At 36.1% G+C, this 72,089-nt stretch overlaps 1 protein-coding gene, 2 long non-coding RNA genes and 1 pseudogene across 3 annotated transcripts; 3 read left to right on the forward strand and 1 right to left on the reverse strand.

Moving 5' to 3' along the window:
- Positions 1–8,032: 8,032 nt before the first annotated feature.
- Positions 8,033–9,029, forward strand: LOC116167502. The gene is made up of 3 exons (XR_004144557.1): positions 8,033–8,720; positions 8,785–8,892; positions 8,952–9,029. It is a non-coding gene; the product is annotated as an uncharacterized LOC116167502 (long non-coding RNA).
- Positions 9,030–10,080: 1,051 nt separating this feature from the next.
- LOC116166582 lies at positions 10,081–10,458 on the forward strand. Its single transcript, XR_004144349.1, has 3 exons — positions 10,081–10,148; positions 10,213–10,336; positions 10,396–10,458. It is a non-coding gene; the product is annotated as an uncharacterized LOC116166582 (long non-coding RNA).
- A 17,841-nt stretch (positions 10,459–28,299) lies between these two features.
- LOC116167219 (dehydrogenase/reductase SDR family member 4-like) lies at positions 28,300–43,394 on the forward strand. The gene is made up of 7 exons (XM_031482490.1): positions 28,300–28,460; positions 41,800–41,977; positions 42,229–42,303; positions 42,356–42,502; positions 42,549–42,686; positions 42,746–42,792; positions 42,951–43,394. Exons 1-7 carry the CDS (start codon positions 28,345–28,347, stop codon positions 43,063–43,065), a joined length of 816 nt encoding a protein of 271 aa, XP_031338350.1. The 5' UTR covers positions 28,300–28,344; the 3' UTR covers positions 43,066–43,394.
- Positions 43,395–62,864: 19,470 nt separating this feature from the next.
- Positions 62,865–63,916, reverse strand: LOC116166403 (annotated as a pseudogene).
- Between the last annotated feature and the right edge of the window lie 8,173 nt (positions 63,917–72,089).

Genomic DNA, 72,089 nt, shown 5'->3' on the forward strand with positions numbered 1-72,089 from the left:
CCACTTTAAAAATCGGTTTTTCGGCGTAACAACTAATCTGGTAAAAATTCTAATTTTGTGGGTACAAATGAGTCTGGAATTACTCTTAAATTATAGGCATATTTTTATTTGATTTGGGCAAGGTGGGGGGTACAAATTAAATTCCAATTTTACACTGACTGACTGACTGACCGACTGAACACAAACTGTCTTCTAATGATCGTAAAATTTTTTTTGCTAAATCGGGACAAGTTTCTTAACGAATTACAGGTAATTATCTATACACGTCAAATGAGTTTTTAATTTAAAGTTACAAGATGCAACAGAAGAAGTGAATATTTTAAAGGTAAAGTCACAATCTTTCTGTTCTGGTGCACAAAGACCTATTTGACCGATTTGTAAAATTTCACTCTAAACGAACAAATTAGGGTGTCGACATTTACAAGTGCGTCCCTTAAAGTTAAAACGGACAGTATTTGCCATGGAAACTAAATGTTATGACGTTACAATAAACACAGAACAGCTCACTTACTATTTAAGCTGTGACAGAAGGTTCACACGAAACGACTGCATAGGTTGGCGTTATTCTGTCTTGTATAAAAATACAGATATTGGAATGAACAAATACAGACCTCATTGCATGTATGTAGAGTTTAAAGTGTGAACAAACTACCTAATGAAAAAGGATTATACCGATATTTCATAATTTCATTTCGCCGTGCTACGGTAACTTTTTACGTATCTAATTATATGCACTTTTAACTTTATAGCAAAACTGTTTGAATACCTAAGTAGATGCTATATTGATACCCTTTCCACTAACCTTTGTAGGGTGCATAGTTTTCAGGTTGACAACTTCGTGATTCTACACTATTAACCTTTTCAGCGGCTACATCTGCTACTACTTCCTGCTGTATATGTGACGTGCAGTCCATGGATAAATATGGGTTAAAGGTGAACATGTGTGCTCATGTAAAATTCAATTTTAGAATATGGAATTGTTCAATTTGGAAGTTTCTTGCCACGGTCATTAAATGAATGCCTTTTTACTTTACGATAAAGTGCTCAATTGTGAAGTTGCTATTAAATTATTTCGAATGCGATTACGGCTCTAAACTTTGATTAGTAGTAACATCAATCATGTAGATAACTGGATCTATTATTTTACCTTGCAAGTACACGAAATGGCGTTAAATTGCGAAAATGGACATTAAACTTGACAAACGATGCGAGGATTAATTGAATGGTGTCCGCAATGGCTATGAAAACAAAATAAATTTGATTCGTGTTACACTTTATTTTTCGCAGCTTACACCATTTCTCTCAGGAAATAATCGCCTACTGCCTCATCTTTCATCACTTTTTTACGGCCAGAAATGTTGCGATGTAACATAATCTGAATTAAACATCGAAATCCACACAAAAAATTATTAAAACGAACTTATTTCGGGAGCAAATCCGTTCCGAATCAACTAAAGTAATTAAACAGATAGTCTATAATTATACTTGTTACTTAAATGGCCCAAATGTTTCAACAGTTTCGAACCCCAAGTGTATTTGTATAAGTGAGCGCATATTCATAATGTTTGCTGTCAAATGATATCAAAGTAGACGACATAATGTAACGGTAGCTCTAAATATGTATTTAAATTTTTTTCAAAATTATGGTGTGAAGATTTTGAGATTTCTAAGGGCAGAGCAGTTTAGGTATTGCACATTCTATGGGGTGCCAAAATTTAGAGGGCCGATTTTCCAGTTAAGTATTTGGTAGTGGCATTGTAACAATAAATAAGCGAGCATTCGGTGGAATGGTACATGCGTCGTTTAATTTGTGTAGAGCATTGTTTCATTATTGGATTCCGAATGTCTGGAGACTAAATGTCAGGGTTCTGTGTCATATTTAATTATCTATTTGATTACAACTACCAATTTGGATTGTGAGAAAACGAGTCAGCGTAATTTCAGTGCGAAGGAGATCTTTCGCTATGCTTTTGTGAGGTGAGCAATTTCAAAATCCAATCTTCTTCGTATAACTCCATCTTTAATAATGGCATGTAACTATAATATGGATTGTCAGAACTGTGACATTAATTATAATTCATTATCGATTTAAACTCTATTTTTATTTAACATAATATTTTGTAATTATTTTGCCTTCGTTCATAGAATTGCTTTTTACTTTGAAACATTAAGTGTACCATTTATATACACGTACCATTTTTTGCCACTGTTCCTTTACTTTTCTTACAGATTTGTAATAATTAATTCCATTTATCTTTTTTTTTTACTTTTTCCATAATAGTGTTAATAATGCAATATGTACACGCTTCTATATTCTATATTTACTTTTTTATGATTGTTCATTTATGGATTATTAGTCTATTAAACAATAAACAACAAATATTAAAAAACTGGTGGAAAGGAGCGGTAGCTAATTAAGAGGGAGTTGGTAGAAAAAGTTCTAGAGACAGACGGTTTTGACTCACGTGCGTAGACGCATCTTTGGAAATCTCAATTATTCGTCGGTAGGTTTTCGTGACGGCGTCATGGCGGATTTTTCTCCATCAAAACGGCTAAAGCTCACTGCGTTCTCGACCAACGAAAAGATCATCATATTAAATGAAGGCATTACAACACGACAATCCTACGTGCCCTGTAGACAGTGTTGTGAAGATGTGTGCAAAGTACACAGGATGTTCCAAGAGGTCAGAGGACAAGGATCATGGACCCTACTCTAAAATCAGAGAGACGACCACTGGACATTTAGGAAAATGTTAAAACTTAAAACAATTTGAAGAAAGGTTCATTCATTCTGTTTTGCCAATGAAATTCCAACAGTTTCAAAAATTCATGCCGCTTTGCAAGATGATGATGTACTGGGCATCAGTAGAAATCGATTGTGGAAGATGAAGATACTCCATGAATTAAATTTTTCGTGGGAAATCATTAACAGAAAATCAAATCAATGTTAATGGATAGTACAGAAATCGTTTCTTGGAGAAGGCAGTATCTCTAAATTGGAGAAATGGTCCACAGGTGTGAAAGTGGTTAATTAATAAAATATATCCCCTAGAGAGAACCTCCTAAAATTAGAGCTTTTGAAAATGAAAAAACACATACCTTCACCCGCATCAAGATGCATGTCTTAGACGAAATGGCCAAAAAAACTGAGCATTACAGCCGCTTTATCACTGTGAGTTAACCCAATAAAGATGATTTGGCCGCCCAAGTAAAAGGGGAGGTGGCAAGAAATAACACCACTAACAAACTTGCGGATGTTAAACGGCTTTTTAAAAACGCTTTACACAATGTCATCGCTCTAAACTGGAAAAAATGCATTAAACATTAAACATAAGAAGAAGAAAAAATGTGATACTTTATAAAACGAACACTAAAAAAACCGTTATTTATATACGTATTATGAACGTAGAAAGTGCACTATATGGATAAATTAGACTCGTATTTTAAACGTAGATGTACAATCGGTCTACTCAAAAACGTATACCATACTAGCAATACCGAATTTAACCTTTCAAGGCGCTTAAAAAAATTAAAACTGTTTTTAAACGCAAAGTGTGTTGCTGGGCTTTAGCTAAGCGATGTTACAGTTTGCTATGAAATTGATCTGTGATTTAAACAAACCGAAACGGATACGCAGGAAATTGTGTTTAATGAGTCGATTATCTCAAGAACAAAATATCAAGAAAATGGGGGAATGAAGTAAACGGGGCGCATACAGATTAAAATCACCGTCGAGTACCATTATTGCAAATATCTTGTGTTCGTCAGTAAAATTCGGGTATCAATAAGCACATAAATTGCATGTAAAGGAAAGTCAACATTCTCAATTTTCAGGCATTGTTCTAACTAGGGGTGTGCGATATTGAAAAACTGATACCTATCGAATATCGATATTTAAAAAATATCGATAATAGCGATATATCGATATCCCGATATATCGATTTATTGATATATCGATATATCGATAATACCGATCTATCGATATACACATATTACATCGATATGTTGATATATCGATTTATCGATATATCGATAATACCGATACATCGATATACACAGATCGTTACATTGATATATTACATCGATATATAGATATATATCGCTATACCGAAATATCGATATGCGGATATACTTATCTGTATTATCGAGGTACCGATATATCACAATATGCACACAATTAGCGTCGTTTATGATTGTGATTTATGGAAAACCTATCAAGCATTGAGAGAAAATATCAATATATCGAATAGCGTGACGCTAGAAATGGTTAACGATATATCGATAAATAAAATATCGATATATCGAACAGCATCCACGAATTTGTAATTCGTACCGATAATTATCGATATATCGATTATATCGATGTATCGATAAGTATCGATATATCGAATAACATAATCAAAAATGATTTATCAATATATCGATATATCGATAACCAACTTTAGCGTTACGCTATTCGATATATCGATATTTTCTCCCAGCCCTTGTTCTAACATCATCTGAAGTGCTGATTAATTTGAGAACGTTTTAACTAGAGACGATTAATAGGTTACTGAACAGTAAACATAATATCATTACATAGTGAGCTCATGAACTAAGAATTCAGGTAACAATAAGCTTCAAAATGAGGGAATTCCCAGATCTAGGAATTGTAAATCTGTAATTTAGGTACCAATTACAATAAGTTATTAAATGTTGTCCTTGAAGTACGGTTTTGGTTTATGCGGGTTAAACGTAAAAAGTTACATAGGTCTAACGGTTCAATTTGAGTAATCCATTTTGACAAATTGACTAGTACGTAATTATTTAGACGTTTGAAATAGATTATCCACTACTCCCAAACAACGACGCGTAAAGTCAGGCGATCGGTACTTTGCACAGCAGTCCAGGTGGAAAGTACCCACTTACACGCAAAATATACTAAGCGGTTTTCGTCCGAATTGCTTTTTAACTTTATTTGTGAAGAAAGGAGAATTGTGAAAGTAGGTGGAACTTGTTCCTAAAATAAATTTTTAGTGTACAAGCGGAAACTAAAGTGTCGTAATACTTTATAATAGGCGTTATTATTTGACAATCAATTAATTGGATATACCTACATCTGATTACCGATTGGTAAATCAGTGCGGTGGTATGTGCACCTTGATAATTAGTAAACTTAACACCGGCGATTGTATTTAATTTATGTAAGCTGGTGAAGTAATAGATAAAACTATAAATAGCATTGATAACGATACGAATTTTAAACATGAACTGAAAGTTTTCATTCACTTTTTGCTTCTGAAGTGACTGGAGACATGCTGCGATGACCTACACAGGTAAGCACGAAACCGGACAGAGTGGACAGTTTGGGAAACAACGAGAAAGTATACAACGACCCACGCATCAGACTAACGTTTTATATCTGTAACAAAGCCGTTCTTCTTTACCGATTATTGTATTTCGAAAAAAATTGTACACGTTAAGCACGCAATTTAGCGCTTTTAAACACGTTCGTAAATTTGTAACAAATAAAAATAAAAGGGGAAAACTCGACAAATCGTGACATGAATATTTAAAGAAACTAGTTGAACATTAAAAGGGCAACGATCATTAAGTGGTACAATAAAAACAAAACCAAAATATAAAGTTTGGAAGGCATTAAATAATCTTAATTAAAACTTAAGTTGGGATTTGAAAATAACAAGTAGTAAAATGAGCGGAACTCGGGCTGAGGGTGCTTTGTGTAAAGAGGACAATAACCGTGGGGTGTATGAACTAGACCAGCCCCTGCTTTTCACCTGTGGTTAGCGATACATGGAGCAACAGCTGTCGTCTGTAATTTTTTTTATATATTTTCATCGTGTTCTAATAAACACATGCCACAATTGCAGGTTTAAAGCTAAAAGCGGCAACCCGAACTCTTGTCTTTTGTAGACTGTAGTTTACCAATTTTCTCTACTTTTACCTCGTACGTATATTTCCTTAAAGTCGATACCGTCAAAAGCAGATGTTCAGATCGTTGATTTCATTTTACTCACGCCACAATTTATTGTATCCATACGAGTAGTCGTTAAGCTCACGTATTTGATTTTTATTGTTAAAGAGGTACAATAATTTACTTTCCACAGTTAATGTTATAATTATTTGAAATTATTCTAGTTTAAATGATCGTCGCGTAATGGAAAGATTCTGAAGAATAAAATCCGTCTAGACGATGCAAACTGTGAAGGAAAAATTAATTTGGAAATTCTTTCTATCCATTTATCTATTCATAGTGTATACCGATAGTGGTTTTTCTGTGACAAACCGGATTTTTTTCCTAATTGTGTCTGCACGTTTTCGGTTAGTTGACGCTTCACGTACGCTCGATTTACAATGCACACCTGTATTATAAGTAGTATGGCCACAATAGTGTTAATCATTTAAATTGCACATTTGATGATTTTAAAACACTCGTTCTATTACATACTTTTTATAAAATGAATTTAAATAAGGGTCGGTTTAGGGAACCCATAGTTTAATTGGCAAGAAATTGAAGGTCGCCACATGACGGTTTTATTTACTAAAAGGCATCGATTTCTGAAGTATTGCTAATTTGCTAAATAGAAAGTCGACTTTTCTTAGATCGATTGTAAAATAAACTTGTTTGTGTGACTAGAGCCTTACGATCTGGCAGAAGTGAGACAAATTTTTTTACCTTGACATTGCATTTTAAGATGTGCAGGGTGGTTCGAATTCGTGCCTCCCCATTGGGATCTCCGTAACGATGACAGTGTAGGTTGCATCTTTTGTGATTAAAAAAACGCTTATGAAATTTTTGAAAATCTTTGAAAAAACCGAAATATCACCGAAAAACTGAAAACGTCAAATTTCGTTTTCATTTTCTCTAGCTCAAACGGTCTGAAATGGACGGTTCCCATTAGCACCTTCTATGGCCCCTTTTTTCTTCGGAGAATTCATTTTCTTTTTTTTTTTTTTTGACAGGTGGGGAAATGCATTACGCACACTCCGGATAGAAGTCCGGAGTAGTGTGGGACTCTCCCATTATCTGGGTATACCCACTAAAACCCCACCTGAGGCTTCGGCATCTATGGCCATTAGCCTTTATACTTACACTAAGGTACTATATAATATCACAGTTTCTGAACACACAACACAAGACAGGCGTGATTACATTTACTTATTTACTACACAAATATACATAAAGACAAAAATTTAAAAATATCACAGATGGTTTGCAATGCCAATTTGTTGGATGAACGCGAGAGTATTTTTACATTGCTCTTCATTTTTGAAGTTATTTTCCCATATCGGGTTTATATTAAATATCACACGTACATTCATATACTGCGGACAAATAGAAATAATGTGATGTGGTGTTAAATTAACACCACATTGTTCGCATAATGGCCGTTCTTCACCTGCCAACAAATACCCCTGAGTGAGAGCAGTATGCCCCAGACGGAGTCTGTACAGCCTGATCAAGTTCAAACGTCTAACGTCGATATAGAATAGCGGATCCAGACTAGGTTTGATCCTTTTCAAAGCCGTATCAGACTCCGACCACTGCTCACTCCACCGCTCATAGATTTTACTTTTCACGAGTCCACGCCGTGCAGTAGATGACATACTCGTGAAGTCAATATTCTCCAATTGGAGGTGGTTTAATACCTCTCTAGCCCTAACACCTAACGATCTACATCTGTATAGACGAGCAATGGTAGTCGCATCAGTAAGGGATCTAAAATTTGGATGTTTATCATCTAACCTTACTTTTATATAGTAGTTTGCAACAATCTGTTTCCGGCGAAGAGCTAAAGGGGGAATATTTGCCTCGACGTAGAGCGATGGAACTGGACTTGTTGGATATGCTCCCAAAGAATATCGAATAGCCAGGTTCTGAATCTTATCAAGTTCCCCAAGCAAAGCATTATTGCCACACGTAGAGTACGCTGCACATCCATAATCCATCCTTGATAGGATGAGGACCTTATATATATCCAGTAGGGTCTTAGGGTGAGCTCCCCACCTATGATGAGCGAGAACTCTGATGATGTTCAGCGATTTTCTACATGTAGCAGTAACATTATTTAAATGCTTTGACCACCGTAATTCCCTGTCAAAGGTAAGCCCGAGAAACTTGACTTCCTGAACAACACTGATTACACGATCATTCATTAGTAGCACAGGATCATAGTGCGGTCTACGGAGTCGGCAAAAGTGGACAACCTTTGTCTTTTCCTCCGACAGCACAAACCCGACCGCATTGGCGTTACTACAGATTTTGTTTATGGCCACTTGTAGACTTCGAGTTATTGCACCGACAGTCTTACCAGAACAACAAACCATTAAATCATCAACATACAAACATTTATCAATCATCCCCTCAACACCTTTAGCTATTTCGTTTATGGCGATGCCAAACGGGGAACAGCTAAGTGTTGACCCCTGCGGCACACCATTTTCTAAAACATACTCTTTTGAGTGGATGTCACCGATTCTTACAACAAACTTTCTGTTCTCTAGAAAGGATTGTATAAATTTTGGTAACTTCCCTCGAAGATTGTATTTATACATATTCTGCAATATTCCATATCACCAAGTCATGTCGTAAGCGCCCTTTATATCAAAGAAAACCGCAAGCAGGTGTTCACCACTGTCAAATGCACTCAGAATTCTATCGGTCAATTTGACCAAATGGTCAGCCGTTGCCCGTCCCTTCCGAAAACCCGTTTGATAAGGTACGTATATATTATTATCTTCAAGAAATGTTTGCAGCCGCACATTAACCATTTTCTCTAGCAGTTTTCCCAAGCAAGACGTTAAACTAATTGGGCGATAACTTTGTGCCAGCAACGGATCTTTTCCAGGTTTCGGTATAGGAATGACAACGGCCTGTTTCCATTCCGAGGGGTAAGTATGTTCATTCCAACAATTATTAAAGAAATTTAATATACTTTGTTGCATTTCAGGAGTACAGTGATGAAACATCTGGTTGTGGATTTCGTCTTCTCCCGGTGAACATAACTTGGTGTTACGGATAGCGATATTCAACTCTTCTAAGGTAAACGGAGTATTATAATTTAAGTTTTCGTTAGTATCAAAAATAATAGGAATGGATTCTTTATGTTGTTTAGTGTGAAGAAATGTATCCGCATAATTTTTGGAGCTACTAACTTGGTAAAATTGGGTTGCTATGATATCCGATATATCCTCTGGTTTATTTGTGATTTGTCCCTCTGAATCTCGCAAGAAGGCCAGACTATTGCAACCAATTTTACCTGATACGGCTCCAACCTTTTTCCACACTTCCTTGCTAGTAGTGTCCGGTGTAATCGTGGACACGTATTGGTTCCAGGAGCTCCTCTGTGCTTCCAGTATTTTTCGGCGACACTCCGAACGACGTTTCTTAAAAATTATTAAATTGTCCAACGTAGGATTACGTCTAAATCTATATAAGGCTTGATTTTTTAATGATATTTTTTCTTTTATTTCAGACGACCACCACGGAACCATTTTTGTTTTATTGCCAGGTTTGGATTTTGGAATACTGGCGTTCGCAGCATCTAATATAGCAGATGTAAGAGTTTTTAAACTTAAGCTATCTAGGGCTGGAGGGACGAACTTACTTGCAAAAAGTTCCCAATCTGCTTGTGGGATCTTAAATCTAGCCACTGATCTTATCGTGGGATTTTTGCCTCTAACAGAAATGATTATGGGAAAATGATCGCTGTGATGGAGATCAGTTTCCACCTCCCATTCAAAATTACAGTATATATTTGGAGAACATATAGAAAGATCAATTGCGTCGAATGTTCCGGATCTCACGTTGAAAAACGTGGCCGAACCGTTATTCAAGATACTTAAGTTATCGTTTTCTATGAGTTCCAATAACTCTTTGCCTCGGGCATCATTTGAGGTAGAGCCCCAAACAATGTTGTGGGAATTGAAATCTCCGACAAGAACAAAGGGTGTTGGGAGCTGATTTATAATTTGTCTAATTTGTTCTACTTCATATGCTGTATTAGGAACGTAGATGTTACAAAGTGTAAAAGTTTTAACAATTTCAAGTTGTACTGCTACAGCTTGGTAAGTTGTATTTAATACAACCCTTTTATATGGTGTGCCTTTTCGAATGAGAAAAGCCACTCCTCCACAGGCTCTTTCAGGTGAGTAAAAATCTTTCCTTACCAGACTGAAATTTTTTATATTGTATTTTGATCTCGGTTTCAGGTGCGTCTCTTGAAGAGCAATACACAATGGTGTATACTTTTGAATTAAGAGTTTCAGTTCGTTGAAATTGTTAGATAGTCCCCGACAGTTCCATTGGATAATTTTTGTTGTATCCATTTTAAAAGTAAGTACAAACAAACACAGTAGAATAATTTAACATGTAAATAAAATAAAAAATTACAGTGTATATGGGACTATTACAAACAATTAACAGTTTCACATGATAGACAAAGACAAGAAAACATATCACAGATGTAATCACAGATTAAATTTACTGACTAAAAATTTGCGGATCACCTGACGTTTAACGAGGCATTCTGGGCTTGCCTTTTGGCCAACCTTTCTTTTTCTTTTGTTGTTTGGCCTCCTGCACTGTCTGCGAATCGACAGAGGTGATGCTGGAGGACCTTGTCCTAGCTAATGACATCCTACGCTTTGACCCTCGCGTTTCCACGTCCATGGTCTCAACTTCCGATGCAGTGGTCGGCTCTAAGAACTGAATACTTGTTTCGCTTACTTGCGAGATAGGCTTTGATTTATGAAGTCCAGATGCATGTCGAGAAAGTTGTTCGATTTTGGTGGTAAGTACCTTCATGCAACTTTTCATCTCTTCCTGTATTATTTTTCTGATTTCAGGCACAGTATTAGAGTGATTTGAAGGTGACGCAGCGGTTATCTGCGCGAATGACATGCTAGGCACCACTAGGGTGTCCACCTTTTTCTTATAAGCGTAAATGTGGTCATTAATTTGAGAATGAACGCAATTTCGATCGTATCATTGAAATTTGAAACCAATGCAATTTTGTTAAATAATTATTTACTGCTGTTAATTTTGTTTAAATAATCGCTTATACTTTGTTTATTTAATTGTAAAGCAATTACGTGTTAAAAGAGTAAGCTTATTCTTGTGTAAAAATTTTATCTCCGGTCAGTGCGATAAGGTTTAGTTAGCGCTGCGTGAGCTAATTAAGTTTAGTGAAACAGATGTTTTGCGCTTGCCGACGACCTTTCTTATTTCGCTACCCGATACACTTTTAAATCTAAATGTGTTAATATCATCTACCTGAAGGAGTCATCTAGAGGAAAATGTTTATTTACTCATAAAATAACGTGGAACCCAGAGATGAGCGCTAGTGAATTCATCGCATCGTCTTACTTGCTGGAATTACCAATATTACATTTGAAATTGTCTGATTTCACAAATTAAGTGTAAATTTTGTCATAAACGTTGCAATTCGATTTACACTTCAAATATTTATCAAAGCATATCTGAAAATTCTGTACCTATACTATACACGCTTCTTTTCATGGAATATTTTGTGAGAAATTGAAGTGTTTCGATTTTCTGTTTTATATTTGACGTAACGGTGTAAACGTAATGCCATGTCAGTTTGATGTTCTTATATTCTTTCCCAAACTTATCCGTTTATATGTACACAGATTTGTACCGTATTCCAAATAAAGCGTGTTTGTATCAAATACAGAAAACATATCTTACAATCAATAATTTTATATACTTACATAATATTCGCGTAATTGGGATACTCCAAAAAAAACACTAAATCTCATCAATTCAATATGAACCCATTTACATACCATTCAAGTGAAATATACGAAACAACACAAGAGAACGGATACGCAGGTATAACAAAAATCCCTAGAGTTTCGAAAATTAAAAACATGTAGAAAATATACGAAGCTATAAAGTCAGGTAACAGTTGTTCACTCATTTATCGATGAATGCTGCAAAATTTCCTGAAATTTCCACGTAATTGCAACATCTAAATTCTAAGCAGTGGATGAATGCAAAATGGGTTTAAATGTAAATTTATCTTGCCTCAGGTTTGTGCGTATGGGATTATTACGAATATTTCTAGTAGTTTGTTAGTATAAATTATTTTTGAAGTGGAAATCAATACGTGCGCCTAATCTTTATTTACATATAAAGCGTCCCTTATATATTTTGTTCGCACATGATTGACAATATAGCAATTTAACCCTTTTTTTAAATTTAGTTAGTCTACTGAAAAGCCGTTTAATAAAGAGAGAATTGATTAATCTTTTTCAAACGGTTGAACAATTAGTAAACTGGTTATCGGTTAAAAGGTTCTTGATTCGTAGATAATACATTATTCATCTAGTTGCTAATCAATTTCGTTTCCAGCCGCGCTTTTACTAATTGTTGTTATTATTGTAATTCTAGATGAATAGGGTAACAGCACAGGTAATCTCAGCGTTTGCATAACCGTTTTGATTAATTGTTTACGTGCAGATTTTGCGTTTGATGAGCCAGTGGTGTTTTATAATTACATGCTTAGCCTTATACTGATGCACGGCAAAAAAACGTTTTTCTAGGTCTGCACTTTCCTTTAGGCACCAAAATTATAAGCTTGAAATCTCGAGCTATTTCAAATATTTGTACATACTTTTAACGGGACGATGTCTTTTGTTCGACTTTTACTTTCTTAAACCGTCAAAATTTTTTAATCTATCTATAATATATAAATAAAAATGAATCGCCGAATTGTATGTACACGCATAACTTCAGAACGACTGTACCAAATTAGATAATTCTTTTTTTGTTGTTTTTGTTAATTATCATGATAAGGTTTGCATAAGATAATTTCCAAAAAATTGTGCGTAAGAGCTATTAATCCCTGGTCATTAATCCCTAAGGGAATAATTGATGGCATTTTACCGAACAAACCATAAGTCTAATACTCACATTATATATTAGTCGTAGATAAATCTATAAACAGTTTAAATTTCTTTTCTGGATTTATCTGATTGTTTTCTATGAGTTTCCAAATCCAATCGGGATCTTTCACGCTTCTGTCTCTTATATCTTCGTCTATCCCACATATCCAAACTTCTTCTGGAGCCGAACCATGTGTAAGTTGTTTGTCCATTGTCTACTATTGTGTATTACTTTCATCATTTCTCTTATTTTGATGTTTGTGACCCTTTCTATTCTTGAGCTTCCTGCTGTTCTTCCTCAATAATTCATTTCAGCATTCTTACCAGTTGAGAGATTTTGTCTTTGATTGTGATTGTGATATTTGGTTCTTACAGTTCGTCATATGGAGGTCTTTTGAAGTTCCCTGCATCTTGTGGAGCAATTTGCATGATCTATTGAATCTGTGTCATCAGGAAAATGTTTAGACTTATTAAGGCTGTTAAACACGTATTATGGTTTAGTATACTCAAATTTAACATACAATATTGCGTATGGGGCAGAACTCAAAACTTAAGCAATTATTAATCAGACAAAAAGAATAATTCGCTTAATATTCAATCTTTCATTTATAGCTACGTGTAAGCCTATTTTAATTAAGCATAAGATTTTAACTGTTCCTTGTATATATTTACATACCTATATAAAATTTTATGTCTAGTCAAAAAATATATCATAAACAACACTGTTAATCCAAAAGATATATTAACGCGTATAATACAAGGAGAAACCAGTTACCTGTACCTCGTCATAAAAAAAAGTAGTTATGAAAGCACGACTAATTGTGGAATAAAGTTTTATAACAAACTGGACAATGCAACTAAACAGCTACCACTGAAACAATTTAAAACTGCAGTCAAAAAACTTCTTACATCAAAAGCATTTTATACTACACAAGAATATTTAATTGATAAATAAACAAAAAAATTCTATTTCGAAACTTATAGCTTGTTAATTACTTTTTATATATTTTATGTAGTAGTATGTTTGTAATCTTAATACTATATGTTCCAATGTTTTTATGTGACTTTATCTTTACCTTTTATCTATTTATTTAATGTATATGTGCCCTAATCTTACGATGTAGTTGTTACCAGTTTTATTGTAACATGATGTCTGACTTGTCCTACGAATGTAGGAAATTGGATTTATCCTTGATATTAATAATCATAATCATAATCCAATATATCCAGTCATAGTCACAGCGCATTAAAAATATGTCCACTCTTCACGGGCTTCTGATTCATTTTCCCAAATATAATGTTCACTTAATACTTGATATAAAATATTAATACAAACTCACGAGAAAATCCATACATTTATACAAATTGTAGCGTATTTTAGTTCAGTTCCAACTTCGATGCGCGTGTGTTATGTTATAAATTGTACTACTCCGGTATTTACCTTACGAAGTTGATAATTTATACTTTTCTTTAGCTTTACTAATCGCTTTCTTCGTCACTTTGAGTATTAACAGCAAAAAATAAGGTCTCATTTTTATCACGCTTCAATGTATCCTTGATTATTTCTTCTGTAGACATTACTCTTGGATTCCACAGCGTGAAATTATTTTAGTTAACGATGCTTCGGTCCATATTTTAATGACATCTGATTTTTCTGACGTAGATACAATACGGTGGTTATAAAACTTTTTCGAATTCCCTATACAAATCCAATAATATTAATATTATATATATTATGATTTTTCACTTGTAAAGTAGGCTTTCTCGGCAGTTGTTCAAATAAGTGGTTAATAATGTGGACATTATTACCCAATGAGCAATTTTCATAAAGGTTCTCTTATTATATACGTATATTCTCTACCTTGGTATATAATGTACTATTTTTTCAAATTGGGAAGAAACTGCGCTACATTACGTTTGTCGTAATAAGGGAGTTGTTTACCAACATTTTCAGGGATGGTATTAGAGGTCACGGGTTTCTAACAGTGGCATCTGTTGACATTATTTTTACATCTATTACCTACAGTAATAACTAATAAGTATTGAACTTCTTTGGTTTATGTAGTTGCCTTTATAATTACTTATTAGAACGTTGAATAATTCCTATACGTGTTTCACACACAATCTGCAAAAAGGTCTCGTTAGAATGCTTTCAAATTGCCGCCCCCATCTGCGAAGCAAAACAATATATAATGAGCTGAAAACCGTATTCTTTAAAGCGTCGCCCACAGTTTTTTTCTTGTCGTTTCTGTGCCTTTTTCGGTTGAACTGCGACAATAATTTACCTGAATAATTATCCGGAACCTTTGACTCCCCTTAAATCTATTTACCATACAGATCAACACATTTTCAGTGTCGTTCAATCAACATTACTGTAAGTATGATCTTAATTTGCATGCTACATTGCTGCATCGGGGAAACAATTAATTTCCATTTGAACTAAATTCGAGTTTAGCTCAACTATTACTCTACAACAAACGAGCCGCTAGTAATGCATATCAGTGTACAACAATATTAGAGAACCCATGCATGTTGCATTGTTGCTGTAATTTACGCGATGCAGAAACTAATTTACCATTTCACCTCATTTCCCTTAACACCTACAAAATTAAGACGATTAGACACGAAGATTGGCACTGTTCCTACATCGAAGATAACAGTTTATTTGCTCAAAGAATATTGTCATTCTCTAGATCTCGAATTAGTTGCATGCAAGGCAAGTTGCTCAGTCGTGGACGAGTAAACAGTGCACGCGATTTTAAGGACTACGCTATTAATAATTTACCACTTAGTTGTTATGAAATCTCGACTTGATTTACGAGTACGTTTAGGTTCAACGTTTTGTAATAACTAATATACCATCACGACATATTTTGTATACCCACAAAGATAATCAGAATTTAACGTCTCGCTCAATTCGCAACCATTAGCTACCTACTTATATCCTCAAGTGAGGTCGAAATGCATATGATACCATCGTCATGTGTAGCAAGAACGACAATTCTGGCAGGTTAATCAAGTACGAAAATTAATATTTCATCTATTTTGATCGAACTTGGTTTGCACACTGAAGCGCGACAATCGTAACGTAATTGTCAGACGTTTCTGTGCCAGAGTTGAAGGGTTAAGTAATGTTGATTAAATTTTCAAATAACTTAAAGTAGGTGACAGTAGCTAATACCAGAAATCGGGTTCGGAGCTCAACCATTTCAACGCCCGTTTTGGAGCAGGCCTTGATTCTGGGACCATATCAGATATTCCAATTTCCGTAATTTATAAATAATGTCTCTTATTTCTTCAGTTTCACTTTCATTTCTTTAAAATCTCCTCGTACGTCCTCATTTCGTCATATTCGCATTTCGTCCCACATAATTTCTTCTTATTCTTTCCACCAGAATTCGCTCGAACTTCCGCAAAGCTTTTTGCATATTTTAAAATTCCTCAATTTCTAACGATTCGGTCTTTAAACTTGAAAAGACACAGTAGCCGAAAGCATGGAGGTAAAGGGAGACTTGAATCAAGAGCTGGTCCTCTTCGAGAGCCTCCTTTTCAGTGATGAAATCAGATGTTGATTACATTGTTTACTTAGTGTAGAAGGTCAGTGATAATCTTCATTTAAGCGTCCAACAACGAAACGTGCTTCCGGAATAAGTTTAAATAGTAATAAAATCTAATTCAATTGTTCACTTATTTGTGATATCACTGAATGATAATGAAAATAATTCTTCCTTATTTTGCTCATAAGTATTACCTACTTTTGATCCTAATTTAGAAAAGGAATGACTCTTTACTACGGCGGTAAACCAAGAATCATTGTGTTTAAAATACGAAAATATCTACATCCGCTTGTGAAACATCGAATCACCCATATTCTACTTGAAACAGTACAAAGTGTTTTTAATCAATATCGGCCATTATTGAAATCCGAGATAAAAATTTCGCGAAGTCTAATCGTTCAATTTTATAACAGCTTTGTGACTAAACCTTTATGGTACGTGTGGGCATGCATGTCACCAACAGGAACCACAATTAATCAGCATTTGCAAAAGTTTTTCCATTTACCAATGCGAATCTTTGCCTCCTCATCCTGAGATCCAAGAAACGATCGCCATCAAATTTTCTAGACTTTTTTCATTCTTTGGGGACAATCCATTTAAATGCAGGCTGCTTTATTGTTGTGTGCTTTCTATAAAAGGTTATTTTCTTATGCTTGATTATGTTGTTCTTATGTCCCCCGTGTGCCAAAACTGTATATTTGAACCATTGATTTTTGAATTGTAACATGATTTAGATGGCACGTATTTCCTAGTAAAATTGACCAAAAACTGTAAACAGTGCACCGGAGACAGAGAATTTTACAACAAGCCTAAAGGACCAAGATAAAAGGTTCATTTGCCGCTACCAAGACGTGTTTGATTCGGAGAAAGAACTTTTCGGCCGAAGCATTATGGTAACACATAAAATAAATACCCAAACTATTGAGCAACATCCAAGAAGACTACATGGGTTAAACCTGACGACGCTAAGAAGATCATTAGCGACATGGAACCATCCACTAGCCCTTGGATCTCACGTGTGGAGAAGAAAGAAATATATCCGATACGGAAACTACCACGAGGAAAACCAGTGGTAGTGCGCACCTGCACATTGGTTGGCTCCATACGCGTAACAGAACGAGTACGAAGAACAGGGGGCAGCGAATGTGATGCGAGCGAGACCACGACCATCCACTTTCGCGGAATTTATGGCACATTACTCTTTCTATTACGCTTAAGAATCGAAATTAGTCAGATTACATCGGATTACAAATTTTAATCTATCATACAAGGACAGTTCCAAAAAACGAAATAATCATAATGAGGACGTACGAAATTGTTGATCGAACATTTTAGACGACGATAGCCGTGGTCGACCCTTGGAATAAAAAAATGAAAAAAGTTTTTCGCCCTAAGATGAGTATCTAACGCATTTTCCAAAGCACTTCCCAAAAGGCAATATGTGAGTTGTTTTTGTTTACTAGGAGCATCTATGGTTAACATTTCAAAATGTCTCCATAAATAAGAAAGTTGGCGCATGGGCACATCTGATTTTAACAATACGCGATATGTTTGTCTTTACTAGAAGCATCTGCGGTTGGTTAAAACATTGCAGAGCCCGCGCATGTGCAAATTAAGCATCAAGATTTTTCTTGTCTCAGGTGTTAGCGCTATAAGCTACCGAATGCAAAACGAACGAACTAAAACTCTTGGAAACTGTAGTAGTTAAGACAACGGACGGAGAGAAGGAGAAAGTGACCTTCCATCATGAGCTGGAAAATGCGCTAAAACGTAAAAATAAAATGAGAAGGGTAGTTACGAGAAATAAAAGAAGTACGATAATAGCTTTCCTTAAATTCACAAGTGGGAGTGTACTACTTTATTAATTATTAATGTGGGTAAACCAGTGTACGCCACTGCAGACGAACGAAAGAGGTTTATTGAAAATGTACTGCAAAGACTAGAATTTAACCGCCAAAGCACAGGCTCTTTGATTTAATCTAAGGGTTAGGGACCTCCTGTAACGCAATCCGGAGTCTGATGTATAGATTTGTTTTAGCCGCTATCGTGTATTTTTCTTTGATTATTGCAACCATATTCTCGAAAAGTCGAAATATTAACAAGCCATCAGCTTGTGTTAATTACATTTGTAAAACTATTCTTTGTTACAATGCAGTCGAGCGTTTGTTATATTGATTATGTAAGTTTCTCCCCCTTGAATTGAATTTCGCAGTTATCTGGCAGGAGTATGTCGCATTTAATTTAACTTGGAGACTATCCTGAAAAATTTAATGGAGATGTTGTTTTTTATACAGCTGTTCTGTCGTTTGTGTGACATGCATTGTATTGTAATATCCCGCTGTGGTAAGGCGATTGTTACCGAAATTAAGAAACATTCAAATAGTGTTCTAGTAACATAATCCCAACCTTAAGTGACTGTGTGAAAGAAATAATAAAAAAGTAACCGTGGGGTGTTTACTCTCTGAATAATTCATCAAGAAGTGAATCAAGAGTCATATTTATAAGTTTTACGATTTGACTTAAACATGAAATATAGACGGACTACACCGGTTTGCCGTATTTGAATGACGGAGATTATAAATTGAATTCTATTTATCACGGCAGCAAAGAAGAGATGCTTTAAAAATACCTTACTCGACTACAGGTATTTGAATTTAAAGACAATATAATAAAGCACACTTGATAAATTATTTCACGTTAGGGACCCCTAGACAATAAAATATTCAGAAACTTGCAAGAATAAACGCAGGCTTTTGTTGCCAAACTAACGGCAAACTTTTTCATAATTCATTTTTGATAAAAAGGACCACCCTTGTATGTGCGGTTTCAACATTGATTTTGCTCTTTTAATGACACCATGATCAATTTTACAAATTCTGAGTCTAATGCATTCGAATTTTTTCGTATAAACTGAATGATCGTAATTTATTTAAGTCTTTCAAAGCCGACCATACAAAGACTCCTATCGATCGTTCGTCGTTTTTATGCATTATTTACACCGGTCCATTACATGATTGCACGTTGGTATTATTTTTTAGAGAAAAGGTGGAGGGTATTTTATAAAACACTTTATCCATTTTGTGGAATTTTCTTACTTTTTATTGTCAATACATGCTATCTAAATACCATAACCAGAAAAGATTTTTGTTTAAGATCTAATAAATTGTGTACCGCAATTAATGCATCCGTCTCATCGGCTTAGCAGAATTAATCTTTTTCAAGTTAGATATTGAATAGAATGGGTCTATGTATGAGCGTTTGCGGATCCATGAAGAAAACTGTATCTGCAGCAAACACGATTTAACCATGAAACATATGCGTTACTTGCCACCGAAAAATCAACAAATAAGCCGACAGTGAAAAGCCGCTGATTAAAATTGCACAGAATCGTTCAGGTTTAAGATTCGAGTGGATGAAATCTAAGAAATCTTGTAAGATTATGATGTGGAAACGAAAATAAAATCAGTACGTTACGTGGACGGCGTTGGTTTGCAAATTAATTTATAATCTCACTTCAATTTATTATAATTGCTCTCTGAGGTTTCGCGTTAAAACCACGCGCGTACTTCACATTCAAAATAATTAATAAATGCGTCAATAAGTAGTAATTAAAAGTATGAAAAAGTGCATTAGATGATAATTAATGAATGTGGAATCACAGCTGTTGCTATTGCGGGAAAGCAACTTCCGTTTATTTAAGGATAAACAAGTAATATCAAACAGTTATTTTGCATCATGTACGTGATAAATAGACCACATTATTTCAATGTACATAATAGAGCGATAAAATATAAGCAGATAGCTATAACTAATGATATTTAACCTTACACATTATACAGCATATATTTGCTAATAAATTCAAGGTAAACAATTTACAGTTTCTAACAATCGTGGAATAGTTAATAGAATTACATTCTTTTATTTACTGAAAGAAAAGCGGTTGAGAAAATTTTCCTGCAACGAAAGTAAGCTGTGTTCCTATTGCGTTTCACGTCATAATAAAAACTTTCTTTTAGCCTGTGGCACAGGTGTGTGTAGATTCTCCTTACTTCCGAAAAAAATGACCGTTATTTGCGTGTTGAATAAGATAATTATAAATAAGTATTTAATGCGAACGTTGATTTCATTAGTTTAATCGGGGTTCTATCAATGACTTGTATAAATAACAAGTAAAGAAAACCAAACAGTTTGTTAGTTTATTTGAACATGGAAATAGTACATTGAAATACAAGTGCAGAAACGGTATTATTGAAAAACGAGTATAAATGTAGGAACACGAGCGCCAGCGAGTGTTCCTATTATACGAGTTTTTCAATGACCGTTTCGGCATGCGTGTTTCATACTATTTTTTCTACGAAAGTGAAAAATTCTTCTCTAGAAATTAGAAATTTCAACTAGCCAAATAACGACAAAAAATCGTATAGTCTGATCGTAGTTGGATGTTTCAATTGTAAATGATCCAGTAAGCCGGTTGCCATGACAAAACATAATTGTTTGAAAAATCGTAAATTTAAGTCAAACAATTTGTGGCGTAGTGAAGAAGTGTTAAGATAGATTTTGACGAAACTGAAGATGAAGAAGGTATGTGCACCCCGCCGGACGTTGCGGAAATGGCTAATGCGGTTTCGCATGAATTGCTACCCCAAAAGTCTAAGCAGCGTTTCGGAAAGGAGCGTTTTCATAAGAGAACAAATCGCTAAGTTTTTGAGAGAAGCGCCTGATGAAACATTTGTAATGATGAAGGTTTGTGAATTTCTTATTGTATTTTTAAATCATAAATAAGCATAATTTAATTACAGGTTGCTCTCGTCCTTGGAGTGGCTGGAGCTTGCCGTCGGAGCGAACGTTGTAAAATGACTGTAACGGATTTCACAGAACAAGATGCAATTTTAATGATACCTAACGATTCCTGACTCCAAGAATCATGCCCCAAGAACGTTTTCTGTAGCAGAAGGCAAAGAAAATTCTACCATTGTCTGTCTTATATAACGAAACTGTGAATAAAGCAATACAATTACAAAGAGTTACTTCGCATATGTTTATTAGCGTGTAGAAAATGCGTGCAGAAAATATTTTTTTGTACTCATTGAATGGAAAGATAATGTTTCCAAGCATCCTCGATGCACGGGAAAACGACTTTCCCGCATCGCGGGTGTTTTTTAGTTTCCGCTGGAGAGAAGGGGTTATGCGCGTTCTTCAGTTGGTAGTACTTATTGAAGTCAACGAACGTCATGTCATGGTTAACTGTCATCTGCTGTAAAATCAATTAAACCGTTCGTTGAGGGTATTTAGTGCGATTAATCGGAAACAGACGTACACTAAGTTTTACGTAAATATATAAACAAGAACTTATAACGCAATCAAATTACCCATTTTTCAGAAGTGGAACTCAAGAAAAAGTAAATTTTTGTTAAAACGTCTTAAAATGTGACCAGTGATATCCGCAACTATTGGCATATGCAGCTTAAGAAAGCACATATTAACACACACAAAGCTTCCAAGGATTATAAATGTAACGAGTGTATTTACGCAACTCAAGATAAATCAAATTTGAGATCACATTTGTTCACACGTCTTCTAGGAATATTAAATACGATCAGTACCTACACTTACGCGATCAATAAAAGCACTCTTTTCAAAGCATATTTGTTAACACTGAAGACTTCCAAGGATATGCAGTGCAAACGATGCAATTCCGTGACCAGTAGTAGCACTCATTGCAAAGGCAAAATATGTATTAACCAAAGATCTGAAAGTTTTAAATGTGACCAGTGCGATGAAAAGTGGGTAGTTACAAAACTATGTTACCAACCAAACATATTATTGTGTTACCAACTCATGATTAAAAAAAAACTAATTTACAAAACTTTATTAATTTTGACCTTTTTTACGCAATTCGTTACAAAAAATATTGTACCTAACTCTTTCGGAAAGAATTTTCCCGCATTCGCACTAAATGCAGCACTCCCTACGGTCGTGCTGCAAACAAAGTGCTCATGCGGAAAAATTAACTTACCGAACTTGTTAGGTAAATAACTATTGCCGCACTAGTGTTTCAAAGACCTGTTTTCACAATCAATGTACCTACAAAAACAATCGTGTTTCTACACTTTCGTAGAAAAAAATGTTTATTAAACAATACTAAATTACGTTTATATCATCCTTATACATTGACGGTCGGTATTATTAAAGTCATATTTACTATGTTGTAAGCTAACAGTGTTGTTAAGGAATGTCTTAACAACACCGTTAGCTGACAACAAAGTTAAGTCTGAGTTTATAATACCGGCCGTCAATGTACAAGGATGACATAAACGTAATTTAGTATTGTCACAGATTGTGTACTTTAATAAACATTTTTGCACTTTGATACTAAAGTGCACAATGTAAAAAAATTCAAATTCAAAATAATTCAAATAATTTTTTACCAGAAATTTAATGTATAAAAAATTATTTCATTCACATCAATCACTTCACAAAATTGTTAAAAATGTCCCACCATTATAAAGAATGCACAGTTACACACATATTTTCATATCATCGAAAACTCATTCTAACATTACTGGTGTAATGTTCATTAGTTCCTCTTCGATTGCATTTTGAAGTTCCTCAGTGATGTGCAGACGATTTCGAAAAATATTGTATTTCAAAATCAGAAAAAAAAATCTAACGGGCTTAGTTCTGGAGAACGTGGTGACCACAATCCTCTGCTAATTAATCGATCATCGTAAAACTGTTGTTCGGCATCATGGAGTATTTGTAAATGGAAAATACCTTGTAGGAAAACGTTGGATATCAGGAAATTCTTGATAGAATTGCTGGCGACAGGACTGAATGGAATACGTCCATGTTCCATCCTGTAGACTTGCACTTCGATAATGTTCCTTTAAGACGAACGCGTCATGTTTTGGTGAAAAAGACATTGTGGAAGATTCTAAAAAAGTAAGGTTATACATCCATAAAATAATTTACGTCTTTTACTTACTTTTACATACTGCTAACGCCTAGGAGGAGCCCTGGTAGAACTGTTTGATTTAAAATAAAAAGATGAGCGTACAAGGTGGAAAATACAAAGAGAAACTCAACACGTAAAAATCGCCGTAAATGGATAGCTTATTCAGCTTATTTGTTGAAGTCGTTGTCGTTCATCCTTGATAAAAAAAAAACCACAATCGCCAATGTCTAACCCAAAAAACTCCACAATTTTTAAGCACTTAATTCAAACTATCCTCCACTTATTTTGAATCACATCACTCAATTCACAGAAAACCAACATTCAACAAACATGTTAAACTGCAAATGAAGATAAACCGAGTGATGAGTCACCGACCAGCTATTTTTTTCGTTGCGCAATGCCCAAAGGCACATTTTTAATATTACAAGAACGTTACTGTAACTGTGCAACTTAACAGTACCAAAATGTCGTTGTTGTAATGTTAAGCTTTTAAAAGTTGAACTAACGTAGTTATGTATGGTTCCGTCAACATACGCTAATAACATCACATTACTTAACATTATAATGACATCGCAACAAGGTTTTGCATAAAAACGTTGTCAAAGTAATATTGGTATAACGTTAGCCTTCTGAATGTTATTTTAACGTAATAATGTCCCGTTCCAGCGACGCAAGTCCAAAAGGTTACAATTTTTAACATTACAAAAACGTCGTAGAAAGAAAAGCCATTCAAGTATCGTTGGTATAACGTTGATGTTTTGTTTAATTGAGTTGTTTCAAAATGCAACATTCGTTTAACGTACCAAACGTTTTTTTAACATTGCTTGTCAAGTGGGAACATTCATATTTTCAAAAATTGCTCTCACAATAATTATGTGCTCTTTTGCACTAATTGATAATGACGATTGATTTATAACATACAGGGTATGCAAAATTTAATTACCAGTGTAATCACGTTCAAGGTTGAATAGTAATGATAATCAATTTCTGTGTTTACAGTAATAGATAAATCAAATTCTACATCAGATCATCAAATAACATACAGATTGCTAGTCCGCTCTTCCGTTTTTTCCAAACCCATATTCCTGTTTTACATGCCGAAAACACTCACCTTTAACATGGACATACAATTTTTTGACAAATTGGATAATAAATAGCACTCCGATGCCAATTTAGATTATATATGTAGTCAGTAAGGGGTTGTCGCTTTAGAATAAAAAAAATAAAAGAATTCATATTTTCCATTGGACAATTTACACATGTAGCACTTCATAGCGAACCTGAACGAAAATATGTCTGGCGATATCAAATCATATCAAAAAACGTAACGCAAGAAACGCAAGCGTGCGCGGTTGCCGCGATCTCTTCGGACCTAAATCTTGTGCGAAAAGCCGAGCACGTGTCAGAAATGCGGATTTCCCATTAGTTTAAAGGGGTACATGAATCGAGTTGTTTGCGTTCAGAAAAAGTGGATCTTTTCAGAGGTTCTAATGGGCAAGAGAGTTGGCGAGCGAACGTATGAATGCCTTAAAAAGTTTTTCTACTGTTAAAGATTGTTTTTTGCGAACCATTGTGCACCATTTAAAGTGGGTTGTATTTGAATACTGGCCGAAGGTATAAGAGCAAGCACGTGCCATTTTATGTGTGAGATTTTATTCCGCTTATGTGGAAAGATTAATGGTGCGATTTTATGAACTGGAACTGCATTCTATTGAGTGAATTTTATCCAGATAGTATTAAAGAATTAACAATTTGACCGTTCTATAAGCACTTACTGTTTTAATGGCGAGGAGCTCCTTCTTTCCCACACTTCGTAAGTGTACAAAATAGTACCGGTTTAATCGGTTTAAAGTCGAGTATGTCCATGGTAGACACTCATAACCGCCTCCGTCCCGTTAGAAAGGCCACCTTCCTTTTTTCGGGGAGTACTTGTAGCCGCTTGTTCTTCATCCACTTGTTGGCAATTTATATTGCTCGCTGGAAGTTTCTCTCTGCGTTTTCAAGTTTCCTATCCTCCGCTACGATGGTGATGTTATCGACGACACCTACAACCGCTACCCCCGAGGTACACTTGATATACGATACCCCATTGTATGTAATTCTCCACAAAGTTGAGCCGAAAACTCTCCCTTGTGGGACCCCTGCTTCTGGTTTGAACTTGTAAGTCCCCCTATACGCGTTCGGCACCTCCGCCATCCGTCCGGTGAGGTAACTCCTTGTAAAGTTTAGGAGATATGCTGGTACTTCCTCTTCTCACATCGATTCTATCGAGGGCCTGGTGATCCACGGTATTGAAGGTATTCCTGCCATCGAGTGATGCCATCAGACCCACACTGCTTGTCCTACGCGTTCAACAATTCGCTTTCTCCCTTACGTTGTTCAAGGTCTTTATCGCATCTACCACTGACTTCCCTTTTCGGCAGCCTTATTGTTTGGTAGTAGAAGTAGAATCCCTTTTGCCATTTTGGATGGATTACAAAGTCATGGCCTTGCACTCGAAACAAGGTCGTGGTCTTGGTCCGTGGACTCTGGGCCAAGGTCGTGCTCTGAGCAAAGATCACGGTTCTGGATTCTACCCAAGGTACGCGTGGTCTGGGATTTTGGGGTTTCCCGGTTACATAACTTAGGCGTGGTACAAGATCGTACCCTGGGATTTTCCCGACGAATGAATACCTTAGGGGATAGCGTTGTGTTGCCTCTTTAACCGTGAGGGTAGATAACGTGATCACTTTAACCAAAGAGTAACTAATAATTATTAAGTATTCTTTGCTGTAACCTTAAGGATAGGTAAAGTGAAACTGATGATTGTGCATTCTAGTGCCAACTGCCATTCTTATTTCAGCACGAAGCACGATATAAAATGCCGTTCAGAACATATGGCAGGGCTGTTTCTATGGAAATGGCCACGAGGGCAGAACCTAATCTTGCTATTTTTGACGTCTAAATTAAATTGAGGATTGTCAGAAGCTTTACAATGATTTATATGACTTCTGCTATAAAATAATACAATAAAGGGAAAGTTAATTCACTCAATGCTTAAAATTATACTTGACGAAAAATTAAATTATATTTAGTTGCACTTTTGACAATAACGTCAAATTAACGTGTACGGATGAAATTACTTGAAACTATTTACTATTATAATTTACCGTTCACAATTTATAAAGTAGTAACTAGTCTAGATTAGGGCGAATAACATATACCGCTATGACGTTTATCCAACAGCTCATTCTAATTTTTATGCAAAAAATGTGGCAGGTAACTTAAAAAGCTGTCATTTGCATTATCCTACCGTATAACCTTTTTATCAACTCCAAACGCTAAAAAAGATAAATGGCTTTAGATACAAGTTAATGGCACGTTTTCATTTCCTTGTTTTTATAGGAATGATTTATTTCTCAGATTAAAAAGGTGATGACCAATTTACTATACAGAAACAACATTAATAAATTATTTTACAATTATACAGCTTTGACGCAAACATTCGTCGATTGCAAATTATAAATTACACTTATAGATACCATTAAGATTAATCGATCATGTTGGACAACGTGTTCTCCCTGACCTCTTCTGGTTTCTGACTAATTAAGGTGAAATATGTAAATTGAGATGTGCACTTACAAATGAAAGAACAAAGGAAACTAATGTATGTCTACAGTTACAGCTGAAATTGTGTCTGTAGATATTTCTGTGTCCCATGAAGTAGCACATCACTAGCTTATCATGAATAGGAAGCGCTTGTTTTGTACATCACTAAGGGCATAATGTACGGCGACGGTAGATTTTCACTTATGATTTGTAAATTTAGCTTCAATAAAACCTCAAAGGGATAAGACCTCTAGTATCTGAAGGCTAACTGGGTAAGCATATTCTTATCTAAGCCACTAAAACGATTCCCTGACATTGTTATATTTGTAATTTGTTTTGTTTTTTAGTTTGCATTAGCCAGTTAAACTTACCTATGGTATTATGCAAAGGTGATTGTGCATAAATTGCAACACAATATGTTAAATTCTGTAAAATAATTACACGTTATCTAAGAAAATACGCTGGTTTTCCCGCATAATCAAATTTGAATTTCATTAGGAAATAAAATATACCAGTAAACACGTGATTCTAGTAGGTTAGGTAAGAAATGTGGTAAATAACTTTATCATACAAAAAAAAACGAGGTGTAAATCGGGAATATGAAATAGTATATTGAAAGACAAGTGTTACAATGCGACCTATTGTAATACGACTATCTTGTGGCACGAGTGGCGACGCGAAGTGTAGCCACGAGTGTCCGCAAGATAGGAGTATTACAATAAAGCATTGTAACACGCGTTTTTCATACTATTTTTTCTATTTCGGTGCTTTAATTTAATTTAAAAAAATCATTATCAGAAACTATAGGGAACATTAGAACTAACATGTTTTATGTTGGGAACACTTTTTATGCCGTTAAGTTTTAGATTGGCAGCGTAGTACGACTGACATTTTGAAGTTCAAACATGGAAGTACCCAACGAAGTACCTACTTGTACTAACTAGTAACTGCCAACTTAAGAGATGAGTTACCAAAAAAAACGACTATAATCAGTAATCACTGTCTTTGTACAACTGTTTTCGGTCGAAAACAGTTGTACAAAATCATCATTGTGACACCGAAATAGAAAAAATTCATTTTTTGTGCAAAATCCTTTTTGTGACCAGGCAGAAATCACAGATAAAAAATAGCCTTTCAATTACCTTTGCAGTAATTCTCATATAAAGCACAATATAATTATTTCCCACAATATCCAAAGTTCGTGGTCGAGTGTGAACAGTGTATAATTACCTTAGACGTTATGTATTTAAATGAATTTATATGAGGAACCTGTATAGGAATAAAAATAAATGATGCCTTATTACACTCGCAGTTACATACAAGTGGTTATGCAAAATGTTTTATAGGTTAACACGCGTTTCAAAAATTATAGGGTGTTTCTGCATTAGACGCTGTAGTCAAACTTCGAGGTTTAAAGGGAAAATTGCTCTTATTACTGGATCAACACAGGGGTAAGCTTATGAAATTTGAACTAATTTACAACACCGCTTTAGCACCTCTTGGTTACGTCATGTTATGAAATTTCCATGTAATTTGCCCTATTTTTGTATATTTACGAGGGCTGTTCAAATTTAAATTTAAATTCAATTTAAAAAACACACATGGGAAGAAGTTGTTGTCATCATATACTGCACCACAACGCGAGGGTTTAGTGCAATACAAGCGTAACTACAAATTTGACATTTTTGAGTTAGGTTGGTTTTGCGCTTTGTTAGGGTCACTTTTATGTCGTGCAATACAGGTTTTAACTAAAACTTAAGTATAGAGGAAAATAGCGTCTAACGTATGTCATAAAATATTAATTTGTTTAGAGCAAAAGAAGCGTAAATAGAGATACGTTTGTATTGCTCTTACAATGAAACAACGTGACTTATGTTCGTACTTGACATCCGTTTGTGTTGATTTACAAATTTTTGATAAGTAAGCAATCTGGTTGAACGAAAAACGGTTATTTTAGTGTTTCGCGCCAATACGTCGTTGTTAGTGGTAGTGAATAGAAACCGTGTCTTTTATGTGTAAAAATGACGTCTAGAACGGCTAAAATACTGTGCCTTGCACAGAACCAGTGGCAGTCATATCAAGGTAATTACTAGGCATTTTATTTTGATTATAAGTTATAGTAATAATGACGTAATTTAATCACAAACGAATTTTCTTTAGGTAGTATTTTACCTACTAGAAGTTTAACTACGGATGTTGATCAAGAATGGTTAAACGCAGACAGACAACTAACAGATATATCGGCAAGTTCAACTGCATCATCAGGAAAAATAATCGGTATTGTACCTGCAAAAAATGATTCGAACGGAGTGAAGCTTGACGCTATTGAAATTCATGATCAGCAAAACAATGAGGAGATGGACGTATACTGTGATAGCGGTGAAAGCTACGTGCCAAGCAATCAATCGAGTTCATCTGACAACCAAGAAGAAAGCACAAGTTCTACTCAAGAAGTGATACAAGATGGAAAATCAGAAAAAAAAAGAAAACGTAGTCGAAAAGCTGATCCAAGTAAATGGATAAGATCAGTTAGAAAAGATCGTAGACAACACGGAAAAGATTATACTTCGGCCAAAGGCAAGAAAATTGCAGCACGATCAATGAAAATTGTCGACTGTTCCCGATGTCCTAGAAAGTGTAATACGTCATTTCCTGAGGACACCAGAAAACAAATTTTTGAAGCTTTCTGGGCCATCGGCAGTACGGATAAACAAAGAATGTACATAAGTTCGATAATAACTGAAACAGAAAAGGCCGTAAAGAGAACCAAGAAAGAAGAGTCGCGAAGATCAAATACAAAACAGTATTTTTTAGTAAAAAATAATGAACAAGTGCAAGTGTGTCGATCATTTTTTATGGGAACTTTTAATATCTCTGAGACATTTATTCGAAACTCAATTCTTAAAAGAGACCAACATAATGTTGTGCAACCTGACAATCGCGGACGTGCGTCTTCGTCTAATAAAAGACCTACAGCTGCAAAGGATTTTATATGTGAACACATACGATCTTTTCCTACCGTTTCCAGTCACTATTGCAGAAAGGATACTGGTAAGCAGTACTTGTCCTCTGACCTAAATGTTCAAATTATGTACGACCTTTACGTTGAGCGCTGTAAAGAAACGGATATGCATCATGAAAAATTGTGGCTATATAGAAATATATTTAAAACGGAATTCAATTTAGACTTTCACCACCCTCGTAAAGACATGTGCGATAAATGTTTTGTGTACGATCACTTATCCGAAAATGAAAAACTCAACAGAAAGACTGCTCATGAGGACCATTCAAACAAAAAAATTGTGCGCGAAACATGAAAAATGCTTTAAAAGAAGATGCAAAAGAAGGAAAGTGTATTTTATCTGAGTTTGATCTAGAAGCTGTATGTTACGTACCCAAAACCAACAACAACAAAATCTTTTACAAAAGACGTTATGCGGTATATAATTTAACAGTGTTTAATGTGGCTACTACTGATGCAAAGTGTTACATGTGGCATGAATCAATAGCCAACAGAGGATCAATCGAAATAGGCTCTTGTTTATGGAATTATTTAGAAACCAATTCAGATGGAAGACCCCATTACTTTTTTTCGGATACGTGTGGCGGTCAAAATCGTAATATTAATGTCACCTCTATGTTTTATTACGCAATTAGGTCATTTAATATTCCAATAATAACTCAATTCTTTTTTGAACCCGGTCATTCGTACATGGAGTGTGATTCCGTTCACGCTCAAATTGAGAACAAGGCAAAAAATATTAACATATTTCACCCTTCTGGTTGGTATTCCGTTATACAGATGGCTTCCCGACGTAAGAAGTATGAGGTTATAGAGATGGGACAATCTAAATTTTTTGATTTTGGGTTAATTCAACAGCAATTTGTAAAAAATAAGAACATTGACACCGATGGGAATAGTATACAATGGCTTAAAATACGGTGTATACAGTACAGAAAAAATGACTTGCAGCATATTTACTTTAAATATGATTTAAATGAAGAATTTCGAAAATTTGAAACGTTAAGGCGAAATCAAAGAAGGCGTATGGCGAAAGAATTAATGAGCGGTCTGGAATTGTTGAAACCTATTTACAACGAACCATTACCTATTAAACCTTTAAAACTAAAAAATCTTCAAGAATTGTACAACGATGAGACCATACCTCAGCAGTACCACGACTTTTACAATAAACTTTTTTCAGTTGACAGTGAAGATGAATCAGAATAGATATGTATTATGATTTTTATTACTATTAAAAATAAATTTTTTTTACTAATTTTTTTTAAACATAAACGTATATACTGAAAATGATACCTAATTGTGGTAAGGGCAATACAAACGTAACTCGTGTGTTTTTTGAAAAAAAAAATTATATCAATGCCTTAAAATAATTTTTAATTAATAATATGTCATAAGGGTTTATGTTACGTATTGATACTTCAATTAAGCAAGCGCTTTACATTGCTAAAATTAACATTGCCCCAAAAATTAAATAAGAAGTGTAGTAAAACTCTTTTATCGTTGATATCTCAAAACTTAATATTTGTAGTTACGTTTGTGTTGCACTAAACCCTCGAACGTCTCTCCACACTAGACTTGTAAAAAACTGTTTACCAGTGGCATTAGCTATGAACAAGAATGCATTTCATTCCAGCTTGGAACAAGGAATTATTGTCAAATTTCTAACGGAAATGCTCTGTGAAATCTCGACGTGCAAAAACTGCGTTGGCTGACAGTATTTTTGGCAAGGGAATAATATTAGACTAGAAATGCCAGCGACTACGCTGCTGGCCGCTGGCTAGTATAGATACACAAAACAAAAATGTTTCATTGTAATGCCCCGTAACGTATTGTAGAGCGCAGTTTACCACTGGCAGCAATTATGCTACATCCAGCGTGCGTGCTATGTATAACGTGAAGTATATCCTACCCGTGACACCACTCCGCGACACGGACAGCGTTCGCTTAAGTTATATGATACGTGTTAGGGATGTGGATTGTATCATCAAGAGGGTCCAGCAACAGTGTGTGTGTGCACGTTGGACTCCAAAACTGTCAACAGGGGAGGATAAAAACACAGTATTGCATATTGCTCACTCTTTCTTGTCTCTCCATGAACAAGAAAGTGTAGATGTCTCATCTCGTGTCTCATTTAAACTTGAGATCTACAGACCTAACCAAATCTGAAAATCCAGCATGGAATCATGTAAACTACTAATAATTAGAACACAAAAATCTAAATACATAAATAATTACCAAATATTAAATTATTTAAATTTCAAACGTATCATGCCCGCATTTGAGAAGTCAATTATTAAAAATAAAATATCGTTGGTTGTCTACGAGGGATGTCCGTAAATTGAGGTTTCCAATCAATTCCCGTCGCGATGGACTTAGGTAAATCTGACAACAACACCACGTTCTTTGTTTCCCTCTATTCTAGCCCGTGCGCACCGTGCAATAAATCTTCGCGAATGTCTGCAATAGCTTCTCTAATTCGGATTTTTACCTCATCCGCGGTTTGAGGCAATGTTGAAAAAACCTTTTCTTCTAATTCCGTCCACAGGAAAAAAGTCGAGTGGAGTTAAACCGGAAGAACAAGGGCACCATTTCATTGGGCCATTAGTAGCTATCCAGATCTACTTAAATATTTCCTTCAAACAATTTGTAGTAATATTGGCGTTGGCGTTATAGGTAGGGGTACGTCTTGCTGTATTTTTTACATTTTTACAAACATTTCGTAGTGTGACACTACAGAAACTTTAGACCCATGCAAAGTAGTTAAAATTCTCTACAACAATATACAACAAAAAATTATCAGGCAATAAAAAAGAAGTATTAATTGTACACAACTCTTGCGCATTTTTTTAAACCGATATATCTTAGAAAATGGTTGGGTTGGAGGCCCATTACATACAAACATTTGAAGACCGCCAGACATACATTCAAAATCCTCCGACACTCCATTGTGCATATTTTGCCTTGAGAGTACTTTACTCGACAAACCGTTTTTGAGATATTCGCTTTTAAAGTTTTGACATCACCAATGGATATATTTCTTCCAGACGTCCCCTTTGTGAATACCCAACAATCCGTTCTGGAGATATACGGGAGTATATCCGATCACGATAAGGGATCAAGGAGGAGGATTATGGGTGGTAGAAATTAATTCCTTTCGTTGTAGTAGGTATAAATGCCTAAGTGTGAATTACATGGCATGAAAGTTTTGCTACATGGTGGTAACTAATCTTTAGGTTATTCTTAAATAATACTGACCGGGGCCAAGCTCTCCTAACAAAACATTCAAAATGGCGGCTACTTTAAATTACGTTATGAACGTTTTTATTGATGGCCCGCAAGAAGGCAGAAAGTATGAATTTAATCATTAATTTCGGAATTTAGAAGTACGCACAGACAGTGTGACTGTTCTATGCTACGATATCCTGAGCTTAGGGCTGATGACTATTGGTGACCAAAACTGTAGAGTTCTCTAGCGGGCGCGAAATTCACCGCTAGCCCCTATAGCTATAACGTATAGGTAAGTAAAATTGGACCATTTTGTGCAAAATTTATTAATGGAAAGCCATGGCAAGACCGTACGATAAAGGCATTTCTGGGCTGCGAATAATTTTAAAGGATACCGCTCTTAAGTTTGAGGGCGTAGTCAGGAATGTAGGTGTTATAATGGATCGTCAGTTGAAATTTGAGGAACACATTAATAAAATTGGTTGGGTTGGTTGGCTGAAACCCCGTCCACTCAAAAATAAAGGCAAAATAAAATTTTAAAAAAGTGTTAGTAGTGCTTAAACTACTCTATGGTGCGCGTCACATCCTTTACAAATCAACAAAAGTTATTTTAACTGAGGCGCTCGTCTTATCAAAGTTTAATTTTTGTGATACACTATATGGGCCGTGCATTAGTAAGCGCTTAGAGTGCAAAACAGCTGTCTAAGATATATATTTGGTATTAGAAGGCGTGAGCACTGTAATAGCACAGACATTTCTGCTGGTTCATTTTGTCATACTGTGTATAACAATTTGTTAGTTAATTAAGTTAGGAACATACTGTACATAAGTTCTGGGGAGTTTAGTGAGTAAGTTGGTATAAAAAAAAGGGGGAGAAGAGAGCGATGGCCGCTTGAGAAAGTCAAGGTGGTTGTAGCAAAAACTTAAAAAAACATTCTGTTGTCCTAGAGAATATCTTTAGCGTGCATATTTTTAGGTAGGAATACAGTGAAACTGCTCTACGTGTCGGAGTATAAAATTCGTTACCTTTACACGCGAAAATAACTGATAATAAGTATTGTGCAATAGTGACGCAATCAGATGTGAGTTCAACGCCATCAAGAGCAGAAAACTTTCCACGTGAAGGCAGTTCGCAATCCCATTCTGGGAAACTTTCACCTTTATTGCCAGCGATTGTTTTACCTTGAAGGGGCCAGCGATTTGTTTACAGGCTGGCGTGTTGTTTTCACCTGAAGAAGATCGAGTAGGCATCGACATTCGAACCAATCTATTTGGAGGTTACCGACATCAACGAAATTCAAGGAGTCTGAGCCGCACTAGGAGTCAGACCCAGGCAGGCGAAGACGAGCTTCCATGTGAAGGCGACATAAAAAGAGATAAGTACTGAACAATTTTATGGTGTACTCGCGATTTCGGTATTCATTTATGCGTATAAAAGAAACAAAAAACCTTTCTGCGTTTCTGATGTTTTAAAGTAAATAGGTATCATTTGTATTAGAGTATTCGATTGTTTAGAGTAAGCGAGGTATAAGTAATATTTAGTTGTATGGGAGAGAAGCAATAAGTTAGAATTTAGAATTTGATTTAAAAAGCATTGAAGAAAATTATACCGGTATTGTCTTTTCGCATTATAGTTTTTTTTATCGAAGCAGTGAATTGTAAAACACTCGAGAAAGAGCATCTCAACCCTGAGTTAAATATTAGTCGAGGCATATTATTATTGTAACTAAGAACCAAAGCAGACACAAGGTAAGTGCTGTTATTGACCACTTTTCTTTATTCATTGAGAATCCATCTTAAAATAATTGTAACAGTTGTTACAGCACGTCTCACACAAACTTAAGAGTTGAAATGGTTAGATATTGGAAACATAAGAAGATTGCATTGTTTGCGGCTTTTTCATAGCATTATTAGTACAAAAACCCCCCCCCCCCCTTATTTATACAACAAAATCACATTTAGAACAAATGTCCACAACCTCAATATTCGTAATAAAGGACAGATTTCACCTCCACAGCACAATACATCCGAATCTGAAAAGTCTTTTTCTTATCACCTTCCTTTGCTATATAACAGTTTTTCACCCAATATAAAAAACCTGAACGAACGGCCCTTTTATCGGGAATGCAAAAGGCATCTTCCCTGGCATCTTTTGACTTTACAAAACTCTGTCATGTAACAGATACACCGAACGTGAACATTTACAATTTAAATTTTATATGCTGCCGCTGAGATTTTTGTTTTTTATTAAGTTAAATGTACGGGTTAAGTGGAAGACCAACTACGGTGCAACCGAGGTTGCAACAGTTCTTTTTTTCTTTTGTTCTATTTCCGGTAAGTAGGTACTGAAGTTGAACTTCGCCTTTAAATGTATTTGTAAATACATTTAATAAAGACATTTTTTTTATAGCTCTGAGCTGCAAGAAATTTCGACTGCTAAGGTCATTGAATGTTCTTGCGGGTGAGCAGTCATACTATATCTCTTTCAGAATATGTATAGCTTTCAGGTATTTTAATAGGTTTCCAAAAGTATCTTCTGCTAGGTTATGTTTTATGTCATTCGTGATGCGGTACTCCTCTCTATATTCACGTAGGGTCTCACATTCTTCAATTATGTGCTGTATCGAGAGTTCTCCTCGACATTGAGGGCAATTTGGCTTACTTTTGTTCAACAACAGGTATGAGTGAGTTACTCTGGTGTGTCCAATGGCTATTCGCACCCATTTTACTTGTTTGTTCCTACTATATTGATTTAATTTAGGAAGTAATCTCACGCCTGGTATTACCTTTCTCAATTGTGTCTGAGTACTTTCCCATTCCTCTTGCCATTTGGTTTTTATTTTCCATCGTACGTGTTTCCTTACATCATCAAGTTGATATTGTTCGATGGTTGCTATGTCATTTTGGGTCTGACCTATTAAGAGCCCCCTTTCTTCGGATATTAGTGCTTTTGGGGTGTAGATTATTTGTATATCTATATTATTAGCGATTTGTTGTGTAATTTTTTGTAGAATTTGTTTAGTTAACGCATTGGTACTGAATGTTTCCTTCAGACTCACTAGGGCCATTTCAGACGTAGTGCATATCACAACACTGTGTGTGTTATTGGTTATTGCATCTAGGCTTTTGAGTATGGCAACTAGGCTTGTTGTTAGAGATGAACTTTCGTTTGGGAGTTTCCATGTAGTTTTTTCGTCTCCTATGAGTACCGAGGCGCTTTTGTACGTTGGTAGATTTTGGCCCGTGGTATATATAACTAGTTTTCCTTCGTTGTTTTGTTTAATTTCAATGAAACGTTTACGGACTTCGTCTGCATTTACTTCACTGAATGAGAATAATGGCGGTTGAAGTATCTTCCAGTCGTACGTATCAGTTCCTGCTGCCCATGTATTTAGAATTAGATTTTCCATCCTTAATTGATTATGTATATTTACAATCGCAGGTATGGTTCTTGTTTGAGCCCATTCATACTTATCCAGCATTTCCGGTTCCGATATGATCGAGTGCAGGTAGTGGTCTTTTTTGTTAAGTATTTTTATCCCGTATTTAAGATTGTTCTCCATACATCTGAGCTCAAAAGGAACACAATTCGCAGCCACATTCAGTGAACTTATTGGTGACGTCCGATACGCACCTGTAATAAGACGTAAGGCTTGATTCCATATACTCTGGATTTTCCTAAGATGACTTTTGGCTGCGTTGTTATATATTACGTTACCATATTCAAGCTTCCCTCGGATTAATGCATTTACTATTTTACTTAGCGACTCCTTATCCCCACCCCATGTATAATTGCACAGGACTTTTAATCGATTAAGTGTTAATTTCGTTGTAGCCACTACTTTTTCGATATGTGCTTTCCAGGTAAGTTTCCTGTCCAAGGTTAGTCCGAGGAATTTAAGTTCTGCTGTGTACGGAATTAGGTGACCGTTTAGATATATATCGGGCTCAAGATGGTTCTTTCTTAATCTGCAGAAGTGCATCATTTTTGTTTTTGTCAAGGATAGCTTTAACCCACGTGCTTCAGCTTCCGAGGAGATTTCATTTACGTCTCTTTGCAAAATTGTTCCCATTTCCGTTATGTCAGTTCCATTTACTAGTATTGCCAGGTCATCGACATATAACAAGGATTGACTGTGCTCGTTAATTTTATCAGCAACACCGTTGATTGCTATAACAAATAGCGTCGTGCTGAAGACGGATCCTTGGGGTATACCGTTTTTTTGTTCATATACTTTTGAGTATACGTTCCCCACTCGAACTTGAAAACTTCTATTTTCTAAGAAGCTTTGTATGATTTTCGGTAGTCTACCCCTTAAATTCCATTTCTTAAGCATTTTCAGAACATAGTATCTCCACACTGTGTCGAAAGCTTTTTCTATGTCAAAGAATACCGCCAGTGTGTGCTTGGTACCTGCTTAATACATTTTTTCTCTCTAGTACTGCTGTCAGCCTGTAATTTATCATACACTCAAAGGTTTTACTAAGACATGAAGAGAGTGTTATTGGTCTATAGTTTTCTGCTTTAGTTATGTCTTTGTTTTCTTTGGGGAGTGGTATCACAGTTGTAGTTTTCCAGTCGGTAGGGTACTCTCCGGTTTTCCATATGCTATTGTACATTTCCAGCAGCTTTGTTTTCATTTCTGGTGTCAAATTGTTTAACATACTGTAGGTTATGCCGTCTTTCCCAGGTGCGGATTCCTTGTTTTTGTTAAGCACTCTCTCGAGCTCCAGTGCAGTAAATGGTTCGTTATATAATATTTCTGTATCATTGATTCCAAAGTCTATGGGTTGTGATTCTTCCTCCATTTTTGCGATTTGGAACTCACGCGTGTACTGCTTGTCACATGATACGCTTTGAAAGAATTCGCCTAGATGATTGCATGTCACTTCAGGGTTGTTCTCTATGTTTCCTTTAATATTTAGAGGCGGTACCATTGGTCGGGTACGTGTCCCCATTATTCCCTCTTTCGCCACATTTCGGAAGCTGTAGCACGTATACTAATCGAGGACGTGTATTTTCGCCACGATTCTAGCTGCGCTGCGCGTTTCATTGTTCGATCCTCAGCACGAGCTTTTTTGAATGCAATCCAATTCTCCATTGTTTTGTGGTTTTTATAGTATCGCAAGAGTTTTTTTTTCTTTTTGTTAGCTATAGCAATATCGGGTGACCACCAAGTAGTAGGGGAGCTAGCACGAAATCCACTGAACGAGAATGATCAAAATTTTAACCGATGGAGTTCCATTTTGCCCTATCAGAGTATGCTAAAATCGATCGTCTGCCGCCTCAGGTCATATGACTTAAGGCGCTGCGGGTACTTCTTGCGGTACCAATTCTGAAAGGTTGTTTTTCGAGAAAATAAGTTATACACCAAATGAAAACGTTGATAATAGCTCTTAAAAAAATATTTAAAAAAATCGCGCACATTTGATAACTCCGTAAAAAAACAATTCTTAGTCGGTTTTTCACGAACTTTCTACGGATGTAACTAGGTTACCGTTGGATGAATGAAGCTGATTTTTTTACAGATTAATGATAGGTACAGCCAATGACTATGAGAGTGTTTCTTTTTTAAATTTATTCTCTAATTATAAGATATCTTATAATGTTAAGATAATAAGATAATCTTGTAATTAGAGAAAAAATTTAAAATCGAAACACCGTTAAGTCATTAGTAGTACCCATCATCAGTCTGTAAAAAAAATCAGCTTCATTCGTCCAACCGTAACCTAGTTATATCCGTAGAAAGTTTGTGAAAAACCGACTAAGAATTGTTTTTTTATGGAGTTATCAAATGCGCGCGATTTTTTTAAATATTTTTTTAAGAGCTATTATCAACGTTTTCATTTGGTGTATAACTTATTTTCTCGAAAAACAACCTTTCAGAATTGGTACCACAAGAAGTACCCGCAGCGCCTTAAGTCGTATGACCTGAGGCGGCAGACGATCGATTTTAGCATACTCTGATAGGGCAAAATGGAACTCCATCGGTTAAAATTTTGATCATTCTCGTTCAGTGGATTTCGTGCTAGCTCCCCTACTAAAGGGACTGGGCATTTTTTTGTGCTTACAGATTTCATCGGGATTGTCTTATCAGCAGCTCGACGTATTGCATTTGTGATATCGCATAGAGCCCTTCCTTCCTTAATCTTAACGTTTTGTAGGTGTTTTCGAAATTCTTCCCAGTTTGCTTTTGCCACATTCCACCTTCGTTCGGATTTATACGTGTATCTTTGTTGATTTAATTGAATTATTATTGGGAAGTGGTCACTGTGATGGAGATCTTCCTTGATTTTCCATATTATCGTATGTGATAGACTGGGCGACGCTAGTGACAGATCAATTACGCTCATCGATCCATTTGACTCATTGACATGTGTGCATTGGCCGTTATTCAATAACACCAATTCATGTCTTGGATGATGGTTTCTAAAAGCAAACCCTTTGGAGTATTCATTTCAGATCCCCACATTCGATTATGACAGTCAAAATCACCGAGTATTAAACATGGCCTTGGGATTTGCTGTATCAGATTATGTAACTGGCGCTGAGTCCAGGAGTGATTAGGTAGATATAAATTCAAAATGTGCATCTTTTTTACAGATTAGATTGTTACAGCGCACGCTTGTAGTTCAGTTTTGATGTCAATTTCGCTGCAATATACATCACTTCTCACCATTGTTAGCACGCCACCGTGACCGTGACTTCTTCCTCCATTTTCAATAAGTGCTTCAGTCTTATAAATATTGTAATTGTTGAATATAAACTTTTCATTTGGCTTTAGCTTGCTTTCTTGTATCACTACTACTAGCGGTCCTTGTTCATTTATCGGTGCCTTAGTTCATCATACTTATTTCGTATACCTCGTATGTTCCACTGTATGATTACTTCAGAAGTCATTTTATATTGTGGAATTTGAAACTAAAGATAAGAGTGTAAATCGAGGTTATTATAACAGGTAAGTATACGTAACAATAAGGGACAGTATACAAAAAACATAGACATCGATTAAAACATAAAAAAAAATATCACAGTTCGAATTCTTTATCACATTTTATATCACATGCTTTTTTTGCGCTCTTTCCTCACGTAGGTTGTTACCTCGGGATCCTTGCGTAAATTGTATCGCGGTTTTCCCGGGGGCCAACCTTTCGGTTTCTTTTTATCTTGTGAGACTTGGCTGGCGTCTGTATCGGTTTCTGAAAGTTCTGTATCTTCCGCTTGCACATTCATTTTCCAGTCTCTTAAAGGTTGTTTTCTTTCACGTGGCCTCGCAGTGGTGTATTTGGTTTGGTGAAAGTTGCTGTCTGTTCAGCGTAAGATTTATTGGGTATCACGTATGATTTGCTATATACCATGGTTCTGGCTTCCCTAAAGGTAAGATTGATTGTAGCTTTCACCTTGCAGACTTCTTTTTCTTTGAGGAAAATTCCACATTTTGGCGAGCGTGTTGTATGCGGTCCGCGACAATTCACACATACGGGCGGCGTTTGGCATTCAGTGTCTTGACTATGCGCTGGTTTTCCACAGTCGCACATTTCGTCCTTTGTACAGGTTTTTGATAAGTGCCCGTAACTCAAGCATTTGAAACATTTCATAGGTTTTGGTATGTATGGTCGTACTTTTAATATTAGGTACGCTGCTTTGATATGCTCTGGTAGCTTTGAGCGGTTAAAGGTAAGTTTTATAGACGACGTAGGCACTAAAATGTCTCCCTCTTTTTTTTGTATTCGATCGACGGCTACTCGTGACTTGTTTTAAATGTAACGATAACCCGTAAGCTTCTTACGTCAATATAAAAGATCTTTTCTAATTAATACGCTTTAAATTTCTGAACTTGGTTTAAATTTTTTCCACTCTTACTTGTAAATGAGCAGTTCTATACCCAAAAACTTCCCCCAAATTGTATTATGAAAGAAAACACGCGATACTACCAAAACACGAATTTTGGACCCTATACTATGCTATACTTTATTTTTGCTACTGAGACGTGTATGCTTCCGTGGTAATGAAGCTAACCTTAACTAAACGTTTCTGCAAAACTTATTCCCAATACTCTATAAAATAGCCGATCGCCCATCCCGACGGGCATGTTTAATCGTTCATTGGTTAATGTCTTTTTGTACTACCAATCCAAGACCTTTTTTTAATTTCATGCAATTCAAAAGGGAAAATTTTGGTAGTTCTAACGCCCGTGGTTTTTATCTAAGAAACGGAACCTAATATTGCTATTAAACAGCAGAAATTTGAGCTACACCCTAGCCTAGACTGTGAGGAGCTATACAGGTAGTTAAAAAGACGCTGTACAGAAAAACAATTACGCACCTTTACACTCGCGTACTTTACATATTTTTTCGAAAAATTCAAATCCTAATTAGAAAGCTACCCTCACTTGTGTTAAAGGCGTTTCGGTTATTTAATGTGGGGAAACAGCTTAACGCACGTGAACCTTCCTTAAAAACATTAAACCGAATTCTCCCGTATAGAATGCGTGAATAGTCGCAAATTGTTTAGGCTTACGATCGCAATTTAATTTCAGAATTGGACTAGCCACAGCACGGAAGTTTGCTCAGGAGGGCGCTAAAGTGATCATTTCCAGTAGAAAACAAGAAAATGTTGACAGTGCCTTAAAAATGTTACATAATGAAGGACTGGATGTTATCGGACTAGCTAGTCATGTTGCCAAAAAAGAGGATAGGAATCTGCTATTATACGAGGTAGGAGTAGTTTGTTTACATTTCGATATATGTCATACTAAATACAGTACCAAGTCTAACCACATCTTAATTCTGAGAAAGCGTGCGCGGATGCGAGTCGTAATGAATGACATCCCAATTCAAAAAGAATAGTTACTCGCCTCAATGCACCACGCCACCACAACTCGTTTATAAATATACGCACGACATAACCTCATTAATTCTTACGTACTATATTTAAGTAGCAACCAAAGTAATCGAAACTTTTCTAGGCAGAAAAATTAGGAGGAATAGATATTTTGGTACAAAACGCAGGTGCTAATCCAAATCCAGGTAAAATTATTAATGTAAATAAATAGTACTTTTACTTGCAATGTCTCGTCTTCTAAATCATTGTAGTGCACTGAAAGTATGTGGGATAAAATTATGGACACAAATCTTAAGGCGACATTCTTTCTTGCAAAGGAGGTGTTGCCATTAATGAAAAAACGGGGAGGAGGTTCGATTATTTTGATGTCTTCCGTAGGAGGATACGAACCGTTTAAGGTAAATAATAAACCTTAGATTAAAACTGAACTTCAATGAATTTTAGGTAGTAGGTGCTGCATATAGTGTCAGTAAAACTGGATTGTTGATGCTTACAAAAGCAATGGCTGGGGAATTTGCTGAATACAATATAAGAGTTAATTGTGTCGCTCCTGGCACAATCAAAACTAATTTTGCACAAATAGTAAGTGATAATTTCACTCAACGGTGAAAATTAAATCTATTGACACGATCTCATTGTAGCTACTTGAGGATTTGGAAGAGACGCTTAGGACCGTGCCTCTAAACAGGTACCTAGTACAACCTATAACCTTCTATCTTTTGTTATCTAAGTACAAGGATAAGTACATATCATTTATGGCTGTGTGGTTTATCAAACCACCATACCAATGAGAAATCTCTGTCCGTATATGATTCTATACAACGTACTGATGTATCAATTTTACAGATGCGGAGAGCCGGAAGAAGTATCAGGGGTTATTGCATTCCTTGCTTCGCAAGATGCAAGTTACATAACCGGAGAATCTGTTGCAATAACAGGAGGCATGCATACCAGACTGTAAACACCATAACTGCATAAAGGGTTTAAGCAATTGTGACAACGTTTTTTTTTCATGTTTGAGATGTATAGACTTTGGGTCTCACTGTCTTTGTCTGGGTGGACCCAGATCCCAAACATTAATATTTGTAGTGTTTTGAGTAATAGAACGATCTAGTAGGTTATGGAAGTATACTTCGTAGCCGTGCACAACCTGCACGCAGTTTCTCATGTAGACCAAGCGACGAAGCAACAATATCTCTGAAAAATGGCAAACGATATTGGTAACATTTGTACATAAAAAAAAGTTTAAATTCTTTATTGAGTTGCTATTAAAGAATTTTTGAATTCCGATGCGTGGTAGATAAGTGCACAATCCAAATCTCATCCTTTTTTATTTAATTTGCGTGACTCATCAACATTCGCAGGGTTTCCTTCCCGGGATAGCAAAAGCAACTGTTTGCGTCGAAGAATTTGTGGTAAAGACCGTATTTAGGTTGGCAAAGGTAGGTACTACCATTGAATACGTTGGTACTACTAAAGTACCAGTATCAGCAATTTACATTGTAGTGTAAACAACGTCATGTTGAAGTTTTGTATGGCCTCGGTCGCTATAATAATAATGTGTCATTCTGCATGTGGCACATTAATTTTTTTAATGTAAATTTGGTTACTGGTTTTGAATTAAATACGGAGTTCGATTTTTACTTAAATTTAAAGTTCAACGTTGTTTTGTATAATTGCTAAAGATTTATTTAAATTGATCGCCTTGTAATTTGTTTATTGTGATTTGTTTATTTAATTGTAAAAGTCAAATGACGTGTTAAATCTCGTGTTAAAATGTAGGAACATCTCGTCATATTTGCGCGTTATATTCTAAGGCTTATCTTGTTATTGCGATAAGCTATTTATTTATTTATTATCCCTCTTGTTCTGGACCCTAAACAGGGATGCGTCCAATTACAGAGTGACCCGCTTAATGCTTGTTAGAGGTGCCCTTGCAGAAGGTCTTAAGTTGTCGCATTTTTATTAGTTGACAGTTTTTTTCGTGTAATTGCTAGGCAACAGATTTTCATTACCTAAACAGCTCAAATTTACTCGGTACAATACAAACCTCTTGTGCAATTATAAGTGATTTCGGATTACTAAAGATCACGGCATCACGCACATGTTTTTAGCAATGAGTACCTACCTGTAGGTACTGTAAGTATATTAATTGTTTCATTTATTATAACCCAAGTTGGTATTTTATTTAATCATAAGGAAGGTATAGTAGGTTTGTCCTAAGTTTTCGCGCACGTAATCGGTGTATTACATCTGAATTAGGTTATGTTTACATAGTATCTGCAGTCGATGGGGACGATAGGACAGAATATTATGTATGTACCAAAACCATATGAACAGTGTTGCATTGTGGTTGGTATACTGTAGAGGATAGTTGGTAAAATGGGTATACCAACCACAATGCAACACTGTTCATATGGTTTCCTGCATACTTATTCTGTTGTATCGATTGCAGAGGCTATGTAAACATAAATATTCAGCTATAATACACCGATAACGTGCGTGAAAACTTAGGAAAATCCTAGAATAAAAGGGAATTAGCCATATAAAATAACAATCGCGGTCAAAAACTTAAATTCAAGTGTAAATATAATAGGATAATAAACATTGCAATACTTTGTATATTCAGGATGGTGTAAATGAAGTAGGTTATTGTAATTAAAAAGTAAGGAGAGTTACCGTTGAATGACCAAAAGCTAATGCTAGCGCGAGTTGGGTATTTAAATGATTCGTCGTTGTAAGTGCTGATTGGGGCATGTTTTACAAGAACGATACTTATAAATATAAGTGTAAATGCTGGGAAAGCAGCATTCCGCACCATTTCCAAGAAGGAAAACGTGAAATTTGAAATTTTCCACGATTTAGCATACAAGCGGATTTTGTGACCGGTCCGTGCAGAGCACAGCTGGGAAGCCAACTACAATTCCACATCGCAAAAACAATCAACGAGAAACCACGTGCAAAACTTTTATCGGCCCGTGCGTTCCGAACCGGTTTCATTTATTTTTGTTTTACAGTGTGTTTGTAAACATACAATCAATTCTCTTTTAGCACCTTTGAGTGTATTTCATATACGAGTATAAATAAAGTTGAATATTTCCTATCAATTCGAAGTATGTTTTTGCGAACGAATGTGATTTAACTATTTGCTTTGCAAGATTGTTTCGCCTCCAACCTCCATTTACTAAAATGTTGTTCTATTGCAGCATAGATGTACTTAAAGAAATTAAAAGAACCGTTTGATAGGAAATATAAATAATAAATAAATAATTTGCGAGTCAAGAGAAACCTCAACCCCAACTCAAAACCCAAAAACATTATTCTATTTTCCTGTAATCGCCGTGCGCCTGCAATATTCTACGCTACTCACTCCAAGCCAGCGGGTGACGTGTTGAAAGTCAATGGCACTATGACTTTCACAGGTCTAGTTCTAAAAATAGATCAGTGGGTTTTTCTGAAGAAATGATAAAAATAGAAATGAAGATGTTTTTCGATAACCCGACATTCATGTAAGTAGGCCCCCCTGAAAATATTAGCCCAGGGCCCCCTGAGGCTTCGATCCGCCCATGCCTTCCTTACTAACGTGCCAGTGGTAAAAATGTAAGCCAATAGGATCCAATGCATCAAACCAGCCAAAATTACGAACAGGTCAAACCTTGAACATGTTGATATACAGGGTGATTCAAAATGGAGTGCACGGATTTTAAAGGCCCCGTGAAGTAAAAAATTTAAATTTACAAGAAAAAAACAATAAATAGTTATCCCGACAAAAACAAGTACAAAAAAAATCCGGGCTTTCTACGTTCAGTAGATCGCTCGTAACACACGTTTAAAATTCCGTCGACCGATTCGGTGACGTCACCGCTCCATGTTGAATACGCAGGTCCTACGTAAGCGCACCTTTACTAACTCTGCAGTCGTGAATGCACAGCGATTTTAATCGATCTTTTTGTTAAACTGAAGTCTCAAGTTTGTGCTTCTTACAAAAAAATTATGGAAGGAATTAACCCTTATCAGTTTGAACCTTTAAGAGATGAAGTTACTCGTGAGCGACAAGAGTTTGCTTTTTCCCTTTTAAATACAAGGAAGGAACCGCGGTCTTTTTTAGTACATTTCTAATTTTGCAGTCGGTCAATTTACTTTGTAAAACAGGGCCTGGTTCGAAATCTCCACTGACAAAATGTACGGAACAAACTACAGCGCTTTTAGTCGGTTCAAATTTAACCCGATTTATCCTCTTTACCCATGATTTAAAACGTAAGGGCGATTTCTCACGACTAGGAAATTTATGGACACTTATTCCTACAGTTTGATTAGTAGAATTTCTACATTTATAAGCACAACACCGTGTCATTTTAGTACAAACACAGATAATCTGTGGTACATCTCGTTAGACAGATAATACGCAACTGCAAATGTATAATAGCCGGTAAGTGTGGGAGCGGTGACGTCACCGCATTCGTAGTAAATATTTAAACCCCTGTAACTAGGAAACGAGACATGACACTGACACCGGATTTTTTTTGTTGCGTTTCTAAGAATATTATCTTTAGTTTCAATGTAGTCACAATTATGCTTCACTGGGCCTTTAAGGGCGTATTTACCAGTCAAAAATAAGAAATTATTTCATATATAACCGTATGTCCCAACTTGCTTCGTTTTCCAGACACAGGGTGTAAAAGTTTTAAAAAAAAATAGGTTTTTATCAATTATTCAAAAACCTTTCAGCCCATTGAAATAAAAGTTGGTAGGCTTATTTGCCGTCATAAGGGTCTTCCTTTGGTGGGAATAAAATACATCTATTAATTCCAGTGGCGTCTCAGGAGGCTTTCTTGGCTCCTGAGCTTTACTCGTATCTAGCTTTGTTTTCAAGAAAAAAACAAAATCTGTGCCTGGCCCTATTAAAACAAATAATAAATTCCATCGATTATTGAGATTTATTTAATTTCTTTTTTAAACTTAACTTAGACTAATTAACAAATGCATAGAAAAGCAGATTTTCGTAACAAATGCTAGAAATGGCTGCCCCCTGCGGCGCGGCGATACAACCCTCCATTCTTCGCCTCATCGACTGCCGAACGTGCTCAAAAATTGCGGGAGTGTTTCTGACTACCTCGCGAAGACAAAATATCCTTTGTGCAGGATTTCAATGGAAGGAACTAGTCCTGCATCATACACCAGGCTTTTAACATGACCCCATAAAAAGAAATCCAACGGGGTACACGGTGGCCAAGCTATTGGACCTGCTCGGCCGATCCAGCGTCCAAATATTGGCGGACAGTTATTCGAAAATGGGGAGGGGCTCCATCGTGCATAAAATAAAGGTTTTGGTGAAGATTCAACGGTACATCCTCTAATAAACCGAGTAAATGATTTTGTAAAAAGTCCAGGTCCAGTCCAATATTAAAAAGTCCCCAACCATCCCTGCCCAAACATTTCAACTGATCTGCTATTGGTGGTTCGACTGTCGAATTTGTTGAGGATTTTCAATTTCCCAAACATTAATGTTATGATAATTAATGACCCCATCGTGGGTAAATTGGGCTTAGTCCGTAAATAGGCTGCGAGATAAAAAGTTCGTATCATTGGCATTTAGTATCCATCTTGCGAATTAGACCCGCTGGGGAAAATCTGGTGGGAACAATCCCTGCACGCGATGGGTATTGTATGGCTAAAAACTATTTTGATGTAAAACCCTCCAAACTGTCGATTGAGGAAGGTTTAAATCCCGCACAATTTGCCTTGTGCATAACGCAGGATTCTCCTCAATAACTTGCAGAATTCCCTCTTCCGCGGCCTACCAGCATCCATTCTGGTAGTTTGGAAGCTTCCAAATTCCCGAAGATGCTGATGAGAGTTGCTGAAAGTTCTGCGGTTGGGCAGCCGACGATGAGGAAATCTTAACGCGTACACCCTACAAGCATCAAGTGCGTTTCCATGAGCCAGACCATAAACAAAATGGATGTTTGCAAGGTGCTCGAAGGAAAATGGTTCAGTTTCCATTGTTAAAAGAAAAGAAAAATGAAAAACAACCACTAAAAAAACTAAACCGACTGTAAACGCCAAAACGTAAATAATGACAAATGCGTCATGGTTACGGAGAAAAAACAGATTACTGCTAATAAAGGTCACATAGTTAAATTATTGACCGTTTAATCTAAAAAAAATTTAAATTGTCAAAAAAGCGGTGGCGGCGGCGTACCATAATTTTACATATAAATTTCAAGTGGATAGCCTTCAGAAACGCCACTGGAATTAATAAATTAATTTTATTACGACCAAAAGAATGCCCTTATGACGACAAATAAGCCTACCAAATTTTATTTAAATCGGCTGAAATGTTTTTGAATAATTGAAAAAAAACTATTTTTTACAAAAAACTTTTATATTCTGAATAATATGAAACAAATTCTTATTTTTGGCTGGTAAATACGCCCTTAAAATCTCTGCACTCAATTTTGAATCACCCTGTATATTTGCCAGAGCCGGTATTTGTCCAAATGGCCACGGACAACTTTCAGTTACCTTTTCAAGGGTTAAATGAAACAGTGATGTAATAGTGATTTAAATAAGGGTCAGGAAAAATGGCACATAACTGGCGAGGAAATATTGAAGTACGAGGCCCCTTTGGGACCGAGTACTTTAATTTCCGAGTCAAAAACAATTCATGAGGATAAAGATGTGAAAATATGTGAACAATTTGCCCGCGATTCTGCCAATTTGACAATAATATACTAGGTTACTTAAAAGTAATGTTTTTCTGTAATCTCTCAATATAAATAGTAGGGCAAGAACATTTTGTCATATCGCTTTAGTCCATTAGAAAATGAATATTTGTGAGGGTCGGAGGACAATCCAGAACAAATTATGAGTCATTTCGACATTTGGATTTGCATGCGCATTTCACCCTGTATGAATACATGTCAGGATTAAAGGTAAATTTATTCACAGGTCTAAGCAACAAACCTAAGGAAATGTTAACACCGTGCCTATTACGTATTTTTCATCGGTGCCCTTAACAGTAATAAATGTGGGAAGAGCTTCAAACAAGCAGTTTCGGGAATGGCTCTAAGAATACATCAAAGTCTATCGTCTTAACAATGCAATCTATTAATCTTTGTCATGAAAGGCCGCTGCTAATTTATTATCACCATCTTGCTTTTACCCATTATGTATTATTTGACTTCTAAACACAAAATAACGTTAACTTAAATAGAACATCCATCAATCAAGTTCATTTGCCTTGCCTTCGTATCAAACCTGTAAAGCCCTTCCAAATTTTCGACTGCATTCCTTTTTTTATTGCTATTAAATACAGCTTCTTCCACGCAATTTTAATTCGTAAAAATCATATTGCTTAATTATGTACAAAATCTTATACACATACACTATAGGAACAACATTAATAAAATTACTGCACTTTGTTTCCAAACAAGGACGCGGTGACGGTTTTAAAAGTAACGAATATCGATAAAAAAGTACAATACCGAGCGTTAACAACAATTCCGCAATAATGCTTGAGAATTGACCCACTATGAGAAAGGAAGAAGGTCTATCAACGATCAGCATTAATTTGGCGAAATGTAGAAATGCAAAATGAAAATGAGTTTCTTCAAAACCTAATTTTTGCGCACGGACGAATTTTGTTGAGACCAGTACCTTCGCTTTATTTCTCACGCATGGATTCGTCTTTTCTTGAGCGAATTATCTAATCCACAAATACTTTTGCATATGGTCGCATGCAGCTTTTGACGTGCTTATAAATGTACTCGCTCCATTAAGAAAGGCTACTGCTAAGCAGTACACAAATATGGTAGTCCAACAGTATTAGTTCAGGTTTTGAACGATGGTTTTTTGGGTGTTTGGGCAGTCAGCCTATTGGATGTTAACGACGGCGTTCATCTTTTTGATAGTGAAGTTTGTTTATTTGAAGCAAGTAAGGGATTTAGGTTAAGACGTCCCAAAGTGTTAATACAGTTCGTGAGGAATGTAAAGTGTTTCCTTCGTATTCGGAAAAATTAATAGTATGGGAGAGGGTGTGTATGTGTGTGTGTGTGTGTCGATAGTCGAGCAGTTTATTACAGAGCAAGGCAAGGTTCTCTTTTCGTTAAAAGTAAATGTGTTCCACCGTCCGAAAAGCCACAAGACGTAGTTATAGAATTCAACAAAGCCAGTTGGAGTCATCAAGATCAAGTGTATTAGAAAAGAGGAAATTTGGAGCTGTCAGCGAGTGTTTGAATAACTTTTTGTGTGCCTTAGTATCGCAGTTAACAACCACATTATTGGATTAATATAAACTTTAGCTAATTAAGATTTTTCTATTAATTGTCTAGCGATCGCTTGATCCGTAGTATGTGTAAATCTAACTCCAAAGCCTATTTTTCTTTCAGATTTGTCAATTTGTGTAGCCCGAATAAATGTTACTTTATATGTCAATGAACGAAATTTTGTGTTAAATCGAACCCTAAATGTTTTCATGTTAAATTGGATATTCGTCTCCAGAGTTATACTGAGTGTTATTTAAAATTTGGGATTATTTAAAGTGATCAAGGCTGCTGAGATTCCTAAATTAATAAAATTAAGTCCATAGCGAGATTTTGTAATAAGCTCATTCTTCTCATACTAAAAATGTATTACTCTCTTTTCTAATTATTTATTAGACTACCTACATCGGACGCCAAATCATTACTATTTTACTTAACCTAATTATTATCGGTTAAAAGACGTGCATTGGACTTTGGATATAAAAGTGCACAAATGCTGAATGACAATTTCGACATAATTAATAGCAATTTAAACGAGTCATTAATTTCTGAATTTCTCAATCCCAAATTACAAAATGTAAATCTCGTGTCCATCACAATTTTTCATTGTAGCGGGGGCCGGAAATATATAATAACGTTTATTTAATTCTGCTAGCTAGATAGGTATTTTGTGGATGAGTTTTCAGAGTAATTAATTCTTTTTACTCATGTCACCAACTAAAGGTGTATATTACGACTTACGAGGGTTGTCCAGACGTTTTGAAATAAAAAAATTTAAACTTGTAAAGAAAATCTATTATTGTATACATTTGGGGGCTACACACTTGGGCTATTTATCAACACAAGCGCCATTCAAATTGAGGCACTTATCATAACGTGGCACAAGTGTTTTGATTCCAACTTTTATAAATAGTAAAAATTAGATGTGCACAGAAGCAAACATATCACATATTGCGAAAAAAGTTGAGTACTGTAAATATTTCATTTTTACCTTATAATGTAGGCGTTTCTCAATTTCAACGAGGAGACCAAGATGGCGTTACTATTTGAGCCAAAACTAAACATTTTGAAATTATATTAACTAAATATTTATGCTTTATATGAATCTTTCTGGAGATTTAGACAAAGTATCGGCTCAAAACGTTATTTAAAATTTGTTGATAGGTAAATCCGCAAAACGGTTTTATATAATGGGTATTATTGTTGTACATTGTTTACAAGTTACGCAAAAATATTTTACAATCCACTTCAATGGAGAAAGGCATCTTCTCTTGATCAGGGTTGGGGTATCATAACTTCTATGTAATCGACGCCGCGCCGTTTAATTTGCATCAGATAATTTTGCACGAGGATTGCTGGTAGCTAAAGTTCAAGTCAAAATATTTGAAGGATATTTCACAGAATACATAAAAATTTCTTATTTATGGAAGTAAAATTATATGTTGTAAATAATTAATGCTTTGGAATATGAAGGCAACTTTCAACTTATGGTTATAAAAAGTGGTTCTTGTGTAGTGGATGTAATAAAAGACAATATAACTCCATTTGCGCCAGCTGATTTACGAGCTATAATTGCATGTGCCGCCGCTATTCATGACTGAATTGACGATTATAAGTTAGCAGTGCGTGAGTAAAATAACACACATGCATCATAATAATTTCTGTATCATGTGACCGTGTTATAAATCGTCACAAAGGCGCGAGAAGTAGGCAGTAAAGGTAAATGGACTAAAGTTACAAGGTTTGCTGAACAGGACGATTATTATTGTAAGTTGGTGGTCGCGTTAACTTGTCGAGGCCAAAAGGCCGACAGTAATTACTAGAGCTGCCACTCAAACCACACGCTAGAATTATATCGATTAGTCTATTAAACACTTAGGACCATTTATCAAAGTCATGTCTGAGCTGCTATTCCGGCTCGAATACTATTATGTATTATACCGATAAAATCTAATTTGCTTTTGGGAATTGCAACTTTAACTAGATTTATGTAATCTAAATATTTCCCCTTTTAAAGTAAATATATGCTACATCAAGCCTGACAATGGCAAGAGAAATTCCTTTCTTTACCGTACACTCGATCCATAATTTTGGCATTGGTGATTAAAATAGCTAATGCTACATTTCAAAGACACTATAACATATATTTATTAAAAGGGGTGATGGCTTATTTCACTTATTACACAATCTCCCTAGCAAAAATTCCTAATTTTTACGTCAAAATTTTCTTTACTTTACTTTTAAATATTGACAGTTGACAAGGATTCCTGTACAAGTACAATAGACACAATACCATGAAGAATATTGAAGATTATGAAGAGTCTATTTCAAGGTCTAATTCAAGGAGAATATCTACTGCACTGTAATTAACCATAGGTAATTAGCTTTTCAATTATAACTTTTCCCGAAACGGATCCTCGCCCCGATGCAGAAAAATGATTTAATCCTGACTTCAATTTTTTCCACCACCCGGCGGACAGGGGGCAAGACCAAAATCCTTAAATTCCAAACGGACTGTTACTAAATATTGCCTAACACTTAAAAAAATGAATTTTGGGCGAGAATAAAATAAAATTAATCGTAATTTGAACATGAATGATGTCCATCATTAATAATGGGTTCGAATTAACACACGACTTCCATGACGTTACACAGACAAATTTTATTTTACAAACACACAAAACAATAAAAAAAACAACCATCAGCGTCCCGTTGGACATGAGTGCTCAGAACAACATTGCACTTAACTGCCACGTAAGACTTAAAATTACTTACAGTTTTCTTTTTCGAGACAAAATTTTCGAATAAGGTTCGTACACCCAAATCACTAATTAAACCAACTGAAACTACAGACACCTGATAAACCGCGACACACACAAACTTGACCTTACTGCTTCCTTTGTCCTATGCAAATGCGGAAAAATTTGAAATCGCCATCCGACTTTCCCAATAAATTAACTCCGAATGTTTGCATAGACGCAGAAACGAAAGACCAAAACAGCCTTCCAACTAGACAAACTAATTCAACTTGAATGAATGAACGAATGAATGGATGAGCGAATGAAAGAATGAGCGAATGAAAGAATGAGCGAATGAACCAATGAATGAAAAATAAAATGAGAGGTTTCTAATCGAACCGTAACTTGGGCTCGAACTTGAAAAAAGTAAAATAAAACTGCTTCTGATGGTCATCAGATCGGCCTAGGTAAGGACCGCAGCTTGGTTTCGACTACAAACAAGACAGCACTCCGGCCTCGAACTTGGCAAAAAGCGGCTTCCTTCCGCATCATCCGTATTTAAACGGAAATACCACTTAAATTTTGTAAAACTTTTTTAACCAATAACAACTGCATAGAAACGCCGATCGTATCTTATCGTGACGTATGGATGGCACTCCCTAGGTACAGACATTTTCAGGTCGCATCAACAGCAGCCTGTGTGATTTAACGAAGTCGTTGTATGACTGCCGGGACCGCCAGCTTTACAGGCCCTCCGATAAACCAATACAATGAAACTCAAATGGAGACATCCGCACTAATTCTTGGAAATTTTTCTTAACAATTTCTACCTAGTACCGTTATCTCAAACAATTACCTTTATCTCCCAAATAAACGAAAAACTTAATAAATCTCGTCGAAACTATCACATATTAATGAACATCTTATTATAACAAATTAATAAAATTGAGGTACAACAATTTGTTAATTTAACAATTTCAAGAAATCTCTTATCATTTATACTGAAAATAAACAAATACAACCTTGACTGCAAACTAGATTTGGAAATTTATATTGTATTAATTAAAACGTAATTCGACCCACGACATTAAGCAGAGAAAGCTATTTTATTCAAATCTTTGGACTTTAAAGGCCTTCAGAGAGACTTAACTCTTGTATTTTGAAAAATATGGTATAGCGGTGCAGCTCTTAGCGGACACATCAGAATTCTTACACGGCGATAAAAACACTGTTCGGGTATTTCATATCGAGTTTGTTATTACTAAAAGCCTGATTGATGATTTAAGCACAAAATGTTATCTGTGGATGCCAACAAATAAGCAAAATGTGCTTAGATAGCATTAGAAAAAGATTCAAAAAATGTATTCGAACGTACGGATTCGAATACTGGGATTCGAATCATTGCACCGGCCGAAAACTATTCGCTTGAAGTATGCGTGAATTCAGTCACCACGCCACTGAGGGTTCGGATCCCTGATTAGGAACAGAAATTATTAAGGTGTAAAAATGATCAAGGTTATGGAACAGTCTCTCAGGCAAATCTTGCTCATCTTCGTTTTCCAGTTTTACATTTGATGATTGGAAAATGTGATGTGTGTAATTTTCACACGATCATTATCAATACTTCTCTAATGCCTCTAATCTTCAGTCGCGTGAAGGAGTCTGGGAAAGGCTCAAATTACATAGTTTTTAATAACTGGGAACGTGGCAATTCCTTAGGTGTGCCCATTGCACATTTAGATCGTGAAAACATCGCGTCAGCAATTCTAACATGATTATCTATCAAAACGTGTTATTTTGCGGTATTTAGTATTGGCAAAATAACGTTTTCTGCAGATAACCTGCACGTTAGGTTTAACGTTAGTGTGATACATCACAGGGCTGATTACCTATCTTGTTATTATAGTAACTTAGTGATTGTCCGGAATTCGTTCTTTTTTTTCAATTTTATGTATTGGATGGTCATGCGAATCTCCATAAATATAAAACTCTGATCTGTCTGATGGTATCGTCTTTACTAAAAAAAATGTACTTCCTACGTGGCTAATTAAAATGTTTGAAGAAGCACACTTCCTAAGAACGCGACATTAAGACACTTCGCGGTTTTCATGAAGAAGAATCACAAAACAGTGGTTTTCCACGAAAGCATTATTTCCCCAACCATTTTAGGAAATCCCCTGATTCTGTAAAAGCCTCTACAGACTAAAATTTCTTCTTGGTCGTGGGCATTATAAAATGTGGTCTTTTACACGCAAGTTATTCGGTGATTCTACTTATCACACGACATGCAGTGCCCTGATTTGATATGATCTCCAATAACACTTTGATATGTTCCAGTTGCATAGAACCGAAGAGTCATTAGAACTGTGGTGAGGCCATCAATACTCTTTTTCCTCTTGGTTTTCGACTCTATTAAATGTTCATCAGCTTCCACTGTATCTCATATTGAAATCGATATCATGGTATATTTCAAAAGGCTATTCCTTATCAATCTTATTCTCCTTACTGGTGCTTCATCTTCCATAACTGTTCCTAGACATTCACAGTTGGTGTTATTAGCTATTCTACATGTTTTTGCGTCATTGGTGTTTAATTTTAGACCTAGTTTCCTTAAGATATCCCATGTAGCTTGATTTATAAATGTTTTATTTGCTCGTGAATCTAACAACCCATACAATTCAATGCCTAAAATTTTAACCATTACATAAGGACCTTCTCCATCATCCGCCTGCGTCAAAATGTAATCTAAAATAAGTTTTTGTTTATCTTCTAAAAAAACATGGGTCGCTACTTTACGAGAAGACAGATCGCAACCTAACACTGTCTTCTGGAGCCGTTTCCCGAATTATTATTACGATTACAATCTGGACATGTAAATTTCGTAAAATCACGCTTCCCGCAAGAAAAACAATATAATTGGGTCTTTACCTTACAGGCTTTTGCAAAATGGCCTGGTTTATGGCACCGAAAACATACCCCATTATTGGATTTATCCGATACTTGAATTTCCCTAACAATATTAGCAGGTTTTAATTTAGACAGTGTTGATATGCTAAATCTGGCTCTTGCATAAATTTAGTGTTAGTGTTTGGTGGACAATATTTCTGAGCTCGCATGTATGTTTCTTCGATGGCACGTCCTAAACGTAATAAATCTTCTATCGTATTTATTTGCTGCAAAGAGAGCGCTTTTTGTATATCAGGTAATAAATTTCGTCTTATGAATCTCACTCTTTCAGATTCCGGAGGACATTGCGAAAGTTTTCGTAAAAAATTTTCCATTACTGAGACATATAACACTAATTTTTCATCTTCCCTTGCGTTCTCTTCCGAATATCCTCCCACAAATTGAAATCATAATCTAAAGGTAAGAAAGTTTCTTTTAGCTGCGCTAACAAATCATCCCAATCTTTAAATAGATACTTCCTTGGACGGTACCACAATAGTGCTTCATCTTTAAAGAATTCAACGGCGGATTGTATGGGTTATTAGGACTAGGAGATTCCTTTAGGTGTAAAAATAATTTATTGTTATGAGGAATGTTAATCAAATAATTTTCAATGTCGGAAAATTCCCAAAATTCGGCAAGATCTTACCAGGTGTTTGGCTTCTTTCTTCGTGTGATAGCAGATAGCAGATAACAACGAGATCCCACAATGTGGTTTAATTGCCAAGTCTAATCAATGGTACTAATAAACTAATTAATGCCTTGACAATTTCTTCAACAAATTACTGGCGGTTAAATCTGGCCTAATTGCCTATTTAAACTAATTAAAAATGCCACCAAGTAAAAATTATGTACTGCTTTCTATACAGGAAGAGGACAAGTGGTAACGTACTTGACGAATTTTGGGAATTTTCGACATATGAAAATTATAACTTGATTATATTCGGCCTTGTTTCGTAAATAAAATTGTAGTACCTCTGCTTTCCGTTAGAAAAACCACACTTTAAAGCGAAACAAGTAGGCTCCGCATGTTTACCCGTTGTCAAGCCAACAACGCCTCAGTCTTTGTTTTTGGCGGTTTTATGCAATCCTATTCGTTCTGACACCTTCGATATAGAATTGTTTACTGGTGCATCGAAGACCATTGGCCATTGGCCATTGGTACAATTAATCGTATGGGAAGTGTGAGGTTTCAAAACCTTAACAAAACTGCTCAACTCATTTGGGGTTCGCGTGAAGAACGAAATATTTACATTTTTGCATCTTACATATCGTCAAGCGAGAATTATTTTGCGGATAAAGCTTCTCGACAGGAACACCAGGAGACAGAATGGTCTCTAGAAAATTCTGCTTTTCAAAAAGTGTTGAAAAGATTTGGTGTCCGAGATATAGATTTATTTGCTACTTACTTTCAGGGTAGATGCCTTTAATCTAAATTGGAGCGTTTTTTCCTTTTACGCATTCTCTCCCTTTACTTTAATGCTGAGGACTGAGGACGTTAATACTTGAACCTTCTGACCGATTATTTTCTTTTAGCGGGATACCACATCCGATGGCAAAACACCTTTCCCTGGTGGTAAGGTAGTTATCCGGAAAGCTCTTTAACTCAAAAACATACCGGAAAAGACAATAGAAATCTGCTTGGTTTCCATTACAGCTTCGGCGCTAAAGCAATATAACAGTGGATTAAGACTGTGGTGGAAATTTTGTAATACACGGTTAGTTAATCCGTTTTGTGTCACTATTCCAGCCTTGCTAGATTTTTTGACTTGCCAATTTAACATAGGCGTTTCGTTTGGTTCCTTGAATTCGTATAGAAGTGCAATTGCACAAATAGCAGGACCAGCAATTGCATCTGATTTTCGTGTAGAGATTTTGTAAAGGTGTTTTTAGTCTGAGACCACCGAGGTCTAGATATGAGAATGTGTGGGACCCGGGCATAGCCTTGGCTTATGCAAAAACTCTTTCTCTGCCATGTTTAACGAAAAAACTGGTACTGCTACTAGCTTTTGCTACAGGTCAAAGGATTCAAACTCTGTCCTTAATTACCTTTGTTGTTCTTAATGACAAGGTCGAGATTAGAATCCCTAATAGGATACAGACTTCAGGTGTAAATAAATTGCAACCATTATTAGTTTTGCCCTTTTATAAAACGGATCCAAACTTATGTGTGGCAGGAGTATTGTTAGAGTATCAGAAAAGGACCAAGGAAGATAGAGGCCAATGCAAGTCTTTCTTTATCTCCAATAAGAAGCCCATCGTCGGGCTTCAACTCAGAGTATAGGTAGATGGATAGGTCAAGCTTTAAAGGATTGTGGATTGGATACATCCCAAGCACGAGACATGCATCGGCTTCGAAAGCAGCCAGGTCCGGAGTAAGCTATGATACCATCAGACGTGCTGCTGGATGGTCTGGTCATCCAAATCTAATACTTTTGCACGTTTTTATAACAGACCTGCACAGGACAATACTGTTTTTGCTAGAGCGGTATTAAATATAGCTTATAAATTATGTTATCGGAATGTTACATTGTTACATTGTTCTAAATGCTTTCTGCATTTTAGAGATAACATCAGATATTTTTTTTTCGAAAACATCTGTGTATTATGATAAAGTTGTTGCAGAATCTTTAAACATCTACAATTTTATTTACGAAACGAGGCCGAATATAATTACAAGATCAAACGAACTTACCTTAAGTGATGTTCGATCTTGATTATATGAAGGCCTCGTTGAAGTAAATAGTCCCATACCCACCCAAATTTATGCTGTTAAATCCCATTTACTTCCATGCAACAACTACTTTCAAAGAGACTGAGGCGTTGTTGGCTTGACAACGGGTAAACATGCGGAGCCTACTTGTTTCGCTTTAAAGTGTGGTTTTTCTAACGGAAAGCAGAGCGGCTGCCCTATTCCAAAACACAGTAACCAACATTTTTTTCGAAAATGAGTTATCACCTTCATGTAGATACTGTGTTAATTCTGCATCTTTCCAGCCATCCAGGATAGCTCTATCTATTGTCGTTACAGGGATAAATTTTACCAAAACCCAGTATCTGCACCAACTAATTGAATATACTATTTTAAAACACAGCAAGTGAAATTTGCTGACACTAAACCACAGGCAAAACACAGTATGTGGTACTTACTGTGTATTGGCATAAAAATAAAATTAAAAATTTTTACGAAAATTCAATCATAACACAGTATGTGGTAGATACTGTGTTTTGGAATAAACTACCGCATGTCATGCGCAAAATGAAACCAACCGCCCACCACTCTCAAGGTGAGTCTACTTCATAGATTCACACTCTTGAGATGTGAATTTGTCGTCACCTATTTTTATTACTTGCATTTTTATATTAAATTGAACTTTATGGTGTAGTTACTGTGTTTCATTAAACCATCTATTCATTTCAAAACACAGTATGTACCTTTTTTCGAAAAAAAATCAAAAAATAAAAAAAGTAAAAATTTGTCTAAATTCTAAACCCTCTATAGGTCCCTTATTCGTTTTAACTGAATGTGAGAGTCTTCACATATTAGACGTGCATGTGGTCAAAGTTTTTCTTAATTTACTCAAAAGTTAAAAAACAACACATACTGTGTTTTGGAATGTGGCAGCCGAGAGGTACTACAATTTTATTTACTTCAACGAGGCCTTAATATAATCAAGATCGAACATCACTTAAGGTAAGTTCGTTTGATCTTGTAATTATTGATAGCATTCCTCATAACAATAAATTATTTTTACACCTAAAGGAACCTCCTAGTGCATATGCAACATACCTTGCTTTTTAAAATGTAACAGAGTTTATGTCGGAATTTCCATGTCTACGTCAGAATTTCTGAATTCATGTCGAAAATTCCCAATTTAAGTCAGAAATTCGCAATTTAAATTTGTGTGGCCCTTCCGCGCCTTCTTAATCCTTCACTATTTTTTGTCAATAAAAACCCCATTGAAATCCCAGTAACTGCTGAAATACGAATCACCACGAAGATAAGAATTGTAAACGGGATTGGTCATTCTAAAAAGTAATTCGTCTGTATCAAAGGTACGTATACTATGTACGCAGATGTGCTTCCAATCGAAGGATAGTAATGCACAATGAATGTTCAAGAATCAGTTTAAAGATTATCTAACGAGGAGATAAGGACAGGTAAACTTATTATTGTTAGGAGCCATCTTTCCGTTTTGGGTTGCCCTAAATATTTGTAAGAGGAATAAAGTACAAACAGGTAATCAGCGTCAGTTATGCGCTTACGGTTATGTCAAACCGATTTCGATTTCTTTGTAGAAGGATGGGACACGTCAGATTAAATTACGCTCAGACGGCTTCTTAACAAAGGCGACGCGTTCGGTGGCGGATCCGGCTTGTTAAGGCTCGAATTGCGCGGACAGATGGTGCGGCTACGACGAGCATGAGATGCGGTTACACGAGGTGCTTAGTTCATCACCCTGGAAAACCGCTCCTTTGTCCGCCTGTCAGCGTGTTGCGCATTGACACTCACATTCAACAAGCTGTTCCGCCGCTCAAATCCGCTGCCCGATTGTGTTACCGGTCTTTGTCAAATAAAACATGTAATCCGGCACGCATTATAAACATGCGTTACTCAGCGGGGACAATAATGATAGCCTGCCGGGATTAGGGTGATTTATCTCAAGTATTTGTAAATGCGGATTATAGGTGGTATATCGTATCCCTTATAAAAAATCTTCATGTTTACAAACTTATTGTTCAGTTGTAGGACCCGTTTTGCGACAGTCGGCTCGAATAACCTACACAAAAGAAATAACTCGCCTAAAATTAGCAGTAGAATTACATGGCTTTGTTCGGAACCTCGTTCAGCCCTTTTAAAAGAAGAAATATTGCACCATCAATCTACTAACAGCTAATTGTGGAGGTTCGTTGTTTGCTCGAACTTCCTTCGACTATCGACTTTACTAGCTAGACTTAAATCCGGATTCATAAATTACTTCAGCTCTTGAAATTGCTTTGATACGTATTTTAGATTGCGAACCGAAAAGTCCTTCACTTAGAAAATTCCGGAATTTAATTTGAAACACCTTTATAAATTAGGTGCAGATACCTCAACAAAATGGAATATTAATTTCATAAACGTAGTTAAAAATATGATAAAACAGAAGGGTTGAAGGGATTTGCCGTAAAATTTATGGTTTTATCTGGAGGAAACAGGAGCGCCGTTAATTCTTTTCTTTCTTCTCCATAACAGACAAATCTCATTTCTAATTTAACGGAGCATTTTTAAGTTATTTGGTGATAAGTCTTTGAAACAAGTTGGCTTTTCCTTACGCTTTAGAACGAATAATTAACTATTTATTATTATATTATATTATTAACTATTGTTCGTCGGGAAGGCTTCTCCCCTTAAAAGCTGTACAATACATGCTTGGCGCACCTGACATACAATACAACATACTCCCATTCGCCTTTTTATTGCACCAGAAAACAAAGTTAAAACGTTTGCGAATTCATATAATTGAAAATAGAGCTATTGAGAGAAAGATGTACCGAGAGAGGCAGTTGCAGTAATCTAGATTCCGGAAATTTTCCTTAAATGCGGGGTCACCCCTTTAATTTCAGTCAAATATTACATTCATTTGAAGGCTTATGCAATTCTTTAAGTACCTAATTTCATAGCCTTTGAAAAATCTCTCAATATTCGTGCAAATAAATATTGCTATGTGCCCCACGTTGGGCGCCAAATAAAAATACAATGTGAAATGGCAAACAGTCACAAAAGCATCTTCACTCCGCATCTTCAGCAACCTTCCTCTTGCATGTAAGTATTTCCTTCGTGCCCAATGTTCTCATTTTGTCTCATAGGCTGTGCAGAATGGGATTTTCATTGGACTCGGGGTACGGGTACTTCGTTGTTTTGTTCTGGGTGCGAATTCTTACCTTCTGTACGCGACTTCGTATCCCCCCCTCCATAGTATACTCATACTGGTGTATGTGTCGTATGAAATAAAGCTTAAAGCTGTCAAGTAGCTCATCCCACTTTTTCCATATGCTCTTATGCTCTCATTGTTCCTGTACCAAAGAAGAGCCTTGCTCTTCGGTAGTTCTGGTAACGCCAACCGTAATTCTCTTCCATTGTAACCGTATCATTTCTGTAATTCCTCGATACCATAAATACTAAAAGATCACCACTACCGTCGAATCTAACGCTCTTGTTGAAGTGAAAGTTTGTAGGATGAGTAGGCTCAAAAATCAGACTTCGTTTAGTTTTTTTTTAATTGGTAATCCAAATATTTCGGACGCAGTTTGCTGTCCTTCCTCAGTGGAACCACTGGTAAAAGGTTAACGGTTAGCAAAATAAAATTATATAAACAGACAAGCTTACAATTGTGTGCACTAAATACGTCGTTAACAAAATGGTGGACGCCTCCATTTCTTGGTGAACAATTATTGCATCAACAATTCCTGAACAAACACATTAAAATTTTTTGGGTAACATCAATTTGATATAAAAGTAAATAAATAATGTCATAATTAAACTCTAGAATTACAATTCAATTTACCTGAGACCCAGACGTATAAAATATCAGGACATGATGATCAAGTCATTGAAATGCACTGATTGCTAAATGAGGAACAGTTTTGGACAATTGACAGGAAAAGAGAATGAAACGTCATCTCTGGGTGCATAAATGCACTATTAACAAAAGGCGGGAAATTTAAAAATTGAAATTGATAAAGAGGAGTGGGGTGCGTTGGAGGAATAAAATAAAAATCAAACAAATGCAAGCAAAAACTAAAAACCGCCTAGTTCGTGGACAATCTTCTCAGTCTTTTTCTTTTTTCATTAATGTAAACAGGTAATTATAGATGGAGTGTAGGTTATTTGTATCAGCCCGGTAATTGACTGTGTTGGTCGATTGTTTTATGTGGTACATTTCGAGAAACTGCAGTTTACCTCTATGCTGTTCTTGGTCTAATACCGTTGGATTGTTGAAATCAAAATTGTGGCCTTCGGTTAGGTGGTGTTTGCACAGAGCTGTAGAATCTTTTTTCGGCCTCGTATTCTCTTGATGTTGTTTGATCCTATTCTTTAGGTACTGGGATGTCTGCCCTATGTAGTGGTTGTTGCAGCCTGTACAGTCGATTCGGTAGATTAAGTATAATTTCAAATGGTCCGGTACTTTGTCCTTCTGATTAGTGAAAACTTGGCTTGTCGACTTGGTGTAAACCGGGACGATGCGAAGGTTGTCTCTTCTTAGTTCATGCAAAGTGTAGTATGATCTTTGGTTCATGTGATAATTTGTCGGTGAGGCCGTCGATGTGAAATAGCTTCATGTATTTTTTCGGTTGGATTGGAACCTTGGTACGATGACGGTTGGTATGATTTGAATTGAAAACTAGCGAGGTGACCCAACTTTTTTGATAACCATTGTTGACGAAGGCATCCCGGAGGGCCGCCAAATTTTTCCTGAGGAATTCCGGTTCTGATATCGCTTGTAGTTTTCTTTTAAGGCCCAGTATGACATTTTTCTTTTGATGGATTGGGTGATTGGAATAGAAATTGATGTACCGTCCTGATGCTGTCGGTTTTTTATAGCAATCCAATTTAATGTTGTTGTCTGGATCTCTTATAACGAGGGTGTCGAGAAAGGCAATAACTCTTCTCCTTTTCCACTTCGATGGTGAACTGTAGGTTATCGTCGAAACTACTGAACAAGTTTGCGATGACTGGAACCAGGTCTTCGTGAACTCCCAAGAGGAGATCGTCAACGTATTTAAACACGAAACTGGCAGGAGGAGACAGTTGTGGAAGTACATTATCTAGCAGGTGATCCATCACTATGTTGGCTAATATCGGGCTGAGTGAAGAACCCATGGAGGTTCCCGACTTTTGTTTGTAAAATTTTCCATTAAAGCTAAAGTAGCAATTGGTGAAAGTGAAAGTTAGTAGTTCCGTGAAATTTTTCTCATCAAGAGTGGTCTGAGGTTGTATTGAAGGCCCTTATGTTCTTGAGGACTAATTGGAGTGGGATATTGGTGAAAAGAGACACCACGTCTAACGAGATAACTACGTAATCTTTCGGAAGAGTGTGACCTCTAATGCTGTTCACGAACTCGTAGGTATCCTTGATGTTATAGCTGGTACGATCGGCGCAACTGTTAGTTAGAATGTCAGCAAGAAATCTTGAGATATTAGATAAACAGAAATTTGTACAGGAGACAATTGGTCTTAAAGGAAAGTTGTTTTGTGGATTTTTGGAAGGCCGTATATGGAAGGAGCTGTTCCGTTATAGCATTTCAACAGGTCACAGGATCTAAAATATTACTATTAAGAGGAGATCGTCAACGTATTTAAACACGAAACTGGCAGGAGGAGACAGTTGTGGAAGTACATTATCTAGCAGGTGATCCATCACTATGTTGGCTAATATCGGGCTGAGTGAAGAACCCATGGAGGTTCCCGACTTTTGTTTGTAAAATTTTCCATTAAAGCTAAAGTAGCAATTGGTGAAAGTGAAAGTTAGTAGTTCCGTGAAATTTTTCTCATCAAGAGTGGTCTGAGGTTGTATTGAAGGCCAGTGGTTTCTTATGTTCTTGAGGACTAATTGGAGTGGGATATTGGTGAAAAGAGACACCACGTCTAACGAGATAACTACGTAATCTTTCGGAAGAGTGTGACCTCTAATGCTGTTCACGAACTCGTAGGTATCCTTGATGTTATAGCTGGTACGATCGGCGCAACTGTTAGTTAGAATGTCAGCAAGAAATCTTGAGATATTAGATAAACAGAAATTTGTACAGGAGACAATTGGTCTTAAAGGAAAGTTGTTTTGTGGATTTTTGGAAGGCCGTATATGGAAGGAGCTGTTCCGTTATAGCATTTCAATTTCTTGCAGGTCACAGGATCTAAAATATTACTATTACAGTATTTTGAGAGAAGCCTGTTACCTTTGTTTTGAATGTACTGTGTTGGATCATTGGCTGTAGGTTCATAAACCGTTCATTGCCTACTAAAGTTAGTAAAATGAGTAAGTTCGCATATCGGATTAGCGCTTATATTCACAGCGCGCATGAGGTTATACATCTTTCCTTATTTAAAACATGACATTTGAGGTAGAGGGCAAGTGCGTATCTAGTTTTACGAACCACGGGCGGTGAACTAAGAATTACACTGGACGTTACAGACGTTTAAAATGGAGGTTGTTGCAGCAAAAAGAGAAAGCAATAGTTAAGGTATGTTGGTCTCGGAATGGGAAACACCCACTTAAAACACGTTTGAGTGTCACTGGCTTGACGCTTTTAAGTGGGTGTTTCCCATTCCGAGACCAACATGTGTCGCCGACTAGGGACACTACGCCGACCGTGCCCACATCGCTGACAGGTGAACAAGGGACACTAAGCCGAACGTGACCATAACGTCGACTCATACAACACTTCTTAATCAAGCTGGACGGTGTGCAACACCAAGTAGCTTTTGACGTTAGGTTATTGTAGGTTCAGAATATTTTTTTTAACTTTTTTCGAACTACAGACTCATACGAAAATTCTTAATCAAACTGGACGGAGTGTGAAGCAAAGCAGCTTTGGATATTAGGTTATTTGTAGGTTTAGGACATGTTTTTTAAACTTTTTAAAATGCAAACTCATACACTGGACAGAGTATGAGGGGCCTGGATTTTCGAACAGTCGGCGTTGTGGTCACGTTCGGCTTAGTGTCCCTTGCACACGTTTCGGCAATGTGGGCACGATCGGCGTAGTGTCCGTCGGCGAAGTGGGCATGGTTGGCGTTGTGTCCCTTGCACACTTGTCGACGATGTGGGCACGGTCGGCGTAGTGTCCGTCGGCGTAGTGTCCCTAGTCGGCGATATGGACCTCCAAAAAATCGTGTCGCCGATTGTACGTATACATTCTAATGTCACTTTCCCACGGTTGACTTATTATGTAATCAAAGTATAGGAACGAACCTATTTTTAATGGGTAATAGGCAGTGTGATTTTTTGTGCAATTAAAAGTGTACATCACGCAAAATTTTGTTATTCATGCTTTATTATTACCATCCATAATTGGCGGAGTATCGGTAGTTTAATAACGTTATGCATGTTAGCGGTTAGATGCTTATACAATGCCGGTAGGTAGCAATTTTAAGATGTTTAGTGTTGAATACATATATAGTGAATATGATTTAATTAAAGTTTTGAACATTAGCCTGCTGCTATAGTCTGAATTTTTTAATGTTTAACATCACTATATAACGCTACTCTTATTACACGTTACATAGATTCATATAAGGTACATAAATCAGCAACCATGCGGGAAAGTTTTATATGAAGCAATGCAAAACAGTATAATAAAACACGTTAAGCCCGTATTTATAGTACAAGCACTGGTGTCGTGATTAACGTTTACTCATTATTCAAACTGAATAAACTGCGTCCTGTTGCCACCATCCGTAACAAACGACTAACTAGCATATTGCTGCCGTGTAAACACTCCTCCACTATGAATAATTGAAAAAGAAATAAAGGATATTGTTGTGCAAATCGTAAAGGCGATTGTTTTCGGTGCAAGTTATTCTCAAGTTACTCTCCCGCTGATGTCGAGCCCAAGAGAAATGTTCTACAAAATTGGATCGTGTGAAGCAGAAGACGAAATTGGTTAAAAATGTTCTTTAACTTGAATGCAGAGGTAATAGTCTTGTAGCCATGTCTGCTGTTATCACGTTCCATTGTGGATCTTTTTTATGTATCCACTATACTTACTTTACCGTTGTTTTATCATTAAATAACAAATGCTTAATAATGGAAGTATAATTTGCAATTATCGGTGATTCGTTATAGAACGTTAAGCGTTAACGATATTGCTACACAAAGCTCACAAATATTCACTGAAGCATTCAAATTAGAACAGCAAGGCATTTTATTATGTGACGAAAATAATTTGTTACACGTACCCGCACCTAATATCCAAATTTCACAACAGATGTCGTTTGTTACATCACTTTTCAGCGAAATTTATCAAAAAGAAAAATTAGCTTCGTACTGGGATTGGAAATAATGTTTTTGTCGGGTGGTGCACAAACGGGTGAGAGTCCCTTGGAAGACGTTGGCTGAATCAGTAATCGTCACAAGATGGCTGACAGAAATTTGCAGAAATTACCTACGTCTTGTGCGTATGGATGGATTCAGTATAACTGAACATACGATTCGGAGGTTACAAACGTATGAGCGGAAACATTTTTCTCTTGAAAATGATATAGCATATGTCTTTATAAGAAAAATCAAAATTCTTAACGTAGAATTATTATATGTAAACACCCTGTAGTAACTGTTGTATAATTCCTCCGTTAGATGTCACTTGCTATTTTTAAATTAAATCCCTACTTAGTAAGGGTTTTATTTTCTCAAGAATGTAAAACATATTATTTGGTTGACGGTCATTGTAATTTTGGTTTGAGATTCACTGCCATTCACTTCCGGCGTCACTTCTAGAACAATCGCATTGGGCAATGTATCTGTATTAAGAATTCACTCGGTTATAAGGTTGCAAATTCAATTTAATTTTACTTTTAATTCTGTGTGGGTGTAGCTTTAACAATCAACAGTCACATTATGCGATATCACACCCTTTGTTAACAAGACACCAGATATACCCGATAAGAGTAATTTTTGTCGTGGAGAAATGCAAGGCACACCAGAAGGCCCTTTCCTTCGCAATCAAATTCAGATCCCGTTCCTTTCAATATAGGGTAGTACCCTGTTTAGTCTAAGTTGCTTCACCCTCCCCGGTTTCAGATAACTGTTACCAAGCTGATTTCTGTGTCTGATCAAGACCACATGCTCGGTAGTTTCATCTAGCTCGTCACAGAACCTGCACTTGACCATCCAGTGTACCATGAGAAACACCGGGGTTTTCCTAATCTGACATCAGGTTCAGTTTTATGAGCTTAGAAGACCCAAATTTGCCGAGGGGCCCTGTTACAAAGGCTCTGGACTGCCTAAGCCTGAAATCGACTGGCCACCCAATTTTTAATCCTGGCCCTGACAACGGAGGGAGCAATTCCTAAGGAAGGCTCGAGCCCTCATGTCTGCAGTGACTCTCAGACAGGCTCTGTTAATTAAATACCTAGGCATATAACTCGGGTTTTTGGATTTCTTGTTTTTTCTCTCGGCATTTATTACATCGAACCATATTGCTACTTGTGCTTCCAATAGCGTTGATTTTTTGGTTCGTAATTCCTGTACGTAGTTTTGGAACTTAATGTGACTTTTCCAATACATTTTGCTGATAATTATTGGATCAGGGTGATAAGTAATTTTTGGGTGGTAAAGGTTCATATTTAAATTTTAAGGTAGTAGTTTTGAGATAACGGATTATTATAGTATTAATTAGTAAAATTTAATTTGAATTTATTTAAGTGAAGTTTGATATGGTTGTCAAGGAAAAATAAATCATCATTTCTTTAGCCGATTTTATTATTACTTCCCTTGTATCTTCGCAATTTTACACAGGGATAGTTGTTTTTTGAAAAAAGCCGGGTGGCGCTCAACTTTGATTAAGCTACAAAGAAGCGACGATGTTTTATGTCCGAACGAGTTAACCGCTGTGAAGATTTTCATTAGCGCGGAGTAACTTAATGCCTTGAAGATAAAATTATTCCATAGAGTGCTTTTCTATTATGATATGATTGAAAATTCTCCACATTTTAAATATATTTGCAATTATACAGGGCGCTCACAAAGTAGGGCGCCAAAATGGTACAATTTTTTTTGTTTTAAAAACAGCTTTTATCGTGGATCAAACAATTGAAATTATTCAAAAATACGTCATTAGGATTCTCCATTTCGCAAGAGCATGATAGTCACACGAAAGTGAAAAATGCTTATCATAATTATTTATTATAAAATGCATAATAACGCTTTATTTCAACTGCCTACAAATTCTAAAAGCCCTCTTATCGATTGGTTGTCAATTGTGATTGCTTAAATATGTCAAAATTAAGTAACGAAGTGATTAAATTTAAAAAATAATTTTACATTTAACGGTTTTCTATCAACTCCAATAAAGTGTAAATAGGTTTTCGGAAGTGTTTGAAATACATCTTGAAAGCTTCGAGTAAAAAATGTGTATGTGACTGTTTGGTTGACGGTTTTCAACTTTCTAATTACGGACTACAAATCTTAACCACGACACCTGTCATACTCAAACGGGGGAGAAGTGCGAATCTTAAATTGGATTTTTCCTCCCCATTCTAAACCCTCTTCCTATGTCTGCATAGATTTATTTCGACCCGAACGGGATGAAGTATAAATTAATATCATCGTTCCGCTTTCTTTTTTTATTTTCTTTTAAGATAATGTGAAAATTTCTTTCTTTGTGCCGTATAAAGCATTACGGCGTTTTATGTCCAGAGTTTTTTCTTTTTTAATTTCGTTCGCAGGTGTTTCCTTAAGGGTTCACTAACTATCACGAAAAAGATCTGAGACTTTTGTACTCAAAATATTCTATCGACATTATCGGCCTCAAGGGAGCACTTGATGTAACCGCCACGTAACTACAATGTACAGTACGTCTGAAATACGGTGTTAATATCAGCGACTGCTGCGGACTTCGAAGGTAACTCAAGAGAGCAATATCGTTTTTACATTGAAAATGTATCGTCGACGCAAGGAACTTGAATCGATCGACAGTGACGATTTAATTTATTTAAACAATGCCCAAGCATTTTTGGTACTAGAGCGTTAATTTTGCGGGAAAGTTTGATTAGAGAGTAACATCAATCATTTCGAACATTGTTCAATTTTTTCAATTGAAAATGAAAATAGTAGAAAACCGACAAACTGTTTACCTTATTTTCTAACGAAGTGTGCACTATTGCAGCCACTTTCCCTGTTCGTCCATCGTCCGTGCCACCAACTACTCCTAAACGTTTCATAGGTTTGCATGGTATTTACATCGGTAGCCTATGGCTCTGCAAAATGAAACGAGCGGACGGACGGATGGACGGACAAAGTGGCCACAATAGCACTTTTTTTAATTTTTGTGGAAATGCGCTAAAAATTAGATCGGTTTCGCTCATATTATAAATTTTGGTCATTGTGTTGTCGTTCGGTTTCGAGACTTTTTCGTTAAAATCTCCGTGTAGATGGGAAGATGGCGACGTGAATTGCAAGTGAGCACGTTATAAAATTGTGGGCTGATGAAAAATTATTTTTTATCGCGGCGTCCGTTTGGTTTGGTTTGCGGAAAATAATTGGGAGATTACCTTAATGCCGTTTGGCGGGTATTAATCGATTGCTATTTCATCAATATACGTGGATTCGTACCACGCGGCAGCGGCACGTTTGGCTGGAAAGATTGCTAATTATTCGTGTTTATCTACTTTCATTTTACTAATCCGCTACTTAAAAAGATGAGTCCCTTTCAGATATTGCTGTTATTTATGTCGTTGTTATATCTTGGGGTGTATTTTAGCGGAAAAACCGTTGGGACGGAAAAACTGTTGGTAGCTAGTGGAACGGTTCCGGAGCCGAATGAACTAATCTTGTGGTCGTCTGTGTATCTGTAGCTGCATATGGGGAAGACCCCTGGGACGAATTCCATTCTACCGAAGGGAGAAGACCGATAATCAGCAGCGAAACCGTTATGAGTTGAGTAGTCGGTGTCTCAGGAAGTTGGGCGAGGACCCCCAGAGCCATTTTGTATTTATCTTTCTTGTCGGGGATTGTTTATGGAAAATTGTTAGTCAGTTTAGAAAACTTATAACTGTTAATGTGATTACTGTAAGTTTGATAAATAATATATTGAGTTTTGAAAATAATGGTGTTATTAAAAAATCGTAAGTAATTAGGATTTATTTATTTAATTGTCTGTCTAAGTGCCTTTCTTCAGCATTGTTGTTTTAATTTTTTTAAGTTTTGCGAAATAAATGTTTGTCTCTGTCAAATAATTAACTGTGTGTTTAATGTTAATCGAACCCAAAGTTCGACCCAGATAGAGTTTTCATGTCCGATTTTTCTATTCGTGCCCAAGAAATATGTCGGGTGTTAATTAAAATTTGTTTAGTGATTTCTTGGAAAATGAGGAGTGTTTATCGAGTGTCTTTCAAATGAATAAAATGTAGTCATTAGGATTTTTTTTATAGCGAATGACGGACATGTACAAGGAAAAATTATAAAATTTTATATTTAAAAGTTGATTTGCTTTGAGCTAACTGAACAGATGTTTTGTTAGTGGTTTAGTGGCCGTTTGCCGTAGCACACAGCGATATAGTATAGATACTATCTTGGCGCTACGGTGACGGTATTTGTATGCAGACGACTATAAAGAAAATCAAAGCATGCGCTGTTTTTACTAACTACAATCTCTTCCCTTTTTTGTATTCATTTTCTCTTTGTTAATAAATTTGAACGATTATTAAGTTTTAAATTCGCTACAATACAAGCCGTAATTTATATTCTTTTACAAATTCTGGACCAAAACGCGTACGTATCCTCGGTACCATTGAAACGGGTGTTTCTGTACCAGTTGTCTGTGGTTTTCTCTTTCTAGCATGAACGTAAGACCGTATGATTTTACGTCAGCTGTCACCCAAAAACACTCTGCTAACAGAAACGCAACGAAAACACTTGTAATGGTGGTAAATGTGGTGGTAATGGCAGTGATAATGACAATGAGTGTGATAGTGATAGCGATAGTGACAGTAGCTGTCATAGGTATTGATAAAACAGTTTAGCATTGCTAATGATTTTCGTTAGCTTTGTACACTGTTAAAGCATAGGTATTGATTACATTAACGGGTGAAGGTGGAAGAATTACTAAACAGAATAATATTTTTTTGCATTTCTTGTTTTTTTCACATTTTTTTATCGAAACACACGTATCCACTAAATATTAACAAAATTTAATTTTTGTGCATCGAGTTGATACGTTCAATATTTCTCAAAGGAAATTGATGACAAATTTTCGCTATTGTAGAAGATCATTCAAGACTTATCTGATTTTATATCGGTCAATTGTGTACTGGTAAAATTTTAACGTTGCAGGGCAGC

This window comes from Photinus pyralis, unplaced genomic scaffold (assembly GCF_008802855.1).
Source record: "Photinus pyralis isolate 1611_PpyrPB1 unplaced genomic scaffold, Ppyr1.3 Ppyr1.4_LG3b, whole genome shotgun sequence".
Taxonomy (NCBI): domain Eukaryota; kingdom Metazoa; phylum Arthropoda; class Insecta; order Coleoptera; family Lampyridae; genus Photinus; species Photinus pyralis.

Bases quoted from the DNA above. Each gene is read 5' to 3' on its own strand.
- LOC116167219 (XM_031482490.1), top strand. From the start codon at position 28,345: ATGTTTTATAGGTTAACACGCGTTTCAAAAATTATAGGGTGTTTCTGC. The intron at 28,461-41,799 runs GTAAGCTTATGA...ATTTAATTTCAG, and splicing joins ATTACTGGATCAACACAGGG to AATTGGACTAGCCACAGCAC. The intron at 42,687-42,745 runs GTAAGTGATAAT...ATCTCATTGTAG, and splicing joins AAACTAATTTTGCACAAATA to CTACTTGAGGATTTGGAAGA.